The 72,089-nt window shown below is 48.1% G+C and overlaps 1 protein-coding gene and 1 long non-coding RNA gene across 2 annotated transcripts; one reads left to right on the top strand and one right to left on the bottom strand.

Annotated features, from left to right (window-relative positions):
• Nucleotides 1-18,262: 18,262 nt before the first annotated feature.
• Nucleotides 18,263-30,385, bottom strand: LOC125942290 (uncharacterized). The gene is made up of 3 exons (XR_007464970.1): nucleotides 30,275-30,385; nucleotides 29,217-29,336; nucleotides 18,263-18,319 (listed from the first exon to the last, which is right to left on the bottom strand). It is a non-coding gene; the product is annotated as an uncharacterized LOC125942290 (long non-coding RNA).
• LOC119437349 (adhesion G-protein coupled receptor G2) lies at nucleotides 30,283-64,048 on the top strand. Its single transcript, XM_037704392.2, has 11 exons — nucleotides 30,283-30,424; nucleotides 33,430-33,521; nucleotides 36,484-36,916; nucleotides 42,325-42,480; nucleotides 43,049-43,173; nucleotides 45,932-46,203; nucleotides 50,629-50,698; nucleotides 51,299-51,498; nucleotides 61,683-61,807; nucleotides 62,438-62,593; nucleotides 63,506-64,048. Exons 1-10 carry the CDS (start codon nucleotides 30,299-30,301, stop codon nucleotides 62,582-62,584), a joined length of 1,746 nt encoding a protein of 581 aa, XP_037560320.1. The 5' UTR covers nucleotides 30,283-30,298; the 3' UTR covers nucleotides 62,585-62,593; nucleotides 63,506-64,048.
• Nucleotides 64,049-72,089: the final 8,041 nt, after the last annotated feature.

Below are 72,089 nucleotides of genomic sequence, written 5' to 3'. Positions count from 1 at the left end.
TTGACTTCACTTTATTTCAGGCATCAAGACGTACGCCTGTACAATAACCCTGGTCGGGCAGCATCCGGAACTATATGACTTCACTTCGGATGCGGCGCAGCGGTTTGCTTTCAATTTTCGGAGAGACTTGTACGGCGCCATTCGCGACACGATTGTGGAAGGATACCACATGTGTGAACTGCAAGTTGTGGGCATCGATCAGGACACGTGAGTGCTGTGCACCAGCCATGTTATTACATCCAACATGCTTTGACTTTTGGTCGGTAAATTTGACTTTGGGTCGGTAAATTTAAAGCAGGGGCGCGATCAGAGATCTTTGTTCGAAACGAGTTCTGTTCAGTTGCTGCAACGCCACAAAGTGGCAGTATGCAATTTTTTTAGAACTGGAGGGAGAGAGCGGCCAATCGGCAAGCGGTGAACCATTCGGTAGCCGCATCCGCTGTTTGGATCCAATTCAATTCACTAGACGTGCCATGCGAAGCCGGTCTCAAAGCGAGCGTATGACCGCTCGAACTTTACAATTGTCGTCACGTTCTGCTCCTAGCAGACGACGTGCTTGTAATCAAAATGATTGACAGGAGCTTGTCGTAATTTTGACGTCACTAAAAACGACGAACTCCCCGGATGTTTGTCGTCCGGGGAGTTCACCGCTTGCCGATTGGCTGCTCTCTCCCTCCCGTTGTTACAAATTTTGCATACTGCCACTTTGTGACGTTGCAGCACATGAACGGAACGCGAAACGAATAAAGATCTCCAATTGCGTCTCATGTTTTAGAGAACAAACGGCACTTTTGAACTGCATCAAGCATTTTATAGTTATGCCACTGTTATGAGATGGGATAAAGTCCAAAGCAATGTTTGCACTACCAGCATACGGAAATCTGAAAAAAAAAGACATAACCGACCTTTCAGCGCGCTACGAAGGGACCATGCAACACCCTCCTACCGACGCGTAGTTTTTTTTTTTTCGATTTGCTCCTATATGCCAGCCATTGCAAGCGCATTGTATCGGGCTTGGTGCGCCTCTCGGGCAACTGCCATGGTAGTTGGCCCTTCGTGCGCAATCATTCACCCCTTTTTTCCAATATATCGCTGCGATGGTGCTCATGATTTTCACGGCAGGGCGGTACCATGATGCTAACTTTCATTTGTGATGGCGAATGTAATTGGTTTGCGGTCGCGCGAGACGCACAGAAACACTGGAAAGAGATAACAGGGGTCATGTGGGTCTCTTATTGGCGCGAGCCAGCTGTCGCGAAAATCGTGTCTCCAGGAGGAGAATGCAGAGTTTGCATTGCAGTTGAACTAACAAATTGGAGCCGTGTGCCACCTTGACACTTCGCTTAACTTCTGACAAACCAGGAGAGTGTCATATACAAAAAAGAGCAGACATACAACCCATGCCATATTACGATTATAAGTTCTTGGTAAGTGTTGACAATTAATAAAGACAAGTGCGCAAACATGGTCAGAAGTAGAACGAAAATCCTTTCGTTCCTCCTTGTGTCCGTGTTTGCACGCCTGTCTTTCAGTACCATGCATCCGACGTGTGACTCACCTGTAGATATGCCGTTTGCCTTGAGCGCTTTGCTTTTTTGTTAGCTTTCACGCCCGTAAGTCCCGCGATTTATTTACTCTCAATGAGAGCGGATACATGCACCTCGATAGCTACAGTAAGTTACCTTCAGAAGTTAAGTATATAATAATTATTTCGTAACAATCAGACGTACGAGTTCTCTGGAGAATGATGCCTTTCTGTCATGCAGCAACCTAGTTCAAGACCTCCAGAAGTTAGCTAGGTGCAAGAGAAAAAAAATTTGCCACAAAATTTCATTTTCCATTACCGCGGCAGGCATTGGTCGGGGAATGTAATTTTTCTGCGGGAGTATGAATAAAGAACTATTATGCTTCGCATACGTTGTTGTTGTGGGCATAAATATTGTCTTACCTTTACAAGGCGCCCCCCGATGAAAAACTTGAAAACATTGCTTCATCACATCTGCACCTAGGCTTTCTTTCTTGTTTTTAAAATTCTGTTGCAAGTTACTTTTATTTATTCTTCCATCCACCCCTCTGTCTCCCAGAAACATGTTTTTCTGACAGATGGTTTTTCGAAAGCTTAACAAGGCCTTGTATAACGCTAAAGTCTGGCGGACAAGCTCATTCAGCAGATAAGAGCAGAAACTCTACTTACCAAAGGTACGGTCCTATAGACATCGTGTGCACAGCGCAGTTGATACGAAAACTTTCCCGCCACTTTCTTCGAAAATCAGCCTATTTTCACCTTTTCATAACTATGATCACGAAATGGTGAAAAGCCTAAGTACCGACGTCCGTACGTGTATTTGCCATTCGTTTGTCGTCCAATGCGCAAGCAGAAATCTTGCAAATTTGCATTACTACAAAGAAGGTCGCAATAAAAAGACAAATAAATAAATTTCAGCGCAGTATACTCATAATATCTGAGTTAACGAAAGAACATGTTATAAGAAAGCAGCAACTACTAATAAGTGGTATTAATACATCACACTTTTAAAAAGAAGTGTCTTGCATCTTTTCCAAAATGTTTATGCTCTTGAAAACGTGGGAAGCACAAGAAGCCCACATATGTGATTCCGCCCGCATACTTAGAAATATATGTAGCAAAATAATGGCACTGCTTTGACGTGAAAGGTCGTACAGTTGGGCCAGCATAGGCGGTCGTTTGCTAAAACCCATGTAACGAAAACATTTATTAGTATTGTCGCTTACATCTTTGCAACCATACTACCCTCGTGCCTTACTTTGGTCCATGTGTAGAGGAAAGCAGATGCGGTACTAAATCACGCATACGTCGTGTGCACAGATGGCACCGATTTAGGCGCACATAATGCAATCGGGACTAAAATTAACCTCTCGCTCGGCGTTCAGAAAGACATAGCTCGGCGGTACATTTTAACGATCAGAGCGGGAGTGGTCGGGTTTGAGAGACTTCATTCAGCCATAAAAGTAGTGTGGGCATTTATTGTGCACTTCTTCATCATCTGTACATTATCATCATCATGCGTGTGCCCCTCATCTTCATCGCGCGTGCGGGCGCATCATCATCAGTGTGGACTGTCGAAGGCTGTTCAGGCTGGTTGTGGACGCCGCCCTTCTTCGCCGTGTCGTCTCTCGGGCTCAATAAAGGTCCGACCTTACTGTGACGTCACAAGTGGTGGAGGTGCTTCTTGGTTCCCCGTCCTCTACGCCCCTGGCCTACTCCCTGGAGCTTCGTTCGGGTCGCCGCTTGTGCCCACTGTCCGTCAGCATGTCGCAGGACGAGCAGCCTGGCGCTTCTACCCTAACCATCCCGCCTCCACAAGCCGCACCTTCTGTGATCATCAGCGGCCACCAGCGCGATCCCCATCTGTTCGCTGGTCTTCGTGGTGAAGATGCTGAGGACTGGCTGGATGATTACGAGCGCGTAAGCTCTGCTAATCGGTGGGATGATCCCCACAAGCTCCGCCATGTCTCGTTCTACCTGACCGGTGTGGCGAAGACCTGGTTTTTCAACCATGAGGTTGATTTCACCGATTGGACGAACTTCAAGCAGCAACTACGGCAAGTTTTCGGCACGCCAGCGGTTCGCTCCGCCCTTGCGAAGAAAACTCTGGATGCTCGCAAACAACACTCCGGCGAGTGCTACACATCGTACATCGAGGATGTGCTTGCACTCTGTCGCCGTGTCAATGTTGCCATGGCTGAGTCAGACAGGATACGCCACGTTCTTAAAGGTATTGGGACTGTGGCCTTCAACGCACTCGCAGTCAAGAACCCAGCTACCGTCGCTGACATCGTCTTGACGTGCCAGCGCCTCGACGAGCTCGAGTCCGTACGCTTGCAGCCGGACTTCAGCGAACACCGTTCTGCGGCAGACCCCGACTTGCGCTTGATGATCCGGGCGATCATACGCGAAGAACTTCAATCTCTTGGCTTGTCATCTTCGTTGATGATTCCTGCTCAGCCTTCTGGTGCACCATTGCGCGACGTCATCAGAGAGGAACTTGCGTCAATGACCTGCGCTGCGAATGTGGACCCTCCGGCCCCTCGCACCGTACCAACATACGCGCAGGTTGCTGCCGCGCCTCCGACTAGTGTACGTCCAACGTTGCCTCTACCCACATACACGCAGGTTGGTGTCGCTCCTCCGGCCAATGTCCTCTCAATACCAATTGAGCCGTCATCGCCCCATCTGACCGCACTATCTCACAGCACACCGAGTGCCCCTTACTACCCGCCTTGGCGACCGTCTCGTCCTACCTGTTATTACTGTGGTTATCGCGGCCATATATCACATTTTTGCCGCAAGCGCCAACAAGATGAGCGTCGCGGGTACGACCTGTGTGAACGCGATGCGTATTCTGGTGGGGCCTATTACCAAAGCCGTCGTTACGCTTCCCCTCCGCGCCGTTCCCCATCTCCGCCCGCAACGACCGAGACGCCGAATGGTTACCGTACTACCAGACGCCGATCACCATCGCCCTTCCGCCGCTCCTCGCCACCGCTTCGGCCTGCCTCTTTCACCTCTGACCGCCGCCCGGAAAACTAAGTAATGCAGTTTTCGGAGGAAAAACTGCATTCACCGACAGGACTACAATTCCTCCAGCGCGCCCTTGTAATATGATGTCCGTGTTTGTTGAAGGTGTGCACGTTGAAGCTTTGGTGGACACCGGTGCGACTTTATCTGTTATCCATTCCGATTTGTGTAAATAAAGGAAAGTTACGACGCCTTATGATGGACCCGCGCTTGTTGCAGCTCAAGGGAAAGCAATCCGCCCTTCCACGTTTTGTACAGTGCGTGTATCCATCGATGGCATCGTCCACTACATACAATTTGCTGTGCTGTCGCCCTGCTCCCACCAGCTCATTATAGGACGGGATTTCCTTGCCTCTGCTTCTGCTGCTATATGTTGTGGGCAAGGTGTCGTACATATGACCGACACCGACTATTCGCTCGGCGATGAACCGCACCAGCCACTTCGTCTACTCGCTGCAAAAGATACCGAGCTCCCTCCAGGCTGTCAGCAAATTCTGACTATCACGTCCGACGCCATCGACCATGGCGATGTGTTAGTGTTACCTTGTGCGCGTTGGCTCACAAAAGGGATAGCCATTGTTTCAGGCCTAGTTAGGTTCGATAATGGATCTGCGCTTCTCGAAGCAAGGAACACAACACCTGAGAAAATTCTACTTCCTAAAGGCACCACTTTGGCTGGCGTTGCTGATTCCGAGCCTCTCTCTGTCGTTCCCCTCAAGGCGGCTCCCTCTGAAATCCCTCCTGCTGGACATCCTGCCTCTACCTCCGCTCTTGCTGCTGTAATCAGCTCGGACTTGACCCCTTCGCAGACGCAACAGCTCCTTGCCTTGTTGAAGAAGCATGAAGGTTCATTTGACGCCCATTCTTCGACATTGGGATTGACGACCGTCACAGCGCATCGGATTCAGACAGACGGCAGATCCATCGTGCGTCGCCGGCCGTATCGCGTGTCTCTAGCTGAGCGCAAAATTATTGAGCAAAACGTCGCCGACATGCTGCAACGTGAGATAATTCGCCCCTCTGCTAGCCCTTGGTCGTCTCCCATTGTTTTGGTCCGAAAAAAAAAGATGGCTCCGTGCGTTTCTGTGTAGATTATCGAGTGCTCAACAAGATCACGCGCAAGGATGTGTACCCCATGCCTCGCATTGACGATGCCCTCGATTCCCTGCAAGGTGCTGAGTACTTCTCCAGTCTTGATCTGCGTTCAGGTTACTGGCAAATACCGATCCACGAAGCCGACAAAGAAAAACAGCGTTTGCAACCCCAGATGGTCTTTACGAGTTCAACGTCATGCCCTTCGGCCTCTGCAATGCCCCCGCAACTTTTGAGCGCATGATCGACACCGTTCTGCGTGGCCTGAAGTGGAAGACCTGCTTGTGCTATCTGGATGATATCGTTATTTTCTCGTCGACATTTGCACAGCACCTGCGACGTCTCGACGAGGTTCTCACGTGCATAGCCAGAGCTGGTCTTCAGCTCAACACCAAAATGTGTCATTTTGCAAGCAAGATGACCAAGGTCTTAGGTCATATTGTAAGCAAGGATGGTATTCGACCTGATCCTGACAAGATTTCGGCGGTGCTTCACTTTCCTCGTCCAGAAAAGACCAAGGACCTACGCAGTTTCCTCGGCATCGCTTCCTATTTTCGCCGATTTATTCGCGATTTCGCCTCTATAGCTGCACCTTTACACCACTTACTTCGTTCTGGTGCTCCCTTCTTGTGGTCACCTGAATGTGAATCTGCCTTTGACCAGCTAAAGGGCGCCCTCACATCTGAGCCTGTCCTGTGTCATTTTGATGAGACTGCTCCCACACTCTTGCACACGGATGCCAGCGGCCATGGCATCGGTGCTGTGCTCCTCCAGCGAGACAACTCTTCGCGTGAGAGAGTCGTTGCGTATGCCAGCCGCGTGCTCACACCTGCCGAGAAGAACTATACCATCACCGAGCAGGAGTGCCTCGCTGTCGTTTGGTCCGTCCAGAAATTTCGCCCTTATCTCCACGGTCGCCATTTTACCATCGTGACGGATCACCACGCCTTATGCAGGCTTTCCACACTCAAGAACTTGTCAGGGTGTCTTGGTCGCTGGATTCTTCGTCTCCAAGAATATGACTTTGAAATCATCTACAAGTCTGGTAAGAAGCACCAAGACGCAGACGCTCTTTCTCGCTGCCCGCTTCCTCCAGCCGCACTCATCAATGGTTCCGCCACCGCCTCCAGTGACGCACACACTGACGTCTCTTCTACGGCGGTTTTGTCCTTCGCCACTCTTGATCATCTCACTTCGCACGACCATGCATCATTTTCGTCTCAACAACTCGCTGACTCGTACTGTCGCCGTATTATAGACCACCTTCGTGGAGCTTCGCGCCCGCCTAACGCCCGGCTTCGTCGACAGCTGACAGAATTTAAGCTTGAAAACTCCGTGCTGTACCGCCGTATCCACCATCCTGATGGACGACGCTGGTTGCCCGTGCTACCTCGTTGCCTTCGTTCACGTGTCCTTCAGGCCTTTCATGACGATTTGACTGCTGGCCACTTTGGCATCCAGAAAACTTACGACCGCATAAGAAGTCGCTTCTACTGGCCTGGCCTGTCTACCAGTGTGGCGAGATACGTCACTTCCTGCGCCATTTGTCAGCATCGCAAACGTCCAACATCAGCTCCTGCCGGACAACTACTACCAGTCTCATGTCCTGCGGAACCATTTGAGGTTGTTGGCATCGATCTATATGGGCCACTTCCCATGACTCCCGCCGGTAGTCGATGGATAGTGACCGCCGTCGACCACCTGACGCGCTATGCCGAAACAGCCTGTGTAAGTTCAACATCGGCTTCCGAAGTCGCTGCCTTCATTCTTCAATCCATCATCCTGCGCCATGGCGCCCCTCGTGTCCTTCTGAGCGACCGCGGAAAGACATTCCTTTCCCAACTAGTAGGCGAAGTGCTCAAAGCCTCTGGCACCACTCACAAGACTACATCAAGTTATCATCCTCAGACCAACGGCCTGACTGAGCGGTTTCATCGTACGCTTTCTGACATGATAGCCGCCTATATTCAACCCGATCACAGAAACTGGGACACAATTTTGCCATTCGTCACCTTCGCGTATAACACCGCCGTTCAACGCACAACCGGTTACTCGCCATTCTACCTTGTTTATGGCCGTTCACCCAGTTCCTTTCTCGATGTTTCTTTCTTCTCTGCCCCTGTCAGTCCATCTCGATCTTCCTGCGAAGAATATGTTTCCCGCCTCGTCCATTGTCGCCAGCATGCCCGCGTCAACACCGCAGCCAGGCAGCGGGACCGCAAGGATCATTATGACGCATATCATCGCGTAGTATTCTACCAGCCTGGCGATGAAGTGCTGCTCTGGACACCAGTTCGCACTCCTGGGTTGTGCGAGAAGTTTCAGTGTCAGTTTATTGGCCCCTACACGGTCCTGGAAATGACTTCTCCAGTTAATTATCGCGTGACCCCTGTTGTTTCCTCAACTGACCGCCGTTGCCGCTCTACCGAAGCGGTCCACGTTTCTCGTGTGAAGCCCTTCACGCGCCGTTCCCCGTACCTTTAGGCAGCGGCCAGAATGGCCGCTTTCGCGCGAGGGAAATTAGTGTGGGCATTTATTGTGCACTTCTTCATCATCTGTACATTATCATCATCATGCGTGTGCCCCTCATCTTCATCGCGCGTGCGGGCGCATCATCATCAGTGTGGACTGTCGAAGGCTGTTCAGGCTGGTTGTGGACGCCGCCCTTCTTCGCCGTGTCGTCTCTCGGGCTCAATAAAGGTCCGACCTTACTGTGACGTCACAATAGGTGTAATGCATCATACTCAAAGCGGTGCTCATCAGCAGTTATGAGGCCCACATGCGTGTAATTAATTGCAGAAATTGCACGCTTGCTCGGCAATGCTACCCCCTGCGTCCGGCACGTAGGGACCAGAAATGACACGAAGAGACTCTGGCGGCAAGACAGCTGAATACCAAACCTTTCTGAAAAGGCATAATGCGCGGGACTTTGACGCATACGAATGAGCCCCAACTATCCAGTGCGGTGGGCTTGAGCGGCGCAGGGCAGTCTCGGGCGCAAGCAGTCTCGGGGGCAATTTCTGTACCCTACTGCCCAAACAGCCTCTGCCAAACAAACGGGCCCCCTACGAATAGGGAGCTAGCACGATTGCAAAGTTAGACCGTAAGACGCCCACTGGCTGTAACATCCTCTGCAGTGCGCACCAGACGTTTCACCTATCCTACTGCAGCAGCTTACCCGATACAGCCTACCCAATTTTTTTCGTAGCTCGTTTGTTCGTATTGCATTTGTGCCGTTGTGTCCGGCTTCAGCAGGCGTCGTAAACATCTCTAACAGTTATCATTTAAGAATGTTCAAACAAGCACACGGATATCATATGACACGATTTTCACACAGTGATTTACAAGTACAACAGAAATAATTGTCAGGAACCTGGGATGTACGCGTAAAAGCAAATGTGAATAATTGCCCTGCAGCTTCACGGTTGTTCTTTTTTCTTCATTTTTATTTATTTATCACATACTGCCGGCCTACTTTTTGAGGGCTTAGGCAGGAGTGGTAGCAGGGATACAACATAATATAAGCTCAGTACATAAAAACAAAACTAAAGGGGCAAGAAAAAAAGAAAGAAATCAGAGGTGGCCACAGACGCAACAATGCGTACACGCAGAACGCAAGAAAATAATTTTCCAGGAAATAGTGACTGGACAATTTACGAAGTGATGGCAATCGCAGTTGATAAAGAGTGAACAGATGATAGGTGCCTATCAAGCACTGACGTTCATATTATGTAAAAGCTAACAATGGATACAAAAGAAAAGCAAGAGTGCACAGAGCATGCGCATTTATTCGAACACGCAGAAGTGGAAAGAAAAAAAAGCAACAACATGCGGGCATAATTACGTAACGGGTTTGAAGTGTGGTCTCGCCTACGGCACTGTAATTCTAATCGCTTGCAGAAATGAATCAAGACTTGAACGTTCGATCATATCAGCAGACAAGGCATTCCAATTAGCAATCGTCCGAGGAGAAAAAGAGTTCTTGAACGTGTTTGTTCTGCACTTCAGCTCGGTCAACTTTTTTCGCTGCAGAGACCGAGTAAAGCCGTGTGTGGCAGGTGCTATAAATGCGGATAGATCAATGTTTACCGTATTGTGATATATCAAATAAACATGTCGCAGTTTCGCCCGAAAGGCAAAGCATCAATTGCGATAGCAAATTAATACAGAGCTATACGGAGTAAGGATAGTAGTTTTATCGGCTGTATAAACTCACACACAATCGCTAATTAACTCAGTTAACAAGCATGGAGTCAGCGCGCACAAGCAAACATGAACGTATCACACTCGGTGATCACGGACACTCACTGTCAAAAACGCTGGCGTGAGCAAGCGTGCTGCAGCAGCGAGCTAAGGTTCGTGCGGTCTATCGCTTCAACTTAAACTGCGCGGCGAAAGCACAGCGCTTACAAAGATAAGAGCCGTGTGGAGACCGCTTTCAAGATACGGTGCTCGCGGTAGCCCATAGCCGCGCAAAGTACAAGCACGCAGTTGCTGGCAGAGTCGAAGCCGCACCCCCTCCCTCCCGCGCTGCCTTCCCGCTTTCCTCCTTACGTATGAGAGATTTAGTCACAAGTTCCCCTTGCGCCCGGTCACAAGATACGCGTTTGGTGCCGCAGCTAAACGTCGCCTCCCCTCCCTCCCTCCTTCCCTCCCATCCCCCCATGGCCTTTCGCACGACGGAAGACGTCGCGTTTGCTCTCTGCCGTGTGTTCGCTCTCCCTGAAAGCGCGCGTCCCTCGCGCGCTTTCACTACAGCATACGGCGCGCGGCGATGATTTTATCGCCCTTGGACTTTTTACGGAACCTCACGGCTACGGCAAAAATTCGCTTGGAGTGTCCATATAATTGCTCTTGCATAAAAGAGTTTTAACCTGTCATGATTTTGCAGCGTTTCAAGTTCTTCTAGTTCAGCTTTTTGAGACTAAATTCTGGACACGATTTGTACAATTCATTACGCTCAAATTTTGCTGGAATGCCAACAAATGTATCTCGCCGCGCTGTGAGAGTGATGTTAGTACGCAAGCGAAGCGAAGAGGGACTTTATATAAATTATGATGAGCGCCCCATTATTACGTATGGAAGGGCGTTTATTACCGTTGAACGTCAGGCGGAAGGGTTGCACGACGGGCACAAAGACAGTCTCAGCCGGTGTCAATAGCTCACGATCTGCGCTCGCACCTCTAGCCAAGACAGTGTCCCACTGCTGCGTGTGATGCTTCATCCCCACTACAGTACCCCGGCGGCGAAGGGAAGAAATCCTGGCGACTCAAGGCGACGTGAGAAGAAGGGGGTCATGATATGGATTGAGGTTGGCTCACGTGGACATCCTGGCGGCCAATACGACGCTTATCGGAGGTTGGGTTGACCGGCTCAATAACATAGGTGACGGAAGACAGGCACTCGATGATGCGATAGGGGCCTTGATACTTCGGGGCAAACATGGGAGTCAGGCCAGGGGAATGAAACGGTATGCGGAGCCATACGAGGGAGCCGACTGCGAAAGCTTGTTCCGGGAAATTTCGATCTTTCTGGAGGGCTTGGTTGTCCGAAGTAAATGAGTGGGCCAGCTGACGCCACTCTTCAGCATATTCATACTCCAGCATACTCCAGAAACTGGGCTGAATTCGGAGACGTGAGGACGATACGCGAAAGGGTGTCGAGTGTGGTGCATGGTTCGCGGCCATATAAAATAAATAATGGGGAAAAGCTGATCGTTGACTGTGTCGCGGTATTATACGCGTAAGTGACGAACGGAAGAACGACATCCCAGTTAGAGTGGTCAGAATCAATATACATGGAGAGCATGTCTCCCAGCGTGCGGTTGAAGCACTCTGTTAGTCCGTTGGTTTGCGGGTGGTAGGCTATAGATGTGCGATGAACTGTCCGGCATGAACGAAGGAGCTCCTGAAGGGTATAGGATAAAAACACACGCCCTCTGTCACTCAGTAGCTCGCGTGGTGCGCCATGGCGGAGGACGAAATGACGTAAGATGTAGTTCGCAGTTTCACGAGCACCAGCCGAAGGAAGCGTGGCTGTTTCAGCACACCTCGTCAGGTGGTCCACTGCGACGATGACCCGTCTGTTACCAGCGAAAGAGGACGGAAGTGGGGCATAAAGATTGATTCCGAGATGGTCGAAGGGGCGTGCAGGACATGGTAAAGGCTGCAGGAGTCCAGGCGAATGAGAAAATGGTTTTCACCGTTGACACGATTGCCAAGGCCGAATGTATGTGTGGACATATGTGCTAGTACACGCCAGTAATGACGTTGGCGGAGCCGCTCATACGTTTTCGGCGCACCAGCGTGAGTATGTTGGGGGTCAGCATGAAAGTATGCACAGACATCGGACCGCATGAGGCTAAGGATGACGAGCAGCCATTTACGGCCATCCGGTCGATAATTGCGACGATATAATAGTTCGTCCCGTATGGCGAAATGCGTGGCTTGGCGGCGAAGTGCACGTGCGTGTGCAGAAGTTGGCGGAGCGGAACGAACATTCAGGAGAGAGGCGATCCAGGGGTATTTTCGCTGTTCAGAGGGCATGTCTGAGGCGGTAAGAGCAGCCAAGGGATAGGCACCAGTTGAATGTGGCTCTTCAGTGGAGTTCACGGGAGATCAGGAGAGCGCATCCGCGTCAGAGTGCATTCGCCCCGATCGGTACACCACGCGAATGTCAAATTCTTGCAGGCGAAGAGCCCAACGTCCAAGGCGACCAGAGGGATCCTTCAGGGAAGCCAACCAACACAGAGCGTGATGATCAGTCACCACATTGAAAGTGTGGCCGTATCAGTATGGACGGAACTTGCTTATTGCCCACACAATCGGGAAACACTCTTTTTCAGTTGCCGAGTAGTTGGATTCCGCCTAAGTGAGGGCACGGCTAGCATAAGCTATATATACAGCATATTCGGAAAAGCCTGGTTTGCGATGCGCGAATACTGCACCAAGACCGACGCCGCTGGCGTCCGTGTGTACTTCGGTTGGCGCAGTCGGGTCGTAATGGCGCAGAATGGGTGGTGAGGTAAGCAGATGCCGTAATGTAGTGAATGCGTAGTCGCAGGCTGGAGTCCAATTTGAAAGGTCACCAGGGCCTGCAAGTAGCGTCGTAAGCGGTGCCATGATGTTGGCAAACTTCCGGACAAAGCGACGAAAATACGAGCATAAGCCCACAAAGCTGCGCAGTACATTTATGGTAGTCGGCTTAGGAAACTCCGCAACTGCGCAAAGTTTCTCAGGATCAGGAAGAATGCCGTGTTTGGAGACTACATGACCCAGTATTGTGAGCTGGCGTGCCCCGAAGTGACACTTCTTCAGCTTGCGTTAGTAAGGCACTGTAGAATAGTGCGCAGGCGGGTGAGATGTGTAGCGAAATCGGGGGCGAAAACGACGACGTCATCTGAATAGCACAGACAGATCTGCCATTTTAGAGCACGTAAAATGCTGTCCATCATTCGCTCGAATGTCGCAGGCGCATTGAAAAGGCCAAATGGCATGACTGTGAATTCGTACAGGTCGTCTGGTGTGACGAACGCGGTCTTAGGGCGGTCGTGCCTACCGTGCGTGCCTACCTAGGCGCCTGCGCGCCTAGGTAGGCACGCAGGCGCAGACGACCCTTGCCGCTGACAGTATGGTCGCGCCATCTAGTTAACGTGCCTGCAAGCGCCGCGTGTGACGAGATGCGATTCAGGCGCGATGCGATTCAGACGAGGCGCGCAATCAACGCTATCCCGAGGTTAGATGTGCGCCACGTATTCTGGGTACCTCTTCGGTACACGTTATGGCGTCTCCTCGCAAGGTACGAACCTTGCGAGGACACTTCTTCAATTCGTACGAACGAATTGAAGAAGTGAATCGTAGAGCTACGTGCGCGGCTACAACCAGGCATCATCGGGCTCGGCAGACTGCTGCGCAGAGAGCATTACAACCGCAGCTCGCCGTCGACGTCGGCCGGACAGTTCAGATCGTTCTCTTCAAAATCGACGCGAAGGCACTTTGCCGCGAAGACCTTGTTGTGCGTGGTGCCGAAATTGGAGCTACTCTTGCGCCGCTCAACGAGCTTACGCTGTGACTGTGCTGCGTGTGCCGCGCAGGCCTGTAACTTTTTTCTTCACCAGCGCAACGGGGGACGACCAAGGACTACAGGAAGGCTTGATGACTCCACGTTGAAGCATGTCGTTCACTCGATCCGTAATTATACGACGCTCCGCTGGTGATACACGGTAGGGGCACTGGCGGAAAGGGGTGTTGGTTCCGGTGTCAATATTGGGAACAACGGTGTTCGTTCAACCTAATGAGGCTTCAGGGAAGTCAAACGAACTTCTAAATTCGTTGAGAAGCATCAGAAGCTGCGCACGCTGATCCGGAGCGAGGTTACTGTCGATGGAAGGGGAAAATACGTCCGAGGACAAGTCATCAGACGGAGGGTGAGGTGTCAGCGCATTCAGCTCAGGCTTCGGACTGGGCTCGTAGGAATCAATAGGTACGATAACATCATCGTCGACTGAGTGAACGTGGCCAAGCGTCTAATTACGGCGCAACCTGAGAGGACATGAGGTAGCGTTGGAAATAAGTATTCCGGAAGCATCCTGGTGAAGTGATAGGACGGCAAATGGCAGCGACGCATGGTGGCGGCAACTGAATACGTCAGACGGTGTGAACAGAACTGTAGTTTCAGTAAGGGCAGCAGAGTAAACAGGAATAATGACGGCACTGAGAGGGGGAAGGTCAGTGTCAACAGCCACGTCAAGCTTGTCAACACCAGGCACGGATATATGGGCAGAAGGCACATCGCCAAATACAGACAGTTCCATCTCAGCGTGAGCGCAGTCTATAACGGCTTGTAGGCGCGACAAGAAATCCCACCCAAGAATCACATCATGTGAACACGAAGTCAACACAATAAACTCAACGTTGTACAGTATGTCGCCAATGACGACTTTAGCCGTGCATGCTGCAATCGGATGGATTCGCTGTGCGCTTGCTGCACTGAGAGAAAACGCTGTATGGGGCGTTGTTACTTTACGAAGAGAGTGGCAAAGTTTCTGACTAATTACGGATATTGTGGCACCAGTATCGACGGGCGCAAGAGTTCGAACACCTTCAACAAAAACTTCGATAACACTGGCGGGGGACAAGCGAGGACTTACACAGGTTGACGACGACGCTGGTCGTGTCTCCGGAGCTGCGGTAGTCAGTTTTCCTTCTCAGCGGCGGATCAGCGTCTCGTAGGTGACAAAGAAAGCAAAGGGTGGAAAGTCGGAGTCAGGCTGGGGGTCTCGTGCGTATACCTCAGGTGGCACGTCTTGTGGAGTGTAGTACTGGGGCCGGAAAGAATAGTCGCGGTATCTTGATGCAACTGAGGCAGCCGAGAAGCGCCTACGAGAGAAGCGCGCAACGTCACCGGGAATTCCGCAAGAGTAACATGATGGTGTGCACCAGGGAATGGCGCCGGGGGCTGTTGGAGAGGTTGAGTGGCCAACGCTGGCGGTCGACGTGGAGGCTTTGCAGCGGCAGCTGTATAGGTGAGTGGTGCGCCAATAGGCTGTTGGCTGTTTGCGCACCAACAGGTGTCGGCGGAGCGGTGGACGGCAGCACCTCGGAGACTTCCTCCTGAATAACTTGTCGGAGAGACGGCGCGAGATTGTGCGTAGGCACTTCTTGGATCGGGAAATACGATAACCACGAGAGCTGCCGTGCTAGTTCCTCACGCACATATTATTTGATTTGCGACTAGCGTCTCGTGGTCACCAGCGATGGTTAAGGCGGCGAGGGAATCGTCTGTTGTCGGCCGCCGAACTAAGACGCGTTGCATACGGAGCTCGTCAAAGCTCTGGCACAAGGTCATAGGCTCAGCTACGGTGCGTTGTTCCTTTGCAAGCAGCATTTGAAAGGCATCGTCGTCAATGCCTTTGAAGATGTGTTTAATCATCTCTTGCTCGGGCATGAACGGATTCAGGCACTTGCACAAGTCTATGACGTGTTCTGTGTAGCATGTAAAATCTTCACTTTGCTGCTGCGCACGTCCGCGGAGGCGCTGCTCGGCGCGGAGTTTGCGCACGGCAGGGCGGTAGAACACGTCTGCAAAGCGTTTCTTGAACGCACTGCATGTGGCGAAGTCGGACTCATGGATGTGGCACCACAGGCTTGCGACGTCTTTGAGATATAATGACCCATTCTGTAATTTCAACGGGTCGTCCCACTTATTGTGGCCGCTCACCTTTTCGAACGTCGCCAGCCAATCTTCCACATCGTGGTCATCTGTTCCACTAAAGAAGGGAGAGTCGCGCTGACGCAGCGCGCCGGTTACGAAGACCTGCGGAGATTGGGCGGCGGCTTCTTGGGTGGTTTCTCCAGGCATTGTCGGGGCAGGTGATAGTGTCCGACTTCTGAGTTCCAGGTTTGCAGACCCAGCACCTCCACCACTTTGGAAGGGGGTTTGTTAATGTTGGACGTCAGGCGGAAGGGTTGCACGATGGGCACAAATACAGTCTTGACGGTGGCTATGGTGTTGGGCTGCTGAGTAAGAGGTCACGTGATCGAATCCCGGCCACGGCGGCCGCATTTCGGTGGGGGCGAAATGCGAAAACACCCGTGTACTTAGATTTAGGTGCACGTTAAAGAACCCCAGGTGGTCGAAATTTCCGGAGTCCTCCAGTACGGCGTGCCTCATAATCAGAACTGGTTTTGGCACGTAAAACCCCATAATTAAATTATTAATTAATTAGCCGGCGTCAACAGCTCGCGATCTGCGCTCGCACCTCTAGCCAAGACAGTGTCCCACAGCTGCGTGCGTTGCTTCATCCCCACTACACGTATGACTTCGGCTTTCCGTTAAGAGTACTTCGTAGAAGGGTTTCTATTCCTTTTCGATTGACAGCACACCGCAAGATTAGCCAAGGAAAATATAACCAGTTCCATCTCTATAAGTATACAGAAAAAAGGGTTCGTGAGGAATTACTTGTTGTTGATTGGAGTGGCTGGCTCACCTTTATTCAGCACTTAAAAGTGTGAGGAGTCTGTGGAGAACCTTCTAAGTATGCATGTCTTCACCACGACGTTAAGCGCTCCACTTTGGGACACATCGCAACATCTTCAGCCAAGAAAATTCTCGGGGACAAATGTACGTGGACCGTGGCCACATGTGTCGCTATATTACGGAAAGCAAGGCGGGGCGTTGCTGCAGAAGACGGCTGACCTCGGTGACCGCGTTGTGGGCGGTATATGTGCGTGAAGTTTTTATTTGCTTATTCATTTATCCCTTTTCTGCTACAGTGTATGGTAGCAAACCTTTCGCGGATCTGTTCCACCTTCCTGCTCATCCATTCCCATTATATCTCCCTCTCTGGATATGCGGAGATCGACGTGACACGAGATGCCGTGCGGTGAACAGGAGACTTCTTCGGCAATATTACGCAAAATGAAATTACACTATTCAGTTTTTTATCTGTGTTCGCCAGAGCTGCCGCCGACGTCGTGAGGTTTCTGGTGTGCTTGAACCGGAGGCGACGGCTGCGAAGGATGACAAGCCAGGATGAAGAAGTGCGCATCATTGATGTTCTGAAATCTACCATAACGAACAGCACTTCCCAGCTGAATACGACTCCGCCAGTCCTTCCCAACACAATGAGTATCAGGAGCACAGGTGAGCTGCAGTTGTAATGTTGCTGCATGCAGAGTAAATGCATAAATGTACTTTTTTTCCGTCTTTTCCTCTCCTTTATTTTAGCAGCCATACGAAAAAGAATTATTTGGCTTCGTATGTTTCTCTGGAGAACTTATTTGGGACGAAGTGGTAGGGGCGCATCAACTAGATTTCTTAATTGCTTGGACGCTCTTGAATATCAACAGCCAACGCCACTGTGAAATTCTAGTGTTGTGAGCCGGCTTTAATGTCCAAATTTCTACACAGTAAAAACACTAGGGCGTGTATTCTGTAGCGATTCCTCCCGTTTGTACTATGACACTCTTATCCACCGTTTACGGTCGACGTATCCCGTTGGTAACGTGGGCGGAGCGCCATTCTCACCACTCACGAAGCGCAAAAAAGCCCTGTCATTGGAATAGAATTGTTGCATTATCCCGGCCATGGTCCCTTAGCTTTATCAATGTAAAATTCTCCATCGTACTACTTAATAAGAGGTGCACCACTGCTATAAAAATAAACGTAAATTATCCTACAATTTTAAAAAATTAGTATGCTATAGCACAGCCTACTTCAATATTTTTTTACAACACAGCCGATCTCCTGCAGATTTCTTTCAAAAAGGAAAACAAAGGAAAAAAAGTAAATGATGCAGAACGGAGAAGAATGATTTTGGGTTGCATGCCACTTTTTTACAGGCTATCAAATGTTCACGGGCAATCGTTCAGGGACGCCTCAGAAAAATGTAGGACATACATTTCTTAAACGCGGGATGTTTCTTTAGAAAAATCGGCGTGCTTCTTATGGCTCTGAGAATCATGAAATCAGTGAAAATCAAAAACCCTATACACAAAGATCTGTGACAGTTGCGTCAAAGTGTACTTCAATCTTGCTCTCTGGCTTCTGACAGAGATGTGCTTCGAGGACACAACCATGCATGACACCGGTCTCCAAAAGGAGTTGACGTGGCCAGCAACTCCTACTGGAGGAGTAGCCATACCACAGGAGACATGCATTCAGGGTGAGCTAGTGACGTTCTCGTGTTCTTAAATGGTGTATAAATATTCTTACGCTTAATGTATGTACAAGTACGCCGCGCAGAACACCTAGAGACTCTGTCGTCAAGGTTGAAAACTATTGCTTTACACCTGTCGACACGCCCATAAATTCATTTTAAACTCTTGTTTCCTACTCTGCAGCGGCATCGACGGTTTCCTCTCCTTCCGCCTTAAACTTAGCTATTGCGGTGCGTTTGCAGCGGAAGTGATAGGCTTTTGAACAGGTGACATTAGTGGAAAAGTTTCTGTATCAGTAGAGACATTGCACGTGCATGAGGTTTGCAGCCGGATGCGTTGACAACAAAGTTACGTTAGATACGCGTCGCGGGTCCTCTACCCTAAGTATTACCTTTTAGTGCGATAGCTCTACTACTCCAAGTACAAACCCAGAAAACGCCTGGTACAATAAATCTGACCTTCAAGCTCAGCCATGGTCAAACTAGAACTTAGCCTGCCACTCCCGGCGGCTGCTGCGTACGCCGCGCACGCGTCCAGTTTCATTGGCGTATCTAGGTTAACTCTCGGGTTCACGCTTAGCGTTACGACGTCATAGTCGGCCAAAGAAGAACCTGGTTAAACCATCGAATGCCTTCTTTTGTTAATTTATTAAGGCGAAAGTTTTAGGTGTCTATGTTGGCGTGGGCCCTTGACGGTGACCTTTGTGAAACTGTGAGCTCATGCAAAAAGTGCGCAGATTGACATCACATTTCTCAGGGAGGTTCGTGTCAACAAAGTAAATTAGTGGCTTTGATAAGAAAATTTTGGACATTTCGGTCTGGGTGGGAATTTAACCCGGGTTTGAGGGGTGCAAGACGAACATGCTTCCTTGAAGCCACGGCTGCTCCATGGTTCAGGCTTACTAAAGGTGTTTATAATGCGTGTGTGATCCCACTTGTCACTTCGCAGCCGCCTTGCTGACTAAAGTCGTGGCGTAGTTCGTGCACTAAGACAAATGAATTAATTCTTGAACTTTGCGAATAAATGCATTAGCGTTCCAGTTACGTTACAAAACATCGTTCTATGCATTCAAGCACAAAAGTTAGTGGAGCGCCAAGGCATTTCTCCGCAAAGTTCGAGAATTAATAGCTCGAAACTGGTGTAGTCCTGAGAATCCACCTTTTGCATTGCGCTGTGGCACCACCTTAGCGGACTCCGCGAGAAACAATATGTATGGCGTCGGGGCCCCGCGGGACGCATAGGCACGCTGCAAGAAGCGAGCTGAAATGGGTTTGTGCATTTGTCAGTCGTTGTAATATTCGTTTTGTGTGAGTGGCCACTTGTTGGAAAGGACGCCTAGGCCGGAAATGACTCTGGTGCGGCTTACTACCGCAAGTCGTCGATTTATGATGACGGGATTTCGTGCAGCTACGCCGACAAAATCAGTCACCGTGCGATGTGCCTCTGAACGAATACATCGCACCGTAACGCGATCGACACAGCGCCTACACTTGTATTCCTGCTATTCATGTTTATTTGTACCGAATATAAGTCCAAACATGCTTCGGAAGTAGAAATGCATGAACGTGCAGCACTCGCCAGCCGCCCACATCAAGTTTAGGCTGGGGTCAATTCCGCTCAGTGGAGGTTAGCCGTATCGTATATAGCAGCCGAGTTCATGCATTTGCCACTGTTAGAGCTACACTGAACGTACGCTAATAGGATGATAAAAACTGCTTTTATAGCTTAGTCTTGACCACAGTGGCCATAGCTCTTTGAAGGGGCGACACAGCGCCCAGAGCATTTATGCAACGCAAGAACGGCGCATTTGTTTACATCGGCACGCGTACGGCCACCGCTCGCTGTTCGCTTCAAGTTCAGTAGAAACCGTGCACCGCTCACACGAAATAACGAGGAAATGTTCAAAGCATATATGAGCACTTGTCATGCACATATCAGAAGCGATCACACTGAGACGAGAAGGCATTAACGTCCCGGGCACATCGAAAACGGCGACAACGACCAGTTAGCCGCACTGGCACGCGAAAATGCCGATACCCGCCGTAGTCGCGTGCCAACGAGCGGTGTTGTTGCTTACAATGCAGTATAGAAAGGGCCATCACTTGTTGCCTATTTAGCATAGGAGGCAAACTGTGTTTTCGGTAACTACTAAATCTGGTATAGCATAAAAATACACTATCCGTAGTTGCACTTCGTTCATGGAAGCGCCAGCGACTGCGACCAACAGCCTTCGTTCAAGAACGGTGCCTGTAGCGCGGTATTAGCACTGCGCCGTGTCGCCGCTTCCCACTCTGTGTGTGTGCATCGGACTATGCTAAGAGTGGTTTACTTCAAGTCGGTAAGGTCAGTACCGAACTATATAAACAGTTTCCTTCATCGTACTTGCTTATCCTATATTTCAGGTCCGCCGGTAGCGGACGAACTCGTAGCCTGTGTTAGGCCTAATGAAGCTGTTTGAACGAAATCGACACTGCCCCAAACTTGATTTGGAGGGCTGTAAAGGGCTGGAACTCGTGCATATCAGCGTCGGAAGCACGTTTCGACTCAATTTGAGCGTCAATAAATACATTCACGTTGTCGGTGCTATGTTCTCACTCGGCGGCCTCTCGCACGGCGATCAGCACTCTGGTGTTGTAGGCGTCGTCGGCACGAAAGCTTATCACACTACGATCACTCGCTGTCGTTGGTCGCTTCTTCGTTATACTTCTTCGTATGACAACTTCTTCGTATGACAATATAGGTCGCCCACTGGCACAGTATCACAACTACAGCCGGCCGAGCGTTGGCGCTGGCGTGAGGTCGACTTCTGACCGATATCGGTGTCGTGTCGGTATATATTGTGATATACCGGACGTTAACCGAATATCGCTGTGAACAGCTGAAGTTTCTACCGAAAAGCAGCGCAAATATCGCGTCGTCGTCGGGCAGAGCGCCGAGAATAAAGTTCGTGCCCTCGACGACTATGCTGCATACGCGCGCGTCGTCAGCTGCACGAACCACCGACGCCGTACAAAACGTTTTCGGCGCTCGCCGCTAGGGTACAGCGCATGCGCACTCAGGACATGCAAAAGGCGGATTCGTTCCAAGTGGATCCGCCTTGCGAACTTCAGGGCTAGAATTTGTAAATTGCGATATGGGCCAATAACCTAATGAGTTATTTTTTGTTAATTAATCGATTATGCATTTCAATTTTTGGTGCAAGTAATGTCCGCCTCTTCGAGTAGACGAGCTGATGAACTAGAATCGTGCTATCTGCCCGAGGCAACCTTTAAAAATGTTTGAGTGTTTGCTGAGGCTCGAGGTCTATATACTTCGTTTATTACGTTATTCGAGAGAAGAACAGCCAAAATACAAAAGCTGGGGAGGCGTAATAATACAGGGGACAGCAAGCTATGTCAGCTATCACGCGGTAAGATACAGGGGTGTAAATCACTAAGCTGCGCTGTTCGTGCGCAATTTATTAGCAAAAAAGTTTCCACGCTAAGATAAGGGTGCAACCGAAGTGGCAGCACATTAAACTTATGGCGTCTTATGAGAGCAAGGAGGAATCAAAGCTTGGATTAAACGACCAGAAATGAATGAAGTACTGTCAACTGATAGATTGATGGCACATTATGCATCTGTAGTTGAGGCTATATTCTTATGGCAAATCACTGCACACCATTATTCAAAAGCTTCCTTTTCCGGGCGTCAGCTACAGCGCCCACAGTCTCAACCGCGCTCGCCCGCTCATGGCACATCAGTCAAAAGAATTACAGTGAAAACGTTACGCATTCTTCTCGCATTTCTGCGAGAGACAGGACTGAGTCGGAACAATTGCCGGCCAGGTCTGGCAGGCTAACCCCGCCTGTAGCAACATCACCACCACCACTCGCACCATATTACAAAGCAAATAAATGTCTTTATTTCGGTAGTAATTACGCCAAGTAAAAAAACAGCTGCATAATCTGTGATTGATATGGGCTCAAATAAAAGGGCTCAGCGCCCGTACGTTCATCGGTACGGTATGTGATCGCGCTGCACACGGTTGTAGGTGCGGTTCTAATGCCGCGCATAGGCTCAATATCGCCTCCCTCGGCAGCCGGTTCTATAGCTGTCTCAGGGTCTGGTCGACGATGTCGTCGAGCACCTACCGACGATGAAACGGATGCTTCCTTGGCATAGGATCCATTTCGAGGGAACAGCGAGCTGCAGCCCTAAAAAAGAAATGCAGGAAGAATCCGTGGCTATCGATAGTCCCAAATTATGAAAGAAAACTTCACGACGTAACACCCAAGCGTGCACATTTCGCTGCCTATCACACTTTACATAGTATCACTGTCCATCACTTCTTCTGTGCTTCTGCTCAGCTGCTAAAACAGGATGATGCCTAGCACAAGGTCAAGAGTATATATTGCAGGTTCAGGTGGCTGCATTTTGACACAGGCGAAATGCTCAATTTAAAGGCGATTACACATCAATTTTGGAGAGGAGTAATAAATCATAGGTTGGTGACGTCAGGGCCTGGAGCCCTTAACTGCGCTGTCTGTCATAGCCCAAGTTTAACATAGAAGTCAAGGCTAATCAGCTAACATCACCACCATGATCAGCACCAACATTTCCATAAATTTATGAGCCTCATAGAAGACACACTCAAGTGTATGTCAGAATACTGTACAGCACTATACACGAAGCACATAAGGATTGAAGATTCTAACTGGTTTTGAGTCAAATCTGTTCAAATCCTCGATTTTGCGACATTGATGCACGTTCGGTGCAGTCACTGCACATATAATACGAAGCCAAGGTTGCGGTGTTCGGTGTCCAAGCGGATTCTGACGCCGTTCTGTAAACATGCGAATGCGGCCTCGCCGTATGAAGCGGACTGCGGCTCAAGAGCAACAGTCCGTTAAAATTCCGGTGAAATTTTGCTTGTTGTAAAACTTCATTAGCCTCTTTTTATGTCCACTGCAGGACGAAGGCCTCTTCTCTCAGCGATCTCTAAGTACCCCTGACCTACGCTAGCTGATTCCAAGTTATGCACGGAAATGTCCTGATTTCATTAGCCCATCTAGTTTTGCGGCATCCTTGACAGCGGTTCCTTTCCCCTAGCACCCACTCTGCATTTCTAATGCACCACCGTATATTTGCCCTACGAATTACGCGGCCTGCCCAGCTCCAACTTTGCCTCTTAATTTCAGCATTATCTTTGTTCTCTGCATTATGATCTTGAACATATTCTTGCACTTTCTGGGTAAATGTCCTCAATCGTTGCAATATGTCCCCAGCGTTGCTGAACAGGCCATTGTTATCGGCAACCTGAAGGTTGTTCAGGTATTCACCGTTGATCATCACTCCTAACGCTTCTCAGTCTAATAGCTTGGAATATATTTTATTCTAAGCATGCAGTGAATATCATCGGAGAGATTGTGTCTCCCTGCCTGACCGCTTTCTCGATAAGTATTTTACCACTTTTCTTGGGGATAACTAAAACATGACAAGTTGGAACTATTACTGAGGAAGAGTAGGAACCCGAAGAGTTGCGGATACTTGCGCTGTGGCTGAACTTAAATATGGAAGTAACACATAAATTAAAGAATGTTGTAGTTGTAAGCCGAATGCTGCAAGCACCAGGGCCTTGATGTGACGTTCGTTCAGTCTCTCAGTACAATCCATACGATATACACTTCCACCGCTAATTGCACACAAATGTCGTAGCTTGGTCAAAATGCACTGAATCAAGTAATCTAACTTTGCGCCACCGGCAGAGTGCAAAAGACAGCGTAATTCTAGCGACGTAACTACTTATCTTGCTGATACGTCGCGTTTGAGTGACCGCGTTTAGCGTCTTGTACGCTTCAGATTGTTCACGTCCCGATACCAGGCGACAGTGGCCGTTTTTTTCTGCCTTTATGTTCACCTCGCTACTGCGCAGCAGGCGCGGAGCATCGTAGGACGGTCGCCGGCTGGAAGAAAATTCTTGGGCTGAATTCACAAACGCCTATGAAGGGTCTCTTAAGTGAGAAGATGAAACTATAGAAAGAACATCGCGCGAAGCTACTGAAAGATGTTAGTGTCATGTCGTCATTTTGCCCAGGACTGATGTAAGTCCGGGGTTTAGAATAAGCATCTCTGGTCAATCATAGGACGACGATGGCTGTCGTCTGCTGTCACTTTTTTTCTCTCGTCTGTAATTACCATGGGCTGTTGCCTGGCTTTGTGCATGCAAAACAAAAACGTAGTGGCGTCTTTATGAGCGTTATGCTGCGCTCGTTTTTACCAAGAACGAAGTGCCACCAGTGATACACGTCATTGTGGTTATAAATATAAATGTGTGTATGTGTGTGCGTGTGTTCGGATGCATGGACAATTATTCGCGGCGTTCGTAAGATGTATATTATTTCACAGCATCACAATGGTGGTATGTGTGTGATTTTATACGCCATTTCTTTTTAACAGCGAACGTGTTTAAGCCAGCCGTAATTTGTGGTTCGTATCAAGAAACTATCAAGAAATAAAATTTCTTGCCGAGGCAGGATTCGAAGCTGCGAATTTCCGGTCTCAAGGCGAGTGTCGCAACCACTAGGCCATACAGCCACGCTTGCATGAAGAGCATGCATTTATGGGAAACATATGATGCTTGCTTGCTTGCCTGCCTTCAAGAGTGCCTTCTACCCACTATGGGGGATTGGCCAAGAATATGATTGTGTTCGAGCGTCGTCGTCTTCGTCCACAGCTGGCGCCTTCGCACGCGCTCGTGCTCTTCGTGGTGAAGAGGTTTTGCGCGTTATGAGAGGGAGAGAGAGAGAGACGCATTCACGGAGCGGGTCTGCTGGAACGCGTTCTCGGCATTGCAACGCGGTGTCGGTATTGCAAGCTGCGCTATGCAACGCTCAGTGACGGCCGTAAGTCCGAGACGCGCAAAAATAAATGATCATCATCATGACTAATAAGATGAAAAGATCGCGCGCACTTCCGGAAAATGCTGGGCTACGATCGCCCAGCTTCGCTGTTTCAAGCGTTGCAAGGCCGAGTGCAAGGTTAAGCGTTTGTTTCGTATGTCATCGTACTCACGACCCACTTCAAATCATATCATGAATGTATGTCATATATATACGTTGGCTCACACCGTAGGCCACAGGATGAGGAAAAGCGTGGGCACAGACACTACGCCGCTTGAACGTAGTGCTGAATTGAAACAAAGAGCTATACAATAGAAGGCTCGTGCTAACAGCACGGAATACGACAGCGAAGTGTGCTGCAGCAACAACTTTAGATAATTAGAAACGTTTGGTTGGTTTTTCGTTGTTCCATTCCGCATGGAAAACTATAGCCTAAAAAGCGTTAGGAAAAATAATCATCTGCAGCCCTATGAGACAGAGAAAGCTCGAACTAGAAATAAAATGAAAAAAACTAAAAAAAAGCCGACAAAAGTGCTCAAAACACATCAGTGACAAACTTGACGGTTTTGATGGACACTGCACTTCTATTTGCTAAGAGCCAATGGAGTGTCACGACCAGTGTGAAAAGTCAAGCTATTGCGCGCATAAAGAAACAGCCTATCAGGCATTAGGCAGAAGTTCGCAGCAGAGCATTAATGTTACTGCCTTCCACAGCAGCGCACGCCCAAAATAATTATGCCCGTAAACAGCTCAGTGCGATTTGAGATGACAAATCACAGCGTGCCATAAATATATAAGCACCAGCCAAACTCTGTTAGCAATTGTGGCTTCTGGCCAATCGGCCGCAACAGCGCATTCCAGTGCTTACCCGCGCCAGCTCGAGCGGCGTAGATAAACACAATTATGTTAGTAAGACTGCTACCCCCTATCGTAAAATTTTTTTCTTAAGTCGGCAACTGCAACGGCTGTTTAGGTTTTGTGAATCTACTTACGCCAACAATTGCCGGAAGTACTGAAGTTCGAACCTGTGCTGCGATTACATACATGCTTTTAAAGTGTAAGCTGTTATGGGCTGATTGTAATATGCCGTAATATGTTTGTAATATGCCGCCGCCGGCGGCTCCCGCCGCGTAACCGCTATCGCCGCAAATGCGAAACAAGTACCCGATTCCCGCCGGGATCGAGCCCGCGCCTGCTGCGTGGGAGCCGGATAATCTACCACTGAGGCACGCAAGCGCTTGCTATCGGGCCGCTAATAATACCCTTAATTAAAACACGCAGGGGGAGACGACTCCAGCCTCCGCCAGTATGGTGGCGTCATCTAGGTAAGATACCTGCAAACGCAGCGTCTGCAGGCGCAGACGACGATATGCGATTGAGACGAGGCACGCAATCAGCGTGCTCCCGAGGTGCCGAGCCTCCGCCAGTGTGGTGGCGCCATCTAGTTAAGGTGCCTGCAAACGCGGCGCGCCCGACATGTAAGTTACAGTTGTAAGGCTTCATCTGGCTCAGCATACTGCTGTGCAGAGAGCATTACAAGCCTCAGCTAGCCGTCGACGCCGGGCAGACAGTTCAGATCATTCTTGTCAAAACGAGGCGAATAGACTGCTGCGAAGACCCTCTTGTGCGTGGTGCCCAAATTGGAGCTACTCTTGAGCCGCTCCACCAGCTTACGCTGTGACTGTGCTGCGCGTGCCGCGCAGGCCTGTGCCTTTTTTTTTCAACTACAGCGCTCGTCCTGGCAGCGGCGGGCATCGCAAGCTTGCTGATCTTACGAACAGTTTTTGCTTTGTGAGTACGCTGTTCTCGTAAGGTTTTTCTTATGCCAAAATTTGATCGTAAGTTCGCTTCGTGAATTCCACCCCTGAAAACGTTTGGACTAAGGTAACAGCGTTGACGTATTTCCTCTTTGCTCGAATCTATTACCAGACACCACCCGCCGTTGTTGCTCAGTGGCTATGGTGTTGGGCTGCTGAGCACGAGGTCGCGGGATCGAATGGCGGCCGCATTTCGATGGGGCGAAATGGGAAAACACCTGTGTACTTAGATTTAGGTGCATGTTAAGGAACCCCAGGTGGTCCAAATTCCCGGAGTCCCCACTACGGCGTGCCTCATAATCAGATCGTTGTTTTGGCACGTAAAACCCCATAATTAAATTAAAATTATTACCAGACACCGGACCGGCAGAATGACCTGCATACATAGGACAACGTCGTACTGTGTTTCCTGCAGACGCGGTTGGTGGGCCGTCTCTCCCAGTCCACTCCCTAACGGTTAGACCTTGCTATGGTGCACTCGACGAGAATAGGAAAGGCGTTAATGAATTCACAATGGATCGCTCGTGGCATACCGCACCGTCGGACACGGTCGAACATGACCTCTAGCAGGGCACGGACGGCGATGCGCCTAAACAACTACAAGCAAATCAGACGCACACGTAAGAAAGAACAGAGAAGAGAGAGAGAGGTAGGGAACCACAGAACAGAGTAGCCAAGCGGCGCGTATGGTGTCACATGGATCTTCGCAGTCACCTTCCTACCCCAGCCTGCAATGTGACCCAGCAAGGCAAGTCAAGAACAACGATCACGGACAGGCGCGGGAACGCAGCTAATGGCAGGGAGGAGGAACACACGTGTTTGGTTTCGCACCATAGAGCCTGGTCACGTTTCTCGTAAAAGGGCCGGCAGACGCACACACGCACGGGACCAAATAAAATGTCTGAGAAGAAAGGCAAGCGTTGTTTACTTTCGTCCTCACGGAGTTGCACCACGAAGTCCAATGCAGTCTAGTACCTGTTATAAATGCAACCACTCTGTAATGTTCGCGCTGGACTGATTTCATACTCGCCAGCACAATAGTTTCAAGTGGATAAGCACCTACACATTTAGGTGCCGTACTAAAAGCCTGGCACACACAGAGCACTCCTGTACCATCACGCAATAGATCAGCAGCAGTGCTGTTTAAACTGTGGACAAACGAATGCGTGTAGCGCAGTGGAGACGTAGTGTGCGGCAACGTCCGGCGACAGACGGTGGTGGGCACTCAAGTTCAAAAAACTTTTTTTTCTCGCTTAAAACATAAAAAAAACATCCGATTAAATTTTCTGAATGAAATGTTGCAGTGTTCCTCTACCAAATGGATCACGTTGCATACTTTTGTTTGGACCACCGCAACGTGCAATTTAGGGCTGAACACATTGCTCCACTTGGAAATTTATCAAATTCATTTTTTTTTCTCGCAAGCTTAAAATTTGACGAGTACGAAACTACTTTCAGTTGCTTGTTTGAATACTGGGAAACAACATCAAGGTGTTGTAAAATATAGGAAACTTGTAAACAATTTTATAAAATATCTCTACTATATTCATATTGAACTGCACTACCCCTTATATTGGGCACAAAACACAGTACAAATGCTCTTTGAAATATAGACGAGTTGCCACGAGAAAGACGATGAAGTCAGGCGCTGTTAGCGCGAGCGAGTGTCTTGAGCATCTGTCGACGGTATCGTAATAATATTTGTGCGAAAACGTACAGTCGTGAGCAAAAGTATACGGACCAGGGGTTGCGCGAAAAAGCCAATTTTCTCCTCTGCCTATGAACGTAACTTGAAATTGAGCACTGCAGTCTAAACTTGGCATTGCGAACTTTTCAGTGTACTCATTAATTCCAGTTTATGCTTGTTAATTACGAAGAAATTCCATTTTTCCGGCGACCCTGTGGTCGGTATACTTTTGCTCACGACTGTACATCGCTGCCAGCACTGTTTTAAGCAAAATCCGTAGTTGAAAAGGATTATTCACTGGTCATAAGAAGGTTTGGCACACTTTTAGGTTGAAGGGAACTTCATTCTGACCTTGCTTTACCCACCTTTTTTCGTTATTTTCACCGGACTCCCACGGACTGACTCGTGTTTTGTTTCGAATGCTCCATGAAGTTGAACTTCAATGTAAGGCAATTATTTATTAGTATAATTTCTCAAAGGAGCGCTTATAAAGGTTCTCGTTCATCTCTATTTACAGGAGACGGTCAACCTGCAGTGCGGCGCTGCGAAGGCAACTTCACAACGGGGGCCTACTGGGCGAACGTGCAAGGAACGTGCGAGCGTCTTGCGTCTGAGAAAACCTTACACCTTCGGAACCTCTCTCTGGCAAGTGGTCTCCACACTCCTTAGCTGGAATGCTTTGTTTTGTTTTTCACTAATCCAGCCATTCTGTGAAATATTTCAACGCGCAAGCACTCTTCTCTGGCAACCAATTTGGTAGCCACATACAGAAAATTGCTAGTTTATTCGGTTTGATTCAAGCGATTAGACTGCTTCACACGTACAGTTTCCAGCCAGTCTCAGCTACCCCATAATTAATCAATGACCATGCCCTCATGCATTTTATTTATTACATGTGGAGTTTTTTTCTGTATTATAACTTATTTCTGTTACATTGCGATAACTGTCATCACTAAAATGAGAGTTATGAAAGTGACACCTGTTATCATACAGCCACCACACAGTCTGACAGTAGGTATGGGAGCTGAAATTTTCTTGGGGTATTACGATCAAGGAACCTTTGTTGCCAGTTTTAAGGCATGAATTTGTTCCAAGCGTTCTGGAAAAACAAAATTGAAGGAGGATGATTTTTTTTAGATAAAACGGAACCTTTTACTAAGTGTTATCTCACCTATCCAGCTAGGCAGTTTGCTAAGCGAATGGTGGCGAAGCCAACTTTTCTATTCCCCTCCCGCGCACACAAATACCACACACGCGTGCGCGCACCTGTTCACACGCACCAATAAAATCACAATATGAAAACAAAGTTGGGAACAAGACTCCCATGGCGGAGCAGAAGTATTTAACGCATGCGCCATGTTTATTGATTAATACGGAAACTATGGGACGATATAACGTTCACTATGCTCACAAGGATCCGTAGTAATATGGAGAGACCCTGTAGCACCCTATATTTACGGCAACATTGAGCAAACTCTCGTTTACCAATGACACCAATATTTGATATTTGCCGACTTAAGGAAAGTTTTAATGAAGGACATTTTCTATAAACACGGGATCCCGTGTATTCTTTCCAAAACCAGGAGGTGGTGACAAACGCAACCATGGTTCTCAGTGCCGAACGCCTCCAAGAGCTCACTGCTGACAGCGAAAGCCTGGGCGCCCAGGACGTGCTGTACGTGGCCACGACTCTCGAGAACATTGTCTCCGCTGGCGCCATCGAAGTCGAAGTAGGTAACTCAGGTCCAGTCTGCCCTGCTGAGTGGACGTCTTTCTTTGTACTAAACGCGATAGCTTAGGTAGACTGCACTCGGGAGGGGTTTTAACGCACCGTCATTTTTGTGGCTAATGATGCGCCGCGTGCTGGAAAATTCAAGGGTGGGCCTGGCCCCTCTTCGCTTAGCTTTTGATACAAAAATGAGCTTAATTTCATAGTTTGGATTGGAAATAATTACTCTCATTGTTGTGATTGATAATGATCAAATGGACCGGTAAATTGATGGTTATGTCATGTGATGAGAATCACGGCCACTTCTCCCTGACCGTGTTAGCACCCGATGAGCCGAAGGTTCCTTATTAATAATGTTTAAGTATCAGTTTATTGCTATATTATGGCTTATGCAGCGTTCGCAAGCAACGTAGATCCCATATAAGTAATTATATCGCTACTGACTTGGTGACATGCGATTGCATGTGTCACCAGAACCTTTATTGTGACGGTGCAGAATGTCTTGCCACTGTCTTGTCATATGACTAGCGAGGTAGCCTTCAACGTGACGAAGACCTAGTGCGTGATCCACCTACAATACTTCTTTCGAGCCGCCGCGAACACGTATTAGTAGAACTGGACTCCGCCGGCCCAGAAGTACTCTTGCCCGCCAGCAGTCTGCGAGAGCCTATTATAAATGTTTTCAAAGATATATGTTTTTTGCATCAGTTTATTTTGCAAAGTTTTGTGCATCACTTGCGCAAGGTTCACGCAAATATTCTAGTCCCATACTTTATGCCTAAGGTTCGAGTAGACAATATTAAATGGCCGCCATACCTCTATTGTCACGGATTAGTATAATTTCTACTAAAATCGAGGTGCTTCTTGATATAGAGAATGTAGGCGCATTGAGTATTCTTGTCGTTTATATGTATTTTGATTGGTGAAAGTTTGGTCAAAAAGTCACAAGCCTGCGCGGCACACGCAGCACAGTCACAGCGTAAGCTGGTGGAGCGGCTCAAGTGTAGCTCCAATTTCAGCACCACACACAACAGGATCTTCGCGGCTAAGCCTCTTCGCCCCGTTTTGACGAGAACGATCTGAACTGTCCGCCCGGCGTCGACGGCGAGCTGGGGCTTGTAATGCTCTCTGCACAGCAGTCTGCTGAGCCCGATGATGCCTGGTTGTAACGGCGCACGTACCTCTACGATTCGCTACCTCAGCAGCGGTTCGTACCTTGCGAGGAGACGCCATAACGTGTACCGAAGAGGTATCCAGAATACGTGGCCCACATCTCACATCAGGATCGCGTTGATTGCGCGCCTCGTCTCAATCGCATCTCGTCGTCTGCGCCTGCGCACACTGCGTTTGCAGGCACCTTAACTAGATAGCGCCAGCATACTGGAGGAGGCTTGAGATCGCGTTGATTGCACGCCTCGTCTGAATCGCATCTCGTCGTCTGTGCCTGCGCACGCTGCGTTTGCAGGTGCCTTTACTAGATAGCGTCACCATACTGGCGGAGGCTCGTGTTGTCTGCGCCTGCGCACCTGACTAGGACGCGTTTACAGGGCATTTTTTCGCTGCATCATCGCAAGCGCTTGAGTGACTCAGTGGTAAAGTATCCGACTCCCGCGCAGCCGGCCGGGGTTCGATCCCGCCAGGGACCGGGTACTTTTTTTAGCATTTCCGGCGATAGCGTTTACATTACCCGGCGGCGGCGCACACCATCGCGAACCGAAACGGCTATTGGAATGAGCTCATAACAGCTTACGCTGTCAAAAGCCACCCTTTCGCCCGAAAGGGAACACATCGATTGCAATAACAAATTAGCAAACAGCTATACTAAGTAAGGATAGTAGTTTCATCGGCCGTATAAACTTGGAAATTTTCGCTTACTGAATAAATTAACAAGCATTGTGTCAACGCTCACAGGCCTGCATGAACACATCACACTTGATGACCGCGGACATCCGCTGTCAAAACGCTGGCGTAAGGAAGCACGGCAGCAGCAGCAGCAGCAGCAGCGAGCGAAGTGACCTCCGTGCTGTGTATCGCTTCAGCGCAAACTGAGCGACGAGAACACCGCACGCACAATGGTATAAGCCGCCTGCACACCGCTTTCAAGATTAGACGCGCGCGACCACGCGCGGCCGTGCAAAGTACACAGTTGGTGCTCGAGTAGAGCGCCCCCCCCCCCTGCCTTCCCGCGCTGCCTTCCCGCTTCCCTCCCTGTGCGCGCGAGATTGAACCGCGATGCTCGGTTTCCCATGCACGCGGTCGCGAAATAGGCCGTTGCTGTCGGAGAACAACGCCGCCGCCCTCTTCAGTCCCCCCCCCCCCCGGCCTTTCGCGCAACGGATGACTGGGCGTTTCCTTTCAGCTTCCTTCTATTGCGGGCGCCAGATTAATCGCTGATCACGGCGACGGCGAACATCACGGCGACGACGACGGCAGAAATGCGCTTGGAGTGTCCATATAATTGCTGTCGCAATTAACACGGGATGGTGTGGGGCCCGAGGATAATGCATATAAAATCAAATATTATCGTTTTGGAAGAACGCGTTACGAGTTTATGGCCATTTACAATGTTACTTTTTGTTGTGCTCTTACCTCCCTCTGCCGGACATGTTCTGGGGCATTCCGCGCGGGTGGCGACAAAGAAAGGTAGAAGAGGGTTGAAGGTTGTTGTGCTACTACATAATAAAATTTTCCACGTTAAATTTTATTACGTGTGGAAGCGTATATGTTTTACGTTGTTTTGGGATAAGAGGAGGGAGCACTGTTTTGTCCCACATAGTTAAAGTAGAGAGCTTTTTGTGTTATTGTTTTCATATCACCGTATGTTCCAATAGCTGAACCACCATGTTGGCGAAGTACCTGCAAACGAGTGTTTTAGGAGAGATATCTTAATGCTCGAAATTAAAAACCTGGTTTAGAAGGCACCTTTCGCTCCATTTTTTTTGCCGCTCAAAATTATACCTGTGTTTTTTTAGAGGTCTATTACTGTCCTGGGTGTTTATTTTTCAGACAGCAACGGACATTGCATCAACAATCGACCACGTATTGAAGGCAGACAGCCAGGCACTTCAGCAGTCTCGTTCTGGCAACTCCACAAACAGGTACGGGACGCCAGGAGCACGCCGTGAAGTCGGTTGATGAAATGGTTAAGTGGATCTTCACTGATCTGCTTTCATGCGAATCCTAATTGTCCATACAAAACGGCCGAAGCCTACCTCAAACTGTTCTTCACCACTTGAAGATGATCGGCGTTGCACGAGATTGCGCATACACCACATGTTTCTATTTGTTTATTTCAGCAGAGTGTTTAAAAAAATCGCCAATGTTAAAACTTGTTCTTCCGAATTGTCACGCCAATTTCCAGAAGAAGAAAGAAATGCAAGCGTCTTCAATCACAATGCTCATGTTTCCAAAGAAAAGAGAAGGTAATGAACTTTACATTCACTGTAGGGCATATGCTACGTTACAGGAACGAATCCGCATAATACTGAAAACGATTATACTGAAAAAAAATTGCGGGACTGCTTTTGGCTTTTGTTTCGAAATATACGTCACAAAAATCTGCTACAAATGCATTGGCCTAGCAGGTAATATAGCGATGTTAGCGAGCCCCTTTCTCCCGTGCTGACGGCGACTCTGAAAGCCGGCTCTTGTGAGTGTCGCTGATGAGAGGAGACTCAGGCTGTAAAAAAAAATTATGGGGTTTTACGAGCCAAAACCACGATCTGATTATGAGGCACGACGTAGTGGGGGACTCCGGAAATTTGGACCACCTGGGGTTCTTTAACGTGCACTAAATCTAAGTACACGGGTGTTTTCGCATTTCGCCGCCATCGAAATGCGGCCGCCGTGGCCGAGACTCAGACTGTAGTAAATGCGGTTCGTTTATTGTAGGATGCGCACTCGGCGCATTCCGAAATCCACCTCCCCAGTCCCTCCTCTCAGGTCTGCTTAAAAACCCCGCTGCAAGGGATTCCTCTCCCGTACATCCACGGCTGTCTCCAGCAAGGGTTACCACCATCCCACTGTCAAGGCATGGCACAGAAACGCCTGCAGCCGTCGCGATGTAGGACCACCGTAGTCGTCGGGCCATGTCGCTCACCCGAGTCGCAGTCCGTGGCGTGCAGTCGAAGTCCTAAATCGGGGTCCCGCCGCATGTTGAGTAAACGATTGCTTCCGCCGTTGCACGTGTCCTCCGCAGTTGTTGACACCCTCCGAGGTACGAGGCGCTGACGGAGACGTGCCGGCCAACACTGCTACGTGAGTTCGAGGGCGCGCTTCCAGGTACACCACGCCGAAGCAAGCTGCGACCAGTGACGACCACAACATTCCGTCCGCAGCTCGGTTTCTTTTATGGGAGTCACCAACATCGACGTCTGTTTCGCGGTATTCACGTATTGTCACACGCATCGCGCCGCTCTGCACAACAGGATGCTATCCCTTAGATTTTTGCTAACCAGAAATGACTTCACTACTCGTACGCTTCAATATCGTAAATTGAACATGCTTCCTAAAGTAAATAAACAGAAATGTTGATTAGTGAAAGTTCCTTATTAATTTTACTGAACATTGCGCCTTGAGTGTAATGTCCGCCTATTGAGGTATTCTACCAGATATGTCGAATCGTACTAATGCTGAAGGCGAACTTTTCTCAATCTCTTGCAACTAAAAACAGATAACTATATAATAAAAACGATGTATCATTGCGCTCTCTCTATTATAAGAATTGAGTCATCCTGAGAAACGGGTAAATAAACTAAAAGCATGTCCTCAGGTATACCACAGTGTTTTACTGAGTTAAAAAGCAAAACCCTTTATTGAGAGGAACCTTTAGATAACACGCACGCACGCACACACACACACACACACACTCACACATACATGCACATACACGCACACACAAGCACGCACGCACACGCACATACCATATCTCTCAGATATAGCACACACACAGACTAAAAGAACACCCACACATAGATAAAGACATGCCTAAAATTTCAAGGAGCTATGAATGAGGCATGCGCGTCATGCTATTCATGATACAGAATAATTTCAATAGCTCCCATTACATTATATCACGTTTTCATACAGCCGCAGACGTTCAAAATGTTTATCGTCTAATTTTCATTATTGCACGAACTTGGGGCTTAAATCAGATGTATGCTCTGAGCAGTAACTAAACTTTTTTGTTTATTTTAAGGCAACGAATGTTAAAACTTCTTCCGCATTTGTTCAAGGAGACTATATATGCGTTGTACATGTGCTTGAATGTATATGTAGCTCACGTGGGCAACTTTTTCAGTTTGATACTTGAGTGAAACGTAAAATTAGGGCAAAGAAGCCGCACTGCGTAGATGAAAAAGAATCATTCATATCTCTCAGATATGAGACTCCGTGAAACCAGGAGGTATCAAGCTGTGGGAAGGAATACGAGAACGAAGCAATGTTGTTTCATTACTTACCCCTCATTTTCTCGTTGCTTTTTGAAACTTGCATTTTCTTTATCCTAAAAGATTTGCTGATAGAAATAGCAAGAAATTCTTACAGTGAAAGAAAGGAGAAGTCAGCGGAGTTATTAAGATGGTAATATCTGGTTTATACAACATTGCCCTGGTAAGTGAAAAAGAGAAAAATAAAGTTGGAAGCAGAGAGAATAAAACACCACAACTAAACCCAATGACATCAGGTCTTTGTTTTATGAGAATGTTTCTTTTCTCAGTATTGAATAAGTGCACGAGATACCCTTTATTTGATAATTTTTTAGAGCTTGTCGGTTTATGCTTGAACCATATATTTAGTGCGTGATGCGTAATCCAGTTTTTATTATATCAGCTCCTCAAGATAAAGGTACACGAAAAATAGGCTTCAAAATCATTCAATAACAATGGATGGCTAGCAATGAAAGTAATTTAGTTTACTCAGCACTCATTTTGTGCTACGTAATGCGAACAATTCTAGCTCATAAGACGCAAGTGTACTATTACCATAACCTTGCTTCCTCACTCAATAACAGTAGACAACGTTCTCATCGGGCGCTTCTCGTTCATCGCTGGCTTAACGCAGAATCCTCACAGCCGTAGAGGACGCCTCTGCAGCGCTCTCCAAGGTCACTTTTATCATCAGCGGCTCTGTGGCGCTGGGTAAGGTGGGTAGCGCAGAAGCTGCTCGAGGCATCGCCATTCACCTGCGAGACAATTCGACGTACAACTTCAGCGACCCGGAAAACCTGACCAGTGGCACAGACGCGGCTTTCATGCTCTCCGAAGACAATGCTTCCATGCCGCGCCTTGCCATTGGCTTGATGCAAAGCAGCGCACTGTTCCAGGAGATGCATCGAAGTGACAACGAATCTGAGGTCGAAATAAACGACGGGAATGCGGGCTCAGCATACGAAGTGTGCACCTCCGTACTCCTGGTGAAACACGACTTGGATGACGGCGCGGCAAATTCGACCAGCAAGGATGCCAGATTCAGCTTCTACTTTCGGCAGACATGTGTAAGTGTTCTTTTAGTGCTTCCCATTCCACATTATAAAAGTAGCCTATACTCTCTGGCGTAGATTGGGCACCACTAGGCGTGTATTCATGATTATAGATATGCTCAGTGGATACACATACGTTCGAAATAGATAAATATCAAGGGGGACGATATACTTACAGACAATCATAGAAGTAATATTATAAAACGACTCATGTTTTGGTGTTGCTATAGTTCGAAAACAAAGCGACAATTTTCAAGCTTACGAAAAGAAAGTAAGAAGAAACGTCTCTCGCAAAGCTCATATCCTAATAACAATGTCTTCTGCATGTTGTCAATGTCAGAATATGTCTTTTCAAAATAGCAAGAGGTCCGTCCAACGATGAAAACTCCAAAACGATCAGCTTCTATGCGGGAGAAACACTTCAAATCACTCCCGAGATATTTGTGTGCCAAGTGCGTCTTGAAATACTAATGACAGTTTGTCTTTAGAAGTGAAAAATCCCTGTTGTTTTCCACTGGTACCCTTTTTCAAGTTCATGAGACCGTCACACCAAGAACTTGGAATCAGGCGTGAAATCTTGCCATTTGCAGTCGGCCAACATTTCGAAACATTTAGTTCGCTCTTATTGTAGAGGCCATGTTTTAATATTCAGCCGTTTTTATTTACACAGCATGCACTTGCATTTTTCCGCGCAGATTGAATCCGAAGCTTATTGTTAAATCATTTGTGCGCCCGTAGTTCAATAAAAAACTTCAGACAAACTGTATCATTCTGTCGTCCACGGATGCGCGCATCCATGATATTCTACTATACTAAAGGAGTATGTGTTAAACTAGAAAGCTGTTTCCAAAAACTGCTGATTTCTTTACTTAGCGACCAATAAAAGCCCTTTCCTAGCGTCTAACTCTTCTCCGGTTATCCTTTCGAAATAGACAACACTAGGGAATCATCTGGCATGAATGTAATGGCACTGTTGTCTTGATGGCATTGTTTAAGTCAGTAGGGGGTTACTAGCTATTCGCCATGGAAATGTTAGGCGTGTTTTTCTCTGCTGTGTGCTGATGAGCAAATTGCAATCTGTGTGGTGTTTCTCACGCTCTTGGATCGTCACGAGAACAAAAGCTAGAATTCAAAAGCGCTCACAGTATTTAAACATTGTTTTTATTTGCTTACCCTATTGCTTACCCTATTGTTTTTTAGAACCTTCCGAAACGAGGTGCCAATAAGTGGCTTCTTAGATGTGCAGACAAATTGTTATCGCTTAACTAGGGAAGTTCACTGCTGAGAAAAAAAGAGGCGTCTGTGCGCGCCTGGCGGCAAGCACATCGGATGGCGCGCCCCGCGCGAGCTTTAGGCGTCGCGCTCGTAATTTCGAGCTCATCAGGCACACCCCTCCCACAAACCGGTTGCCAACCCCATCGACGGCGCCACGGGCCACAGCAAGAGTTGGACCCGGGCCCAGGAGCCGCAGCAGCCTCGCATTCGTATAAGTTATCGCTACCCATAAACGTGCGCTTGTGTAGTTCAAATCCAGCACTAATGCAGCTCCACTAACGTGAAACCTGGAGAAATGGGAAGCAGTGATGCGCCGGTGCTGGAGTAGCATTGGAGGGAGGAGCAATCGAGCGCTTGTGTGATGGTAGCGCCCTCTCTTGCGCTGCGCTGGTACCAGTCTGGTGTTTTGAAACAAATCCGAACGAGTTTCTGCTAATTAATACGCTTAATGCTTGAATATCCCAGTCCTTTAAATTACTCTGAATCATGTTAGCTTATCTTGAACCGGTTTTGATCAATTATGTACTTGTTTTGACACTGTTTTGAGCACTTGTTTTGGAGCGTGATCACGATGGTCGCCGACGCCGACATTCCGGACCCCTAAAGTGCTTTAGTGCTTTAGTGCTTCACAGTTGAAAGAAATTGTTTCTGTGTACTGTCGAATGGCGTCATCAAATTGCTGATATCTCGGTTCTAAGGAAAGGAATGCAAGCGAGAAACTTTTTGATTGAGGATAACCGCTTTTCTAAAGGTAAAAAGTTCTTTTTCGTATAGGCCCGCCACGCTATCACCACTGCATAAGTTTAAAACAAAAACTTCTGAATGTTAATGTCTGCAACAAGTTACCTACTTACCTTACTGCCAATCTTACAGTTCGGGACTAGGAAACAGGCCGATCGTATTTGTCGCAGCGCTTTCATTGAGACATGGCGGTACCTACCGCAAGAAAATAGAACTGAGCAGCTATACCCGCGTTAAAACTAACGATCATCCCCACAGAACTCGAGCGTTGCAGTCACTGCGCCATGGTTATTTGTGAGAGCAAACGGATACTACTTTCAGTGCTAAACCGTCCTGCTACATCGAAAAACGTGCCAAATTAACATAATTAATAGTGTAAAACTATGTACATACTGCTTGAACCCAAGAGAGATTCATCGGATGTAATGCTCGACTGTAGTGAATATATGTGACGCGAGCAGGAGGTTGCGGACGTAGATCAACATGGTCGTCCGAACACTGCCTTTATTCGTCATCTTCCTCTGCTTCCATGCACGGACCATCTGTGCACCGTCACACGTTCCCCCTCCCCCCAAGAGTGCGCGAGCAACAAACATCTGCGGAAGCAAGAGGACGCTGATAAACGAAGACAAAAAATGCGCAGTAAGTCCAATGTCTGAAGATGACTCTGTAAGCCTTGGCAACTTCACAGAAAAGTTTATCTGTCCGGTGACGTCTAGCATAGCTCTGGTGGACGAGCCTGACTATTGCGCTCCGGACGATATGCGCATGCCCAAATGAGGAACGGTTTGGACACATGGCAGCCGTGGGAACTCAGTTGTCGCTGCCACGGTGTCTCCTGATCGAACGTGCGGTGGACTGGGTGGTTGCGGTGATATCTCTGTTGGTCCGGTATCCCAGGAAAGCGCCCGTGTCCTTTTCGTCGTTGTGCACAGCGTTGTCGCAGGAATCTTCGGGGAGGGAGCAGTCCTGATAGGTTGCGCTGAAGGTGTACTCGGCGACGTTTCTTTCTTGCAAAACGTCTTAATCGTTGAGTTTGCTTTGGGTTTAGTTGCCTTGCGCACTGACATTTTCCTTGTTGCAACTTTGCTTTCGGTGCCGGTCTCCGTCGCTGTCTGTGTCGAAGTCGTCGTCGAGACAGTCGAGGTTGATATTGGTGTGACTGATTTCGATCTTTCAGAGGTGGCTGCGACAGCTGATGATGTAGCACTGATTCAGGAATAAGCCTGATATATCTTTGGCAAATTAGTGTCGCCAGCGGCAGGAAACTGACAGACTGCTTGCGTTCGTGTAGCTTAACTGGTGGCGAGGTCAATCTGTGAGGTTCTTGAGAAGCCACTTCTAAGGCTGCCATCCATGTGCCGTCGTGCTGAGCGGGGCATTCTGTTAGGTGGTAATGTATAATATCAGGTGCCCTCGATGCCTCTGCAATGTCAGCACTTTGCTGGGGTTCAGTGTGCGCGGAAGGGATTGAAATATGCAAAGTAGCTTGAATTCGGTGTGCAAGCTGCTCATCCGCTGCTGATGAAGGTAAAATGTCGCGAAGTGAACATACGATGTTGGTGGTTTGATTGTGCTGTCCTGGTGGAAAATAAGATGGCTTAGTTTGACTCGTTCTGTTGATTGCGTCCATGCAGCCTGAAATTCCAGGCGGGCGATTATTGGACGACGCCGCAGTGGAGGTGGCTGCACTACGTACTTCCAGTGATTGGTCTGGCTCTGGGAAATTCGATGTGCCATGCGCGAACGAACCACTTCTGTGAAGCACGGGCTGTGGAATGAGCATCATAGAGGACTGGCGGGACTGGAAACCAGACGCCGGGTCGCACGTATAAGACGTAGTGAACGCATCTGATGGATTCACGATGGCAGGAGTACGATAGCATGATGAAGACGCACATATTCGCGACTCCTGCACGGCACTGAAACCTGGTGGAAGGTTTGGTCTTGAAGCCAAGCGACTTGGATATCGCTCAGCGAACGGAGGCTTTACTATGTCCATTGTGAGTGGTGAAATCATGATAGGCTTGCGATTTTCTGTCGTCTTTTCGGGAGTATCACTACATGAGGAACTTGTCGATGATCGAGTCATGTGTGGCTTTGGTTGGCACTGATGATGATAGCTACGTGGAGACTGCTGATGACTACGGCGACCCAGTTGCGATTTCTCCAACTGTTAAATAATGAGGTAGTCTGCAGCGTATACTTTAAATCGACTGATCATCTCTTCTTTGATTTCTTTCTATGATTCTTTATATTCAAATATGTGGGTCAGGTAGAAGCGAAATGCCTCACCGGTCAGGTATTCATCGAAGCTGGCGACCATCTCCCATTCCAACCATGATGCAGTGGTTGCGTAGAGCTCGAAGAAGCGGAACCAGTCTTCAACGGGCCCATCGTCCGCTGATCCAGTGTACTTGGGGACGTCCAAGTCTTCCGATGGTGTGGTCATGATGCTGGTCGGTGTCGGTGGTAGATCTCTGCGCTTCGGGTTCACGGCGTGGTGTTTAATACTTGCATGATGATGTGAGCGCGATGCGGTGGCTGCAAGGTCTTTATCTTGTCGACTAGTGTGACGCGAGCAGGAGGTTGCGGACGTAGAACAACATAGTCGTCCGAACACTGCCTTTAATCTTCATCTTCCTCAACTTCCATGCACGGACCATCTGTGCACCGTCACATATATACGTGGGATATCATGCACGTTTGAAACATTAATCGGTCTCGGTGTATCGGGTGCTGGGCTACCTAAAGCGCACTGAGTTCCTGGGCACTGCTTGCACAAACACATTTTGCTCTGACGGGACACTCTGGCTGGCTCAATCACAACCGAATGTTAGCGATAATTGAGTTCAATGAGTAAAAGCGTCACTGGCGTCTCCGCCTTAATATAGTTTTTTTAGAACACCATTTCACACATTCTTTTTAGATGCGAAGCATCTTATGGTCGGGGCTATGTCCCTCCCTCCCTCCACCGTGCGGCGTCCACACCCCTACTGCTCATGCGCATCCTCCTCCCCCTCCTCTCCTCTCCTTGTCTCATCTCCTCTCCTCTCCGACACTCCTCTCTTCTCCGGATTGCGCAACGAATGGCATCACCTGCGGCTCCGCGCGCGATAATGCGGAGCAGCTTAGGTTAGAGGCGCGACGGTAGGCGCCCCAGAGGCACCGGCAACAGCCACCGACGTTGCTAGTGCTACTCTGCGCGTTGCTAGTGCTGCTGCATGTCCAAGTTTATACAGCTGATAAAACTACCTTGAGTCGACCCCATGGCTGCTTTGCATACTACTCAGGGTTCCCCTACGGGAAGATGGTGTAATTTTTTATAAGATATGTTTTATTTTGCACGATTACCCCCAGAGAGTGAAGTTTTGTGTAAACATAACTCGTGGATTTCTCTTCTTCAGGACATCGTTCCCGATGAAATTGAATGCGTATTCTGGGATGTGAATGAAAATGAGCGACTTGGTTCGTGGTCTGCAGACGGATGCGAGTACCTCGGAAATGCGCACGGATACCACCAGTGCAATTGCACACACTTGACTAGCTTCGCCGTGATATTTGTGAGTAGCAACCACAATGTTGTGGTCCTGCTTTCTCAGTACTATTAGTATGTAGCTTATATCTTCACAATAACCACTGAACGTTTTTGTAAAAATGCTGAGATCAGGGCCATGAATTCAAAGCGCAAGTAATACGATATTATTTCCACAGAGATTTCTGACGCTTCCAACAATTCACTGTCTCTCCGATCTACGCCTTCAAATAAACACTTATGTCCCAAAATCATCGTCTAACACAATAGTGTAATTGTTTTAATATCTGGATAACAAAACGTTGATATCACAAAAGGAAGTAGCGATTATATTTAAGCGCCCTATCAAAAATAATTTTACACGATTAGCGCCTAGTAGGTGCTGCGAAAATTGTTTTGAAGTAGAAGCGATGTTTTCAATAATATACGATCTATTTAGCGGCGGAGCTCTCTTGAGCTTTTGAAATATCAACCGGCTTCTCAAAAACGTGCTTCATTATTTTGTCCCGGCCTAAGTCTGCCAAGAACGTATTGCCCTATTACAGCTGTAGTTATCCTTTATCAGGCAGCCTGCTGATATTTGCTGTTTTTTGCAGAAATACGACAAAAGCAAGAATGGAAGAAATGTGCACGATGCTATTCTCAGCTACTTGACCTTAATCGGAGTACCCGTGTCAGGCTTAGGACTGTTCCTGGTAGTGCTCACATACATTTTGTTCAAGTAAGTAGCAAGTTCTGAAACTCGTTGGGTAGTGTGCCTAAAAGAACCTAAACTACCTAAAGTATATATACTGGTTTAACGTTGTGAGTACCGGAGGCTATGATGTGCCACCTGCATTTATTCTTTTCCGTGGCTATAAGTCCTTCTCATGATGAACTGCAGTTATAAACGTAGCACATCTTTGGTAATATGCCTGTAAAAACGCATTTCTTCAGTTACTCCTGAACGATTTGTGTTTGTAGAGGAGATGGACACAATTCTTTATTTTTATTCCACTATCTACCAACATCTGAAGTGCCTTTGCGACATTACACTAGTCCATTACAAGAGTTTAAACGTAATATATTAAATGTACAGAGCGGTGTTATGTAAGGAAATGAAATTGAGCCGATGAAAGTATGTGCGTCAAGAATTTTGTGCGCCAATCTGTAGAGACACACTCAATTGAATGTATCGATGTCAGATGAACTGGCATTGTACACTTGCTGCAGCCGTGTGATGCAGCAAAATAGACGAAACCTGCTGGTTTTCAGTGACGGAACCCGAAACTGCAACGATGCTAGTAACTCAGAACAGTCAATCAGCCCGTGCACAACATCTGAGAAGTTTGTCAAGCGTAAGCCTTCTGTCATGCAAAGAGGGCATGCGTAAGTCATGTCTTGAGAACTCTTAGTATCAGTGCCGGCGAACTACTCTATGAAACTATGTACAATGCTTGCAACTACATATCAAAACTTATAACCACGCAATGCAGGATGCGAGGCGTTGAATTAATGGAGCTAGTGCCTTCTTTGTATACAGGGTGTTAAATATAAATATTAAACACCCTGTATACAGGGTGTTAAAAATATGCAAATGCCATGTAGCTGTACACAACCAAAGTAATGTTGATTGCCGTCGCTTGGAGATACTCAGATTATTTTTTAATTCTGCCTAATTATAGAATTAGTCTAAATAATTTACATATTTTTTTAGTTTCAACTTTTAAAATCTTATAATTAGATGATGAGTGTGGATGAGAAAATTGTAGAGCAGTATGAAAAACTTTCGATACAGCTTTCTGTTGCTCAATACGCGATACATAAAAGCGTTTTTCCGAGCGTGCAAGACACCCGCGAATACAGGCAAATTGCCTCGAGCGGTAAGTAGCGCGGCAATTTTGCGTGTATTGGCAGGCTACGCTAATGTGCTACGCTAAGCAGCGGTTCGAGCTCTTGCAGTACGAATGCCATATTATATAGTCTTACATTCTGCGGACACCTAAAGGTATAGTTGCGCACGGCTGGCTTGGCGGAAACCGAGCGTGACCTATGGTGAAATGTCCTAAAGCAACCCTAGACGTTCTGTTAGGCGTGACCGAAAAATTACACTTATAAAATACGAGAAGTGTCTGTTCACGGCGTGAAAAGACGCAAAAACGATACAAAATTACCGCGCATAGCTTCTCGCGTTGTTGTAAAATTGGGACAGCGTCGGTTTCGACATCGGTATTTGGTTATCGATAAAAACAACGATGATATTGAATTCTATGTGAACCGAAGACGCAGTCTAATAAATTTTGATAAGATTTCTGGCGCAAAAGTGGACCGAACATGCGAGTATTTCTTGAAATCCCTGACGCCATACTAACGTACCGGTGCCGCTCTTCGAGCGCGAACTTCTGCAAACAAGATATTTCTTGTTCCTTTTCTCCGCTAATAACCAACATTCCTCATCCAAAAAATGCCAACGGTCCATTAAAAATAATTCATTAGACTAAGTGTTGCATTAAGTGTTCCTTTAAGAGGTTCTCTGACGGCTGGACAGAGCACCAGAACTTCATGAGCAATACTCATTGCTCGTGAACCTCTGGTCGTCCATAGCTTGAAAAATTGAATGTCCAGCAAATGATCTATTCACATCAATAAACCAGATTCACAGAATCAATCTACAAGTGTTGCCCGCATTTTTCAATATTTTTTGTAAATGCTAGAGAATAAATGACTTTGAGTCCGCCGAAATCATGCTGCGTTTTTAACGAGAATAGGATATGAAGTCAAAACCATTGAAAAATTTCGAATGACACAGGTAATTACGGTAATGGTCTTTTTTTCGAGTCCAAGGACTGAAAAAGATCCTAGTGTCGTGCACGCTTTTCTTGAGGAGCCGCAAAGGTAGCTAAGTGGGATTATTGTGCCCTAAGTTAGCTAACAGAACGAGTAGCCTCTGAAATACTGGAAGCGAGAAAGGGTCCAGTGCGAGGACCCATGATCGTTTTGGGAACGCGTTGTTTTTCAGAGTGCTAATGAATTTAAGGCTACAGGAGGATACAGGTTCGGTATATGGGCTAGTGAAAAATGAGAGAACCATGTTTTCCGCTGTTACCTATATACAGAAATTGTTCAGAACCACGTGCTTTATTATTTGGCTGTTATTTCACCATCCGGGAAGCAATGCAATCATCGGGATAGACTACCATCGAAAGGCTTTAGAATGGCTTAGTTTGCCGCATGTAGCGCAGGCCACCAGAGCAGCGTCCTGCGTACTACTTCCCTTGCTCAAGGTAACCTTGATAACGTTTTAATTCTTTGGGGAAGTATGCTGCGTCCAGTTATTTCTAGCTTTATTGCAATTTCAACTCCCCTAGCTCCCCTTTGTCACCCTCCCTAGCTCATCTTCAATCTGCTATCTCGGTCTCTAGGCTCGGGCAGCTTTTCTTCGCTCGTGGCGGAATTATCTGTGTGCAGATACTTGTTCACCTCGGTCTTGCTCCGTTCAGGAAGTGGCGCAAAGGTGCGGGTCACCAGATCCTGTTCAACCTATGCCTGGCGCTTGTCGGAGCCCTGGCCTCGTTCGTGGCGATGGCCATGGTTCCCAAGCACAGTGCCAGCCTGGAATCCTGCACATGCCTGGGGGCCGCACTCCACTACTTCCTGCTCGTGTCCTTCGCCTGGACCTTCGTCGAGTCCCTGCTGCAGTACCTGCGATTCGTCCGCGTTCTGGGGACGTACGTGCCCAATCTCGTGCTCAAGGCAGCCTTCGGAGCCTGGGGTCAGTGCTCGAAAATCGTCAGTAGATTAGAGTGCCTGTGCGCTTCTCCTCAACATGCACTCTTATAGGGAGTAATTCAACTTCCTACCTTGTACCTGGAACGAACAGTTTGCCGCTCTTGGGCACCACGACATCCATAGAACAGTGAGCTATAGTGTGTATACAGAGTACTGAAAACATTACTGAGTGCGAAATGAAAACTAAGACAGAGGTAGAAACCTTTATAGGAGACCACTTGTAGCCCTGTCGTCTTGGTGGTCATTTTGCGCTCAATAATGTTTAAACTATCCCAGCAAGGAGCATGGCACATTTGCTCGTCTGGATAGCACAGCGCTCGTTTAATTTTTCAGCGAACGACTCGCGCATGTTGACTGCAACAGGCGCAGCGACAAAACTACTGCACTCGGATTTCGTAGTTGGTATACCTGTGTCGCCGTGTATCACTAGGTACCGTGTATGTGGTGGCTGTGTCCTTTCACAATAATGATGCTAATGCGGCGGTTTTGGTTATGCTGGACGTCGTGCTTGTCGCTTCTGGATTTTTTACCTTAACGCACCCTGTACTCTTTTAAAACACGCAAAAGAGCTCTGCAATCCCGACATGCGCACGCGTAGGGACATTACTTTTCGTACTTGACAGTTTTCTTCGAAGCTCGGAAGAGCATTTAGTAGAAGATAGCCCCATCTCAACGGCTGTAGGTCGTGTTTCTGTGTGCATTCTTGAACTTTTCGTTTTCTTTGTGCTGCATAATAGAGTAAATACATAAGGTCGAGCCTACTGAAAATAAACCAGCATATAATAAACTCTCGCTTTGTAAGAACAGTTTGATGTCAGCCAACAGGCCTCGCAGGAAGGCTACAAAAGACATTCCTCATATACCGACGAAGTAGCCGCGGCAGCTGGGTTACGATGAAAGGAAAGTAGAGACGTCTAGACGTTTATCGCTTTGCAGCGCCTAAGCCAATATACGTATTTAACCGTAGCAAGTGCGCACACGCCCGATGTCGTCTCCAAGGAATCGTATATTCATAAGGGAGCACAGGAAGCATGCACTTTTGCAGCAATTTTCGGGAAATTTCCAAATTTGAAATGTTACTTTTCATGGCACACATTAACTACCTCCGTGCGAAGATCGTTTAAGTTCTCACTTTTGCTCACTCTCTTTAATTTAGCTGACTCATAAGCAGCGTCGGGTCATTTCCTCGTTCTTCTGTTTCATGCTTCGATACGGCGTCGGCTCACCTCTACTATCGGCATGACGTCACCTTAAAAGTTCGCACAATGTAATTCATTATATCATATTTAACGTCGACTCTATTGTAGCCAGAGGATCAACACGGCATTGAAGGAATAAAATTCTACTATGAAGTCCGCGCGGCAAATTTAGCGCGCTGCATATTCGCCACGTTATACCGGTAGCCTATTGAAAGCTTGAGGAACAGGTCAATTTTTTTAACAGCAGAGCTGTTTGAGCTCTTGGTTGCGCCGCGTAGTGCGAACGAAAACTTCTGCTGGCGATGAGGTCCCCGCGCGTTGTCTAGTAACCACCTCGCGGAGCGACGTGTGCTTGGCCTCCTCTCCGTGCCGTGCACAAGTTGCCTTGACATGGGACGCTAAGAGGGAAGGAGGGCATGCATGCGGCGTGTGCTATGCTCGGGAAAGAGAAAGAGAAAATGAGAGGGAGAAAGAAAGAGAGAAAAAATGTCACAGTTTCGCCCTAAGGGCGAAGCAATGAATGCGATAGCAACACAGCAATGTCATACGAAGTAAGGTGAGCGGCTTTGGTAGCAACAACACGCAGAACTGTTGTCGACGCCATCGGCGTTTTGCCCGCGTTAGCTCAAAATGCGTGCGGCGTTGGTGACTGTTGCCGGAGCCTCTGATATAAATAGGCACTTGGTGCCGCAGCTAAACGTCGCCTCCCTTCCCTCCCCCTCCCCCACGGCCTCTCGCGCGTCTGAAGAAGGCGTGTTTGCTCTACATATATGGTGATTGTAAAGGAGAAAAGAGACGCCTACTTCTGCAGCCCTTAAGCGAGCACGGCGCAGAACGCGCGTTTGTTCTCCGCCGTGCGTTCACTCCCCGTGAAAGACGCGCCCCTCGCGCCCTTTCACTCGCACATACAGCGTTCGGCGCGCGGCGACGATTTCATCTCCAAATGACGTCATACGGAACCTCACAGCGACGGCGACGGCGACGCCGACGGCAGAAATCTGCTTTTGAGTGTCCATATAATTGCTATCGCAATAAAAGGAATTGTAGCAGCACCAACGAGGCAACGCGCAGAGCTGCTGCCGACGCCATCCGCCTTTCCCCGTTTCCCCGCGATCGCGCCAAACGCGCGCAGTGTCCGTGACTGCAACAGGCGGTTCTCGCGTCGGCTCGGCAAGTTTCGACCAGCCATGTCCCTGAAAGTGTGGAGGCGCAGCTTGGCCGTGAGGTCACCGGGGAGATAAAACTCGGCGCCGCCGCGACGGCGGCAGAACTCTCTGTTGCGCGTACATGTAGCCTTGACATGGGACGACCAAAGAAGATGCCAACACCCAAAGAAGAAGCCGCTCATCTTGAAGCGCGTCGCGCGGCCAAGCGAGAATCTGCGCGTCGGTGGCGAGCCGATTCAGAATACCGTGCCAGTAGCACTTAGCATTTCCTAGCAAAACTTAGCCAAGCCTAGTAAAACCTGGAAGAAGAGAGGTCGATCAGAAGCTCCGCTGTTAACTCCAGCCTTGCACCACCAATGCGAGCTGCCTACATTTTTTTTTGCAGAACATTGCCACGAATGCAAGGAAGAAATTGTAAGCCAAGGCGGTGCACGTATTTAATCAAACTTATGAAACTGCCATAAATCTTTTTATACGGTAGAATAGTGTGCTGATGATTGCATAAACAATATCATGCAGTTAAAACCGAACTGGTAATTGTACTTGATGCTCGTTCCAGTCCCGTACAATAGAAAAAAAAAGGTGTAAAGATCACTAAGAGTTATCAATATCGACTTTATACGTAAGGTTATGCGCATACGTTAAAGCAGACGTAGTTTGCTATTTATCACAAGAAATGTCAACCACTATAACATCATTTATGCCGGCTCTGAATGCCAATTTCTGGGAGTAACAATGGACTTGCACTTAAAATACTTAAACCACATTACAAGCGTAAGTTAAATACCTGGCATCAGCATATTACTCAAGGAACGATCCTCTTTCAATACACCAACCTTGCGTGCGTGCACTTTACTATGTATTCATGCACAGTGCTATTATTACTGTATAAAAACACGAATAACAAGATTTAACTCCACTATAGCGTTTACGAAACCAAGCTACGAGAATCTTAGACTTTAGCCCATACCGTAGTAATGCTCCTTCATGAACAGAGACTAGTGTCGGTTATCAACCTCGTTAAATAAATCCTTTCGATCACATTTTCAGGGCACTTAACGACCTTTTTCCTGTCAACATTTTCTGCAGGTAATCTCTCGTTAATACAAATCGTACTAGATGTGCTGCTCATAATTTCATTTTACCGCTGACGTGAACTAATCATGAAAAACACGCTGCATATTTTCAGCTTGATCATGTTTTCACGTCTTTACATACTTTTAAACAATTACTGTTTTTTTAGGTTCGAGAGCTAATTTTTTGTGTATGGAGCATTATATTCCACTTGCTATTGCAATATTTATGCTTTTGAGGGTGGCTGTTATTTGATGTATTTTTATGAGTTTCTAATCACTGGCATATCTCTTATTAGTTTGTAGTGTTTTGTTGTTATTTGCTATTGTAGTAATACACACTTACAATGCTAGTCTGTACTCAAAGCGTGGATATTTTTCTTTGCTGCTTTTGGAATGTACTACCTTCACCAATCATTTACGGAGAAGAGGTCCCCACACAGCTTTACGCAATGGGACCTCTACCAGCATATTCCAATATGAATGCACTACACTGACTGTCCTGAACAAACTGACTGAAATGCCATAAGATTTATTATTGAGGATCAAGCGCTGATCACTTGACAAGTGGTTTTGAGTGCAAGTGTGATTCTTCTCTTATGGTAAGTACCTTTTGCTCGGAGTTTTGTTACAAGTCGGCTCGACTGTCTTGCATCTTTGCAAAGTGTTTCGAAGATTTTTTTAAAACTCAAGATAAAACGAGCCTATATTTTTATTCTTATAAACATTTAGGCAAACCTCTGAGTCATCATGCATTTTTTTTCGCAACTGCAAATGCATCTGGGAAGTGTGACACTACATTGCCTTATCGAAAAGTATGTTACAAACGACAGTTTACTGGTTATTTTGGTTACTGTATTGCCATCAATGAAAACAGAAAGACATGAGCGCTATGACCAATAAGTCGCAAATAATGCGGCCTGACTACCCATAAAACAACCTCTGCCCTTTTTCCTCCTTTGTTCTTTAGGTGCTCCAATGCTGGTCATACTGTGCGTCCTCATAGTGAACCCTACGCAGTATCACAAACGGGAAGACTTGTGAGTATGGGAGTCCAGAAAACATTTCTCTGATCTATCCAAACGCGCGGCTAGCCGCACATCTAAGACGTGCATTAAAGGTGTGGCCACACTAGCGCGAAAAAAACGCGTGCGACATGCCGTGGGTGGTTGAACGTGCGTCTCAAGAACTAGCGAGTAGCAAAATTTTCCTGCTGCAGAGCGAATGGGTCTCGTTGCGATTTTTTGAGGCATGCCGTTCGCCACCGATAGGGGGGACAAATGAGTAGCGGCCGATTCTTTCACGTGGCCAAACCAGCCGAACGCCGCGAGTAAATATACCTTCCTCTCTCAGCATCGCTGATCTCAGCCTCGGTGACTGCAGCTGAAAGCGAATTGCTTGTCGGCCGGCCTCTGCGCCAAAGATGCGACTGTGGCCTTGCCAATGCTGACGCGTTTCGCCTCCTGCAGCATGCCGCGCGCACATTGCCTCCGCTTCTGCAGATGCACCTTCACGCTGTGCCCTAGTTTCCAGGTAACTCGTTATAAACAAATATAGTGAAATCCACAGACACGGGGGCCAGCTGCGAACCCTTAACATCTTGCTCGATTCTTTCCCCATGCGTGGTCTACAATGCACAGCTGCTGGCTGGAAGCTGGGGCCCTGCTCTACAGCTTCCTCTTGCCCGTTGGGCTGATCCTGGCGGCCAACGTGATCGTGTTCAGCGTGGTCGTGTTCAACATCTACTGCCGCCGCCAGAAAGGACTGCGTAGCACTCAGAGCCAGGTGCAGCTGGCCAAGGCGCAGCTCCGCGCCACCATATGCATCGTCTTCCTCCTGGGTCAGTAGCACGGACGCTGCGATAACTTTGCTACCGAGTTTCAGCCGTTAAACAGACACTGAGGAGCAGCACGAAGTTAGTTTGGTATGCAGAATTATACCTGTGATTTTTATTACTCGCTTCGCGTTTATTGAGCAGTAGAAGTTCCGTTATTACCTCAGAATGAACGGCAATGTTTTAAAGCGAAGCTTCCTTTGCCAACACTTTGCGCCTGTCTCGCTTACCGTGGCTGTTACTGCTGCTGCTGCTCGAGCGTTCTCGCCACATAGCTCACACTCGATGGATGGATGGATGGATGGATGAGGCTGAGCTTAAATCGGGTGGTGGCATACGCCACCTAGCCATGACTATAACATATTTTGTACTTTGTGGTGGATGAAATTTCACCCCTGCCTTGATTTTAGCCACCAATCAGATAACCTCCGTTTGGTTATTTCTACCCGCTTAAGGTCTATTTTGCCTTCACTGTCCCTAAACCCCAATGCTTTGAAAAAATCAGCCCCGTTGCTTTGCACTGTAGGGATAAGCTCTTCACAGAAAAAGTCCACTCGCACCGCACAACGTATCTATACCTTGGTACTTGACTCGGTACATCTTAGTCCGCAATACTCCCGTCCTGGCATTCCCCTAGAATTATCATAGATATTTTCTTTGGCAATTTCGTGCTTGAAAGTTCTGTATGTTCCCAGTGCTGACTTCGTCTGCATTCCTGTTTTCCACAGACCCCTCTTTGTTTCTTTAACCTTTTTCTTAACCGCTGTTTCCTGGTTTGCACCCCTCCTGCAGTCCAAATATTTGGTTGCCAATGTTCTGGTCAGCTTCCTCCATTTTGTGTCAACATTCCTCATGTACAAATAACTGAAAACTCTCCTTGCCCACCGCTTTTATGCCATTTCTCTCAATCGCTCCTCAAATTCTATTTTGCTGCTGGCTTCTCTGCCCTCAAATGACGTCCATCCCATGTCACCCTGTACCCCCTGATTTGGTGTATTTTCCGTGTGCTCCCTGAGCAAGTCTACCTGCCCCTCGCTGCTTAACTTCCAAAATTGCTCGAATCTCTCATCTCATGCACAGGACCGCATTGGCGAAAGTCAAAATAGGGACCATCACCCCTTTCCAAATCCCTCTCACCACTTCGCACCTATTGTAATTCCACAGTGCCCTATTTTTCATCACAGCTGCATTTCTGCTACCTTTAGCCGTTACATATTTTCATGTATACTCGGATGCGGGACGGCGGCGCCATCTATGAGTGATGGTTCACACTACTTCACCCGCAGCAGTCGAAAGTAGAGCGGAAATCTAGCCTGCGCATGTGTTGAGCCGCCTGGATACCGCGTGGACGGTCTCATCCCGAAGAAATGGCCCAGAAAGCCATCTTGCCTCGTTCAGCTCATATAACGCTAGTTGCGTTCAAAGGTGCATTGCATAGCAGAGCTCCTTTTTCGGGGCATCTTTGACCAAGATGAGAACGCGCCCGTGAACAATGCCTCGTAAGCTTAGCTGTATATAGATTCCAACAGGGCTCGTTGGTGGTGGTGGTGGTTAAACTTTATTTCCAAAAACGGTCCTGAAGGACACCAGACTGTTCGTCAAGGTGTAGAGGGCACCTCCCACGTCGGGACGGGGAGCCCTAGGCTCTCCGCCGCTTCGCGGGCCTTCTGGACAGCCCAGAGTTGGTCTTGCAGCTCGCTGCTTCTAAGAGCGCCGTCCCACTTGTTCTTGTCCTCCAGATAGGAGGCCTGCGTCGCGCATCCCCACAACATGTGTCCCAAGTTCACATGTCCACCACACTGTGCACAATTGAAAGATCCGTCGTATTCTGGGTCGATTCGGCTCATACGCCAAGGATTGGGGTACGAGTTCTTCTGTAGCAAGCGGAGAGTCACTGACTGTGCCCTGTTAAGTTCCTTGTTTGGAAGGGAGAATTCTCTACGTCCTAAATAAAAGTGCTTGATGACCTCATTATATGTCTGAAGCTGGTCCTTAAAGGCCTTAGGCGGAGACGAGGGGGTCTGCAGGGGGCGCGGCTGGCAAGTCCTCGCGCGGCCCTATGAGCGGATTCGTTAAGGTTCCGCTGTCCTCCCACGAAGACGCCCATATGGGCGGGGAACCAGACTATAGAGTGGAGACTGATGCATATACCTTCCAGTAACCTTGAAACCTTCGCATCCACTACTCCCCTAGCAAAGGCGCGAGTAGCTGCCCTAGAATCGCTATAGATTACCGAGGGCTCTGGATCTAGCAGAGCGAGTGCAATGGCCATTTGTTCGGCCACCTCCGGATTCTTGGTATAAACAGAGAGTGCGTTGAAGACACTTTCGTGGGCGTCTATTACGGCTACCGAAAAAGCTTCGCGACTGGCCACCTGAGCAGCGTCTACGAAGGCAGCTTCTGTGGAATCCGTAGCAGCCTCGGCAAGAAGAGCCTTCGCGCGGGCGAGCCTTCTCCCTTGGTTAAAGACCGGGTGGACGTTCCTGGGAAAAGGACGAACCACAATCGCGTCCCTGATTTCTTTACTAAGATGTCTGACGTTATCCTTTTCAAGTTCAGTAAACATGCCCATAGTGACCAGGATGTCTCTGCCAGCTCTGGTGCCTGACAACCGGACGACCTGTGCTGTGCGCTGAGCCTCAGCGATTTCAGCTAGAGTATTGTGAACTCCTAGTTTCGAAAAAAGCTCGGCGGATGCGTTCAACGGTAGCCCCAGGGCTACCTTGAAGACTCGACGGATTGTGGTATTGAGTCGTTTCTCTTCTGTTTTTTTCCAATCGAGCATAGCCGCAACATAAGTAATATGACATATGACGAAAGCGTGTATGAGCCTAATGGCACATTCCTCGCTCATACCTTTATTTCTATTGACAATGCGTCGAAACATTCCTAGAGCATTCTCCACTTTGCCAGTTATCTTTTGTATCATCAGTCCATTGTATCCGTTACCCTCAATAGTCAGTCCTAGGACTCTGATCGACCGCACTTCAGGGATGCGGTTACCATTCATGTCAAAGAGCACGATATGACGTCGACTATCTTGCTCCCAGCCCTTGGGTTTTCGTCCTGGCTTAGAAGGACGGTAAAAGAGCAATTCTGATTTCCTCGACGAGCATTTGAGGCCCGCTGGAGAGAGGCAGAGTTCCGTGGTCCTAATAGCCTCCTGCATTCGAGCCTCCAACTCTCCGTCGCTGCCTCCAGCGCTCCATAGAGTAACATCATCGGCATAAATGGTGTGTTCAACCCCTTCAATGTCCAGCAATGCTTTGGCCAGCTTGGCCATCACCAGATTGAACAGGAAGGGAGACAATACCGAGCCCTGTGGAGTGCCCCTGTCACCCAGCTCATAAGTTGTGATTTTAAGTCGCCAATGTGCAAGGAAGCGGTTCTGCCGCTCAGAAAAGATTGGATATAGCGTAAAAAAGTTGACCAAGATTAAGATCCGAAATGGCCTGGAGAATTGCCGTGTGGCGTACAGTGTCGAAAGCCTTCTCTACATCAAGACCGAGTATGACTCTTGTATCGCGAGTGACCCTTTCTATGAGCATTTTCTTAATTCTAAGCATGGCATCCTGGGTCGAAAGTTCTGGCCTGAATCCGATCATGGTGTATGGAAAAAGTTCATTCTCTTCCGCATGGTTCGAGAGCCGGTTGAGCACGACATGTTCCGCGACCTTACCGAGGCATGACGTCAAAGAGATCGGTCTGAGGTTTGCAAGGCCAAGAGGTTTGCCCGGCTTGGGAATCAGTATCGTACGTGCGCGTTTTCATTCTTTCGGAACGCGGCCCTCTTTCCAGATTCTGTTGATTTGCCTGGTTAGGTAACTGACAGAATTATCTTCGAGGTTGCGCAGAACTCTGTTTGAGATCCCATCGGGGCCTGTAGCAGATTTACTGTTAAGTTCCTGAATCGCAAGGCGAATTTCACCCTCCGAGAAATCTCCGTCAAGGTCGTAATTGGGAGATCCCGAGTATCCGACCGTAAGGGGGTTGAGCGATTGCGTGCTCTTCAGCGGGAGGTACTGTCTAGCTAGGTCACCCAACAGCTTGTCATCCGCCATTTCTTTTCTCGCGTTGTGAAATATTTTACATAGCAGCGACCGTTGAGCGGGTTTGGACTTGCAGCCGCTCTCATCCAAGAGATGCTTGAGGAGGCCCCAGCCGCCACCTTTGCGGATTCTGCCATCCGGGGAGTTGCACACTTCGTCCCACTGCTGTCTGCATAGAACTCTGCAGTATTCCTCGATTTCTTTGTTCAATATTGCTATTTTCTTCCGAAGCGTCCTGTTCAACCGTTGACCTTTCCATCGTGCTAATATCGATTGCTTGGCCTCGAGGAGGTTAGCGAGCCTGGAATCCATCTTATCCGTTTGGACGTCCGTGACAATAACCCTCTTCGACGCCCTGATGTCAGATACGAGTTGCTCAACCCAGCTTTCGAGCGGGGGTTCCGCTGTAGCGGGGGGTGAGCCTTGGGGGGTTCTCAATTTACGGAATTTGTCCCAATCAAACAGCTTATATTCCCTTAGCTTTGTAGCGGCTATCTCGAGTTTGATTGTTATTATGTAATGGTCACTGCCGAGATCAATGTTGGTATTCTTCCAAATGGACTCACCGATCCCCCTGACAAAAGTTAAGTCGGGAGTCGAGTCTGCACGAGGAGGTGCCGCATCTAGTTAGACATTCCGGGTCTGTAATAAGAGTTAGATTAAGGTCCGATGCGTGCGTCCACAGCTTCTTCCCCTTGCCGGAGGAGAATGGGTATCCCCACGTTTGATGAGGTGCATTGAAGTCCTCCCCAACAAGCAGAGGAGCATCCCTAGCAAGTTTAGCGACCTTGGTTAGGATGGCTTTGAAGCACTGTCTTGAATATTTAGGACTGCTGTAAAAATTGAGGAGAAATATGCTGCTGCGATTGCCTACGTAACTGTTGGGAACAATCTCAACCGCAATAAATTCAACATTGCTGTGTATCGTGCGGAGCTCATGTCTGACATAATGAATCTTCCTGTTTATCAGAATGGCGACACCCCTGCCTCTATTTCCTTGAAAAGATTCCACCTTGTAGCCCAAGAAGGAAAGATCGATAGCCAGTGTTTCTTGGAGCATAACTTCGTGTGGTTTCTCAGCCTCTGATCTAATTAACTGCAGGAGGGCAGCCTTTTTAGGACTGATGCCCCTGCAGTTCCATTGCCAACTTGTGAATTTCCTATTTGGCGGCGCCATCCTGATTATTTGGAGATATGTTATCTAATTGGGAGTTACTGAGGGACCTGCCCTGCAGTGGTAGCGTTTTGCGACCGATGTTCTCTATGACGGGAGCTACCGTTTCATTAAGATACGTGTCAATCTTCCGTAGCCTGATTCCCGATTCCTCCTTGCTACACTCAATACGAGTAAGTCGGTCGTTGATTTGTCTGATGCTATCGTTAATGGCAGAGAGAGCCTCCTTAATCTCAGACTTTGCCTTGATTTGTAACTGGTTCGACTGATCGAGGGCCCTCTTTTTGGGAGCCGGACAGTCGTGGGCCCCTCCTTCTGGCGTTACCACCTCCACAGACTTTGGAACCTCATTAACCTTTTTGGGAGCCGGACACTCGTGGGCCCCTTCTTGTGGCGTTATCACCTCCATAGAGTTTGGAACCTCATTAACCGACGAACCGTCAAGCGAAGCGAACTTGTGACGAGTGATTTCGCTGCGGAGTTCTGCTAGCTCTAGCGTAAGCCTATCGACCGCCGCCCTGAGGCTGCTATTCTCCTTTTCTGAAGATATAATTCTCTCTCTCTCAGGACTGCGAATGTGACTTTCCGACACCTGGGCCGCGCCCTTCTCTTTGCCTTTGACCTTGTCAACCCAGGAGTCAGCGCCTCCACGAGACAAGAAGCGCACCTGCGGCCCCCTGGAGCGGGAGCGACTCCTGCTTCTGCTTGGTCTTCGATGTCTTGATGACGCACGTTGTCGGGAGCGGGAGCGGCTGCACGAGCGAGAGCGCCCCCTGGATGTGGGGCGACCGCGCGCCACCTGCGGCTCCTCTTCAGCCATCTCTGCCTTCGTGCGCTCTTCTCTCGCGCGCTCCTGACGTCTCACACGTACCACGTATGGAATTAAGTACCGCTGTTTGCACACCTTGTCAGCCGTTTTATGCAAGCCACCGCACAACTTGCACTTCGGCTCACACACATGCGATGCACTTGGGTTACGCAAACTGCAGCCCCCACATTCCGTAGTTCCAGGCGCCGGTTAGACGTCCGCTCGATGGCCAATCCTGCCACAAGTGTAGCATATATCAACTTGTCTGCGGTCTAGAAAACAGCGCACCAAGGTAGGTCCGTATCTCACATAGTTCGGCACATGAAGTCCGTCGAAGACGATTATAACTGATCCGGAATTCTTGATTCTCTTCACATCGAGCGCGAGCGGGTTGCGGTCTTTTAAAATGTTTCTCTCAAGGGCTGCAGGCCCATCGGCAATGTCCACATTTCTAATAACCCCCTTGCACGTATTGCTAGGAGCAGTTTCATAGGCGTTGACTTCATAGGCCTTACCAGCCACGGTAATAGATTTGATGTGCACATATCTTTCTGCGTTTTCTCTAAGGGGGGTGCTGGCCACCAAAATGTTTTGAATAACGTTTGGACAAATTACATCATCCATCGTTTGCTCCAGACTTAGTCCTGCCGCCTCGGTGATTGCTTTCCCACTGAAGTGGGACCAGTTTTCTCCAAATTCAAGCCGCCTCTGGGGCGCAGCACGATTCTGATATGCTCCTGGGGCATGGGAGGCATGCGCGAAGCCTTTACTACCCGATTCATAATGTTAGAAAACGGGCAACATGCGCTCACCTGCCCCGCGCCAGCGTGGCATCCTTGCTGAGAGGTCGGGTTGAAGGGGAGACCCGGCCAGCCTTTTTCGCTCTTCTGCTGGAGACCGTCTTCCAGCCCACTTCCTCGTCGAAATCTTCTACTTGCATAGAAGTCGCCACCATATCAGCCTTCGAAGGGCGCTCCGCGCCACCGGCGAAGAAGTCGTCGGCGCTTAGCCGCGCTAGGCCTGCCAGCCGTTAGGCCGAGCAGCCAAAAACAGGAATAGTTCGGCGAAAAGTCCACACACCGACAAAAGCTTGGTATCCACAAAATCGTCACAACTTCCCGCGTCGATAGCAACTAAAATCACAGCGATAAGAGAAGATTGTCCAGCCGAAAACATTAAAGAAGCGGGAACCGATCGTTCCACGTCCCAAAACCTCTTCGGCTTCTTCTTCTTCCTCAGGGCTCGTTGGATCTGCTGCAGTTTTTTATTTCTGGATTTCGCTCTCCATGTATGTACCTGGTAAGGATCCAGGCCACTGAGTCAACCCTTAAGAGCCCCATGAAGAACCCCACGCAACTGAAAGAAAATCATTCCTCAGAAAGCCGGTGAACTGTAGGACAGTATTTTGGCGGCAATCTAGTACCAAGGATCGCATCTCTGTTCTGAGTAGTGAAACAAATATCTTCGTAATACATGAATATCCAATCGACTCATAGATACCCCGATAGCGCACACACTTACTAATAAAATAGTGCATGATAATAATCGTTGCTTTACCTAACACAGCATCTGTTACGCTTGAAGGTCAGCAAAACGCTGAGAGGGTAACTAAAAAGCGTTTGTAGACTTAAAATTAAAATGCGCCACTACTGCCACAAGAATTCTCATTCCCTGTAGCAATCTTCTGGAATCGTTAACCACTGCACTATAGCGCGCAATGTGTGCTTGGCAATTTCTGAAAGCTTATGCGTCACACAAGGCTGTGAGAGGGGTGGCGTCTGCGCTCCTATATGTGGAGTCACAACAGACAATATTGTAGTGGACAAGGACAACGCTGTACGCATCGCAAAGTTCATCACGGAATAGCAGTGCCGGTGGTGCGAGCCTTCTTGTAATGCTGTAAAAGAGTTAAGTGCCATATGAATCGCTGAAGTGTATTGATTGTCTTAAATTTGCATTTATTGAGAATAATTGTTGCCTCATTCCAGGCACTTTATGGCAGTAGGTAGGGAGGTTTGTGTCTCGCCATCTTTCGGAGCCTCTTCAATAAAAGAAATACGTGTCCAAAAGTGGGATTGAACTTCGATATTCCAGCACAAAAGCCCGATGCTCTAACCATGAGGCCAAGACCACAGCCACGCTTTTCTGTTGCCAAAGCAGGCTAGCTCCTATGGAGGCGCTTAGTGCGTATGTCACGTACCAGTTCCTCCCTTTCTTTCCTGTAGCCATAGCTAGCACTTTGAGACCGTGTGATAGATTGCACTCGCCTGCGGAATCGGTCCACATTCAGCAATATTTTCCTCGTAGGAGCTCGCGCTACGTAAAAGCTGTGCGAGATTGTACGGGCTTCATGATCCCACCAGGTCGAATAGGCTTTGACGTTTGTTCGCCGGGCTACAAATTCCATTGTATCAACAGTGAATACATAACATACCTGTAGACATAGGTAAGCACGATTGTGTAATATTCAGTCGCAGATGACGTCACAAACTGTGTTTCTCTAGCTTATGCCCGTCCAGAAACTATGTAGAACCCAACAATCGGCATTTTGTAAACTCGCTTCAAATTCACGGGGGGTAGAAATCGTGCCTTGGCCGTCATGCGATCATCGCTTCCTTTCGCTTCAAAATTTTTGCCTCACCAGTCTCCCAGTGGTCTTCAGGCTCTACGTTGCCCTAGTAGAGGTCATTTGAGCGCGTCGGCATTGATCTCTATGGGCCACTTTTTATGACGTGTGCCGTTAACCAGTTGGGGATGGTCGCAGTTGACCATCCCGCACTATACGCCGAAACGGCCGCCCTCTCTGCAATTACAGCGTAGGACGTTGCCTTCTTTGCCATTTTATCCTGTGTCACTGTATACGCACCAGTAACTCTTCAGCGACAGCTGATGCGACTGCTCGTCCGAAGTCGTTGGAACCATCCTTGATTTGTGCCACGTTATTCACTGGTGTGGGTGTTCGAGGCAGAGATTCAAGCGCATCAAATAGGAATGCGAAACAGTATATCATCAAGAAAACTGTCGAGGTTCGATCCTGTTACATTATTTTATAGCCCTACTGAGTGCATATTTTCACGTTTGTCTCATTCTTATATTTATGTATTCTTATATTTGTTTCTGTTGTTATGTTTCGTTCTTCCTTTATTCTTTTCGTATTCCATTTCCTTCTATGTGTATTTTCATCACGTGACCCACCGCTGTTTCATTTTTATCCTCACTAGTGGCCTCCACTTTGGCATGACCTATATGTTTATGCAATATATTCACAGCCACATGCATGGACTATGTCTAAAACTAGTTCTAAAAAGGATATTCAAACATCTTTTCATCTTAACTATAGTTTGCAGCAATGCATGGAGGTGCAATGTTCGGCTCCTGCTTTCATTAGAACCTAATAAAGCGACTGCGCTGATTAAACTGCCGTTTTCTTACCATGTTTTGTAGAACATTTATGATAATCCAAGTTAATATCATCTAACATTTAAGTGCGAAGCACTTTAGGGGCCCGGGCTATCGGCGTGTCATGTCGTGGTCAAGCGCCAAAAACAGGGTCAGAACAAGTGCAGAATTAACCAAACGGTTCAAAATCAGCTAACACGATTCAGAGTAATGTAAAAGATAGGAATAATTAAGCATTAAGCTCATTAATTAGCAGAAACGCGTGAAAAACCATGTAATGTGATCTCATGTCGTCGTGGTGACGCGCAAAAACAAGTTCTCAGAAAAGGTCGAACGAAGTGCAGAATTGATCAAAACCATTAAAATAAGCTAACATGTTTCAGAATAATTTAAAAGATATGAATACTCATGCATTGATCGAATTAATAAAGAAATTTGTTAAAATCGCTCCAATCATCAGCAAAGGCTTGTCTCCATGTGGGTGGCGATTTCCCACCAGTTGTGCCTTAGGACAGGTGTCAAAATGAATGATGGATTCCTTAACACAAGGTAAGCACAAGAAAAACACAAGTGAAAAACCTCCGAATTTCTGCTTTGCACTTCCCCAGCTTTTACGTTTAGTGGAAGTGCCTTACCGCTGAGTTTACCAAGGCCACAGTTTTTGCCCCTGTATCCGCTTATGCAAAGTGGTGCCGCTTTTCATGTTGACTTGCATCCACCTCTGTCGCATGTTTACACCTTTAACTTTCTTTTTTTACAGGACTGACATGGATTTTCGCATACCTGAGTCTTATAGAAGCTGCATCAAAGGAGTGGGGTCGCCTTTTCGAGTATCTATTCGTCATAACCAGCTCTCTGCAGGGTTTCGTGATATTTATATTTCACGTGAGTTATCCACCAACGTGTTGTGTATTTTACATCCACGAACCTATAGCTTCAGGAATACTGTACTCGCTTCAATTACAGCCCTTCTGATTATTTACAAAGACTGAACTCTTTTCACAATCGCGACTAATCAGAGTACGACATGCTAATGAACTGCTGTGCTTTTATGTAGTGCCGTAGTGGTGCTATTAACGTCTTTATTTCATATCCATGTATCCCTGTAAAATAATGCAACTGTACTGTGCTACTATGCTGCCTTCACGAGCGTTGTGACATACATACATACACGGAATGGTTGTGCTTAATTGATGTACGGTGCTTCGTTAATTGTGAGCAGCATTCGGGGCAAGTTGGTAATCCATTACTAAAGTATTATTGCGCAATAGAAAGACATGGACGGGAGAGAAGAACACACACACCAAGTGCGTGTGTTCTTCTCTCCCGTGCATGTCTTTTTATTGCGCAATATTACTTTAGTAATCGTTAAATGTATTTACTTACTTTGAAAACAACTACGAAACTTCCAAAATCACTAGTCGATTTTCAGGCATGACCTTAAGGTTGTGAACGTCGTGATCGCGTCTTTAATTTTGTAGCACTCGACTCTTCATACTTGTCCTTCTGTTGCAGATAGCTTACGAGAAAACTGCAAGGGAGTTCTGGCTGGGTCACGTTTTGAATCGTATATGGCCTTATAAGAGGAAAACGAGTTTTCACGACCACGGTTCATCTAAGGCTACGCTCTCCTCATCGGCACAAAAGACTACATCGACATGACGCAATTTGGTAACACATGTTCTGTGTCCCTTCCTCTATTATAACCTTTTCAATAGAACACTCTAAGGACAAAGCTTTTTCAACGCGGGACTGTCACATGCCGTAGCTCTCACGCGAGAAAAGATTTCGTACATAAATGACATCAAGTTCTGGTGAAGCTACACTGCAGTAAATATTATTTTCTTTAGATGGTGATGAGGATCTGTCAAAAATAGTATACACAAAAGATAACAGAGAATGTGCGAAACACTCTGAAGTTGGCGTGTTTTCATTAAAATATAATTTTTGAGATTCTTGGCAATTATTTTACCATTACGTTTGCGCAACTAAACGAGCAATATAGTATATCCCTACAATGTAGAGGCATGACTCCAGTCAGACACAAATTCAGTGAATTGTGAACAGATGGCATGCTGAATTAGGATGAACGCGCGGAAAGGCAATTTGTCGCTGATCAAGTCAATCGCTTAGCAGCTTCGGATGATAAAAGGAATGATGACTCTTAAAGAATTCAACGATCTTAATACATATATTCCTTTTTTTATTTTACGTGATGTTCTTCGGTGGAGGGCATGAATAAGGTATTGAAACAGATTCGAATGGGCTGTTCGAACTCATTAATTGCACATGCCGTTTTCTACTAGTGTCATATTTGTAGGTATATATTTGTCGGTATAATAACAAGCTAATTACAAGAAGGGGTACTCTCGTTCAAGGTGTAATTGAAACAAATATTTTAGTGCTGCATGAGAATATGTCTATTTTAAGGAAATCTGGCACTCCCCCATAGAGTATGCTTATTGTGTTCGTATATTGTATGAGTGAATATGATAATGCATAGGACATTCGAAAACTCTCGAAAATGAAGTGACTTTAACACGACAGTGACTATTCTCTCGGCGTTTTGTTGACTTCCTGCAGGTTTATTTCATGCACACGTTGGCTATTGATGGGGACGAGCAAACGCATGCCCTCCGGCGGACGGCCGAGCACGTCAATACTGCGTCTGCGATTCCGCAGGTGCACCGTTTTTCGTCTGCGTTGCTGTGGCAACGCCCTCATTCATGCTCTCCCCGTGATCACGGCCAGCCATACATCCTCAACAGAGTTCTTGTAGTTTTTAAGGGCAACAGGCTTGGAGAAGCGGCTGTAGCCTGAAGTGTGCTGCAAGTGCTACTGTGCTGTGCCACCTGTGACCGACTGTGATTATGTGCCTGTGCTCCCTTCATTACTTTGCTGTCACGTTACCTCCCCCTCCCCTCTCTCCCCAGCGTAGGGCAGCAAACTGGGTCTTCCCATCTGGTTAACCTTCCTGCCTTTCCCCTTTGTTCTTTCGCTTTCTCTCCTGCTCCAGCAGCAGCCTTCATCATCTTGTGAAACTCACTTCTCAAGTTTTGTATATATACTATGCTATGTTACCTATCTTCATGGCGAGATTGGTGAAATAAAACGCATGTTTTATTATATTACTATTCTATTCTATTTTAAAATATTCTATTTTCTTACCACACACGTGTTCGCTAAGCTTATTTCATGCAAAGAACAGCGGTCGCGTTCGTTCATTTTCGGTTTTTGAAGTGCCATGGTCATCAACATTACAAAAGTCGATAAAGATGTCGCCGACCTTACCAGATTCATCATAGTTACTGACATCTTAGGGAAGAAGGCTATTTTCTGCCAGCAGAATCGTTGCCTCACTCAAGCGTTGGTCACCTTACTGCTTAATTCGGAAAGCTTCCATTATCTCACGAGAAATTTGAATAGGATTTTTAAAAATTAAATTTTTGAATGCAAGGTCTTCCTTAGCAACTTGAGATCAATGTGGCGTTTGCACGATCTAAGCTTTTGGTCACTTATGTCTCGTAAATTACACTGTTTGAGGCCTTTTAGTGCACGTAGGACAGCCAAAGAGGCGCCCAAATGAAGCGTGAACAAAAAAAAAATGCACCGGCGAAATTTGAGCCCAGCTCTTCTGGTGTTTTCAATTTCACTGGTTGCATCACTTAATGTTCAGAAAGAAAGCACTAACACGGGAACGCGTGTCTCGCGCGCAGCGAATTTTCTAGCGGCGGCGGCGTGGAAGAATTAGCGCATGCGCAGTGGGTTCGAAAGCACACCAGCGCTTTGTTTCCATATATGGTATCGGTGGACGCGCTAGCCCAGCGCTCGCCCATGCCCTAGTAATGACGTCATCAGCGCACTACGGCGCCCTAAATCCACTCAATGTTTAAAAGTCGCGCCAACCACTTCCCTCCTCTTTCGTTCCACTTTCCTGCTCGGCGCGGCCTTGATGGTGGCGCCGCCTATGTCGGACCTGCCACTGCAGATGACAGCTAGGAGGAAAAAACTTTATTAAAAAATTTCAGACAGTAGATCTGAAAGCCTTGGCCTCTAGGTGGCCTCGGTTGATGCGACCTGCAGAGCCCAGGTCGTGAGATTTTCTTGGACGGTCTTCTGACCTTAAGAGGGCCTCCCAGGCTTCCTCCGAGGGAGCTGGCAGTAGTTTTTTCGGAGGGGGCTTGGCCGAGCATCCCCATAAGATATGATTTTGGGTGGCCAGCTGGTTCTGGCCACAATTTAGGCAAATTGAGTCCACCTGTCCGCACGTAATATATGCCAATCTGTGTGGGCAGGGGAAAGAGTCAGTTTGTACCTGACGTAAAATCGTGGCCTGTTCCCTGGATAGCTCCTTATTAGGAACTGGATAGATTTTCCTAACCTCCTTGAAAAATCTGGCAGTTCATTAAATGTGGTCTGTGGCTCGCTCCAGAAGTCCACCGAGTCTGAGGAGCACCCCGCCCGGTTGGTTAAGCCTCGGGCTGTTCGGTGTGCTGCCTCGTTCCCGGCATTTCCCGAGTGAGCAGGGACCCATACTAGTTCTGTGGTGCGGTCGGTTTGGAGAGAGTTGATGATACTATTCGAATGTTTGCCTATGTGTCCCTTAGGGTAATTTGTGACGGCACGCTTGGAATCAGAACTTTTTTCGGTTTGAGAGTGAGTGCTAGCGCTATGGCCGCCTCCTCTGCTTCTAGGGTGGAGGGTAATTTAACGGATGCTGCAGTTCGGACGGTACCGTCTCTAGTGACCGCACAGATAATGTAGTTTTGGGGGCCCTGTTTGGCCGCATCTACATAGACCACTTCTGTGTCATGTTTAAGTTTTTCGTCAAGTGCCTCGGCCCTTGCTTTGTGTCTGTGATCATGTCTACCGGCCAGCATGTGTTTGGGCAAGGGGCGCACCAGTAAATGTCGTCTTATCTCGTCTGGTAACCTTCTTCTGCCCGCTGAGGCTGCAGCGGGGTCAACTCCCAGCCGTCCTAGGATGTATCGACCCGTCTCCGATCTGGACAGACGTTCCCTTTGCAATGTTCTGTGTGCTTCTATAAGCTCGTCTAGCGTGTTGTAGACTCCTAGTTTGAACATTTTGTCAGTGCTGGCATAACGTGGAAGGCCTAGGGCTGCCTTGTATGCCATGCGTATTACACTGTCAATTTTTGTCTTGTCGCAGAGGCGGAGATGGTAGTACGGGAAGGCATAGACGATGCGGTTTATCAGAAAAGCCTGAGTTAACCTGCAAACGTCAGCTTCCCTCATAACTCTACGTTTTGTGGCTATCCTTTTGATGAGGCCAGTGATCTGCTGGGCTGTGTTTTTTAGCCGGGCAATGGCCTCCGTGCTCTGCGTGTTATGTTGGACTAGCATGCCGAGCACACGAATAGTTAAGACCGGTTGAACTGGCCTGCCGTTCATATGCACTGTTATGTGGACATCTGTCCTGTCGTCACGAGGCTTGTTAGACTTATCTCTGCTAATCAGTAGCTCAGATTTCTGCGACGAGAAAGTTAGTCCGTTATGTTGGACATAGGTTTGCACCGTTTCCACCGCTTCTTGCAATGCGGAGCATATGTCTCCATCCGAACCACTGTTGGTCCAGATGGTAACATCATCCGCATATACGGAGTGCTTAATATGGGGGATTTTGTTTAGTAGCGGTGGTAGCTTCCTCATAGTCACATTAAAGAGAAAGGGGGAGAGGACAGCGCCCTGGGGTGTGCCTCTGGTGCCTAGGCCAAAACGGGCGCTCCTAAGTCCCCCTAAATGGATCTCCGCTGTTCTGTCGCTAAGAAAACTGGCGATGTAGTTGTAGGCCCGTACACCCACATCCATTTCGGACAAACCTGTCAGTATAGAGGCGTGCGACACGTTATCAAAAGCCTTACTGACATCCAGGCCCAATATGGTACGGGTGGCTCTTACGGGTCCGGGGTGTGAGATGTCGTTTTGGATCTGCCACATGATATCTTGCGTGGATAGATTCGAACGGAAGCCTATGATGGTACGCGGGAAAAGTTCACCGCGTTCCTCCAATTTGTTGAGTCTGCCTAAAATGACATGCTCCAGTACTTTGCCTAGGCAAGACGTGAGCGATATGGGACGCAGATTTTCCCAGCCCAATTTCTTGCCCGGCTTGGGAATGAAGATGACTTTTGCATGTTGCCAACTCTCTGGAATAATGCCTTTGGCCCAGTAAGAGTTGAGAATTTTGGCAATTTTGGAAATGGAGTGGTCATCCAGATTTCGCAGCATCTTGTTACCTTGTCTTCACCGGCTGCTGCTGTCGTTTTAATGCGGAGTAAGACTTCTCTAACTTCCGCCTCTAGAATATCTCTATCTAACGTTTCATTTGCCTTTCCTGTGTACCCGGTAGGTAGGGGGATATCTTTTTGGCAATTGAAATACCGATTTTTTTGTTCTTTTGTCAAGTCCTCATCATCCCCTGGGAATGAATGAGTGATGCGGTGTAAGTTTTTCTGTGAGGTTGTCTAGGTGTGTTCCGGGTCAAGCAGATGTTTTAAGAGTGACCAAGTGTTTTTGCTTCCCAACTGCCCATCTAGTCTATCGCATAGCTGATGCCAGTGCTCCTGACTCAGTTGCTGCGAGTATTTTTCTATGTCGCGTTCTAAATGAGCTATTCTCTTACGTAGGGTTCTGTTATGTTTCTGGTTTAGCCATCTTTTCTGAAGACTACTGCGTGCTTCCCAGAGGTGGATAAGTCTGGAGTCCGGTTTGAGGCCGTCCTCCTCGTGCACCAGTTCCGTAGTGTTACTTTCGGCGTCCTTGACGAGGGTATGTACCCACTCATCTAGGTCCTCAATGGGTGTATGCTCTCTTTTTGTTCGGACGTCCCGGAAGGCGCCCCACCTAGTGTGGCGCACCTTCAATTTCCTCCTCGCATCCCCTACATGAGACCTCCGTGGAGATGATGTAGTGGTCGCTATCTACATGCAGCTCCAAGTTTTCCCATTTCGGCTGGTCAGTGTTTTTAGCGAATGCTAGGTCCGGCGATGTATTCCTAGAGACGCTATTACCCACACGCGTAGGTCTGTCTGCATCGTTGAGAAGGGTGAAGCCTAGCTCCTGTGCGGTTTCCCAAATTTTGGTGCCCTTCTTTTCACATTTAGGCTAGCCCCATGCCGAGTGATGGGCGTTGAAATCGCCCAGGACTAGTATCGGCGCCCTCTGGGCGACCTTTAGGGCCTCACCAAAAAGTTTCGCCGTGGCCTGACTCTTATCTTTAGGTGGACTATAAATGTTTAGAACGTATAGTGGGTGGTCAGACCGTTTTTTGGGTAAGATTTCTACCATTGTGTATGGTATGTTAACATTTTCGAGTTCTAATTGATTAGCCGTGAGATTTCTATGTACCATCAGTGTGGTGACCGGGGTGGTGCCGGCTGAGGTAATTTCGTTATAGGCTGTATAGCCCGAAATTTTGGCAGCAACCCCAGTCTCCCGGAGAGCAATTACGTCAGGTCGAATTTGGTAATTTCGAATGATGAGCTCCAGGGCTTGGCGTTTTCGGCGAAAGCTCCTACAGTTCCATTGCCAAATCACTGTTACGTCTGCCATGATGGGCGCCTAAGTGGTTCCACTCGTGCCGAACTAGCACTGTGCGACCTTATTGGTCCCCCTCCCAATCGTGGGGGGTGCTGCTACGTGGTCGTGGACTCTCGGCCATCGGGGGTGGCAGGAAGGGTTCACCTGGAACCCCGTCTGCCTCCGGCATGCCTATCTGTTTCATGATTCTAAAAATAAGGATACTGTGATGATGAGTCATTTCCTCAATCTCTTTAAGCCTTTTGGTCTGTTCTTCTGCAGCTCTAGCCTGTTCCTGTGCTAGCTTTTCTATGGCTGCTTCAATTCTAGCGAGGCGATCTCCCGGCACTGCAGCATTCTTTTCAGAGGTGACTGTTTGGCTCTCCGCTTTACGCTTAGCGGCGCGTCCGTTATCCACCTCCATGTTGTTGCTCTGTTCATTATCGCGTCTAACAGTAGCCACGATTTCCTTTGCATTTTGGGTCAAAGGGCCCTTGGGATTAGGCTTACTTTCCAATAGTCGAATTTTGTTGTTGGCTTTAGCCAGCGCCTGCTGCAGGCTCTTCACCTGTTCTGCCAGCTCCCTTACCTGGGGGTTTGGCGGTTGGGTCGTCTTGGCCTGGTGACCTGGTTTGTTGGCATTCCAGGTCACTTGCGTGTTCGGCCGGCTATGTTGGGCACCGCTGGGTCTGGACGACGATCTGCCTCGGCTCTGGCTCCTGCCTTGTAGAGATGGGAAGGATTCCGAGCGATCCCGGAGAGTCTCTTGGGTCCTTTGCCTGGAGCGGGATGATCTGGTCGTGGTTGAGTTTTGCGCCTGGCTATTAGAGTTGGAAACCCGGCCATTGTTGGTCGGCTTGGGTCGGATGAACCGGTATTTACAGCTGCGGCTGCCCGTCGGGTGTTTCCCCAGGCAGACGACGCACGACGGGGTGCAGGTAAGCTTTTCCCCCTCCGGTGGTGGCGGGTGTTCCTCTCCGCATCTTCGGCACCTGGGATCTTCTGGTCGTGGTTGTGGGCATACGTCGGCGCGGTGCCCCAACTTGCGACAGTTGAAGCACGCCTCCGGTCTCTCTCTGAAGGGGTACACGTGCAAAGTGAAGCAACGGTACCTGATTAGTGTTGGCAAGTCTTTTCAGGCGAAAGTAATCACGAAGTTTTTGGAGTTGCTCAGTCTTCTTGCGTTCACGATCGGTAGCTGTGGATTTCTGCTCACCAGTTCACTTTGGATCGTTTCGTCCGTCTCGTCGGTGTAGGCTCTGTAAACCACCCCTCGAATAGAGTCATAAGGATTCCTCAATCTCTTCCTCCACAACAGTCGCGGGGGCTCCAGATGACGGCTAACGCTCGTCAGGAGAGGGTACATACGCCGCCACCGGCATGCCGATGTTGTATTTCTCGTTCCGCAGTTCCGTGATGGTCCTGTATGCGTCGGCCCGCTGTCGGTCCGGCGTGCTGATGGTGATCGTATTCTTGATGGGGTGAACTCTCACCCGGTCGGCTTGCTCGGCTTGTTCCACGTCGATTTTGCTGGTTGAGTGGATCGCGTCCAAGAGTGTGACGAGGGCAATATTGGCTAAGTCCACAGCACACTTGGGTCGAAGCACAATCTTATAGTCGTCTTCGGGTAGGCGAGGCATGGGTCTGCGTCGTGGTAGACGCGGTGGGCGTGCCATGCGCTTGGTCGGAGTGGTAGCGCCTTCACTGTTTGCTCCTTAGGCGTTCTTGGGAGGGTCAGCTTTCTTGCGGCCGAAACGTTTTTGCAGGTCGAGCGGGTCGGACGAGCCTCGTGGGTGTTGCCACGTTCCATCGTTCAACTCCGCAGGGTCAATATCATCGCCTTCAACGGAGTATACCATGTTTGTCTTCTCGGGCTGGGCTGGTTAGGCCCAACTGTCGCCTCCGGGCAGATGCAAGGTCCGCAGTGGAGCTAGGCCTCAATTGGCCCAGCGGCGGAACGGTGTGGTACGCGTGAAAACGGCTAAATGCCAAGAAAATCGTGACTTGCCGGTTCCTTCGATGGTCCGTGCGAGTGCAGGGTGTCTTACCGAAAGTCCATAGCGAAATTGGAAGTCGTACATAGAGCAGCTGCTCAAAGAAGTTCAAAAAGATACGAAGCGCAAGTGAGATGCGCCCGCACCCTCCACAACAGTCGCAGCGGCTCCAGATGACAGCTAACGCTCTACCGGAGGAATTCCACGGGTAATTTCGTTCGAGCCCTGCGGAGCAGTTCTTGAGGCGAGATTTTGCTTCATCAGTGAGTAAATGCCCTTAATAGCGCCGTGTAGTAATTGTGCAAGAAATAGAGAAAAGGACCATTACTTAAGCTGTAAAGCGTCCGCTCGATGAGAGTTCGATTTGCTGAAGCACGACGCATGCACGCGGTGCGCTCAAACACGCGCGTAATTAACGAGTGTTTCAAGTTTTGACAGCTTGAAAGTAGGTGAACGGTAGGTTCGTAGGTCAATTTACGTACCTGCAGTATACTTTTGTTCGGCGGATTCCCGAAAAATTATAACTGCCTTGGGTCAGAAATGCCTAGCAATTGGGCCTATTCTGCGTCTTTTACAGATGTATGTAGCTGATCAAGGGGTTCAGGCGGCCATTTCCAACGTTTTCACTAGTAGACGAAATCATAATGTGAATAAAGTAATGTGAACGATAATGTTAACGTGTCCGCCGGTAGCTTTCGCCGTGCACTTAATCGTCTTTTATTTATTACAGGGCAAGAGGCTGGACGTCCCTATTGAAAAATTTGTACGCGAATTGTGCGAGAAATGTGCGAGATGTATGCATATCGCACCGATTTGACAAGAAGTGTGCGATGTGCTACGCACATTCAACGAGATATCGTAGAAAATGTGCGAGATCTGTACGCATGAGCTGCGTAGACTTCACGAAGTGTGCGAGATCTATGCGAGGTGCTACGCGAATGCATGTGCGAGATGTACGCATGTGCGAGATGTGTGCGATGTGCTGCGCCAACCTAACGAGATTCTGGACGAGGTGTGCGAGATAGCGTGTGATGTGTACGCACTGTAGTCATATGAGCAACGAGATCTTGGCCGATGACTACGAATTGCATACAAAGTGCATGCACCTAAGTTGTAGTGTATACAAAAGCTCGTGAATGACAGCAAGATTTTATGATGAATCGTTTGTAGCACATGCAAGGACATAATCAATGTGCTGTATGACGACGTCAAACCATTGTGCCACATATAGCAGCATATACACTGCAGAATGAATAAGAGCTCCAGTGTTGAATTTCTGCAATTCCATATAATGGACACACACATCTCCATCAAAGCTCATGTCAGTCCTAATGATGCAATGATTTTCACTTGGGGACATATTCTCGGATAATCACTTATGGCAATACTATTGCCTTCGTGTGACGCATTGCTCAACCAGCCAAAAAGCGCGCACTGACAGTGATATAGCCAAAAGCTGTTGTCTGAGAGTACGTCCCTTGTTCAGAGTGGATCACCCGAAGCTTTTAATGCAATATAGTGTTGAGTACCTTCACAGTTTCGGAAAAAAATGCTATAGGTTTGTTTTTATGCAGAATAAAAGAAGCTGGCAATGCGATTATAGCTCACTGAAAACACATCCAACACGAACGAGTT

Source organism: Dermacentor silvarum, chromosome 1 (genome assembly GCF_013339745.2).
Source record: "Dermacentor silvarum isolate Dsil-2018 chromosome 1, BIME_Dsil_1.4, whole genome shotgun sequence".
Classification (NCBI taxonomy): Eukaryota; Metazoa; Arthropoda; class Arachnida; order Ixodida; family Ixodidae; genus Dermacentor; species Dermacentor silvarum.
This window is presented reverse-complemented; position numbering and strand designations above follow the sequence as displayed.

Coding starts and splice junctions, on each gene's coding strand:
- LOC119437349 (XM_037704392.2), top strand. CDS start 30,299: ATGGTTCTCAGTGCCGAACGCCTCCAAGAGCTCACTGCTGACAGCGAA. Junction 51,499..61,682: donor ATGCATCGTCTTCCTCCTGG/GTCAGTAGCACG, acceptor CTTTTTTTACAG/GACTGACATGGATTTTCGCA. Junction 61,808..62,437: donor TCGTGATATTTATATTTCAC/GTGAGTTATCCA, acceptor CTTCTGTTGCAG/ATAGCTTACGAGAAAACTGC.